General features: G+C 45.6%; 1 protein-coding gene across 1 annotated transcript; it reads left to right on the top strand.

Moving 5' to 3' along the window:
• Positions 1 to 1,881: 1,881 nt before the first annotated feature.
• Positions 1,882 to 33,411, top strand: LOC138666495 (oocyte zinc finger protein XlCOF22-like). Its single transcript, XM_069754712.1, has 6 exons — positions 1,882 to 1,959; positions 2,089 to 2,268; positions 2,612 to 2,735; positions 2,815 to 2,912; positions 3,107 to 3,197; positions 32,197 to 33,411. Exons 1-6 carry the CDS (start codon positions 1,882 to 1,884, stop codon positions 33,402 to 33,404), a joined length of 1,779 nt encoding a protein of 592 aa, XP_069610813.1. The 3' UTR covers positions 33,405 to 33,411.
• Positions 33,412 to 52,341: the final 18,930 nt, after the last annotated feature.

Here is a 52,341-nt window from a genome sequence, read left to right as displayed (position 1 = left end):
CTGCCTGCCCTGTGGTCTGGTGCTCTGGACTGTGGATGCTGAAGTCTTCAGTAAAGGTAAAGAGACTGCAACCTTGTGTCCTCGTTCTCTGCGCCACTCACCATTCACCATCTACACACTGGGAAGCCCTGGGGATATACTTCACCTGTGGGAAGGTATACCATCTAGCTGCCATAACATCACCCCAGCGGACCCCTTAAAGCAGCGTCGGTCACCCTAACCGAATACCACAGGTGGCGTCACGAACATAAACTATCCTTTTTAAAGACCTTCCCCTTTTACACGGACATTTCAGAGCCACGGACCGGGTCAGCCACCGTGACATCCCCCTGTGAAAACCGGACCTGGTACCGAGTACCCCCTTGCCCTTACGGGGCGCTCCAATTGCTAATGCTGATTCCAGTGTCGGTAAATGAGAGGAGAATTAGCGTTCTGGAAGATGAGTCTGAGAAACGTATTCAGCTGCCGACTCCGGGGAAGAAACTGCTTGCTGTCTGTGGCCTAAAACATAGGTTTTACTAGTGGATGTAAAGAAGAAAACTTTATACTGTAAAACGGGTCCCCAACTCCAGTCCTCAAGGCCCACCAATAGGTCATGTTTTCAGGATTTCCTTTGCATTGCACAAGTGATGCAATTATTACCTGGGCAAGACTAAGGAAATCCTGAAAACATGACATGTTGGTGGGTCTTGGGGACTGGAGTTGGGGACCCCTGCTGTAAAATAGTAAAAATATGACTGCTGTTTGGGTCCTAACCAGTATCTGTATTTCTTGCTCAGTCCCAACGATCTTGTGATTCTTACAGCCAAACACTTGCTGAAGCAATGAGTAACATAGCTAGTAAATGGGAGCATAGAGGAGATGTCTTAGTCAGCAATTCAACTTATGTTCGAGTCCATACAAGACTAGAGAATACAACATCTACACGTTCTATCTCCTGATTTGTTTCCCCTTAGGCTATGTTCACACCTTGCGTCGGGTCCCTGCGGGTTCTCCCGCAGCGGATTTGATAAATCTGCAGGGCAAAACAACTGCGGTTCTCCCTGCAGATTTATCGCGGTTTGTTCCGCGTTTTCCGCTGCGGGTTTCCGCCTATACTATTGATGCTGCATATGCAGCAATATGCAGCATCAATAGTAATGTTAAAAATAATAAAAATTGGTTATACTCACCCTCTGATGTCTGGATCTCCTGGGCGCTGCACCCGGCGGTCCGGTTCCTAAGATGCTGTGGGAGAAGGACCCTTCGTGACGTCACGGTCATGTGACCGCGACGTCACCGCAGGTCCTGGTCGCACAGCAACTCTGACCGGACGGCCGCGTGCAGCGCCCAGGAGCTCCGGACATCAGAGGGTGAGTATAACCAGATTTTTTATTTTTTAACCCCAAATATGGTTCCCAGGGCCTGGAGGAGAGTCTCCTCTCCTCCACCCCGGGTACCACCCGCACATTATCCGCTTACTTCCCGCAACGTGGGCACAGCCCCATGCGGGAAGTAAGCGGTTCAATGTATTCCTATGGGTGCAGAATCGCAGCGATTCTGCACAAAGAAGTGACATGCTGCGGGTTGTAAACCGCTGCGTTCCCGCGCGGTTTTTCCCGCAGCATGTGCACAGCGGTTTGCGGTTTCCATAGGGTTTACATGTTACTGTAAACGCTATGGAAACTGCTGCGGACCCGCAGCATCAAAATCGCGGCGGTTCCGCGGTAAAAACCGCTAAGTGTGAATATAGCCTTATTGTCTCCAGCAATTGTATTATTACACAGAATTTTCTATGATGTTACATGGGCTCATCTTCTTCCTATTCAGATCCCTACAATATCAGATCCTCTCAGTGTAGATCTTCTGTATAAGAGAATTTTCCTGATTTACCCATCAAAGATGGATATGGACAGAGGCAAGATGGTGGAGAGGATATTACACCTCACCCTAGAGATCCTCTTCCGGCTTACTGGAAAGGTGAGAGATCCTGATGACGTCACATTACATCATTCTTATCTATGGGAATAACATATGGACAGAACTGGAGAGGTGAGGACTCTGGAAATGTCTGTAGTGAGATTTATTAATGTGTCTCTCCATAACCAGGATTACACAGTAGTGAAGAAGACCTCTAGTGAGCGCTGTCAGAACCCTGTGTCTGAGGGATGGGGAAGATCCTTGAGCTCAATCACGGGGCCTCAACCTCACCCCCTGATGAATGAGGACATCAATGACCAGAAGATCCTAGAACTCACCTACAAGATGATTGAGCTACTGACTGGAGAGGTGAGAATGCTGGGACATTATACAAAAATATTTAGAATTGAGAGTCCTCAGTGGTTGATACCTTTTAATGGCTAACTGAAAAGATGGTAACAAATTGCAAGCTTTCGAGACTACACAGGTCTCTTCAGACCAGATGAAGAGACCTGTGTAGTCTCGAAAGCTTGCAGTTTGTTACCATCTTTTCAGTTAGCCATTAAAAGGTATCAACCACTGAGGACTCTCAATTCTAAATATTTTTCTATCTACTGGCTAACACGGTCCCAAGATATATTTCTTTCCTGGGAAATTATACAGTAACACTATGAAGGGATCGGGGGGATGACGGTATCATTGTATGTTTCAGGTTCCTTTAAGATGTCAGGATGTCGCCATTTATTTCTCCATGGAGGAGTGGGAGTATTTAGAAGGACACAAAGAACTGTACCAGGATGTCATAATGGAGGTTTTCCAGCCCCTCACATCACCAGGTAATAGACAGGACTAAACATACGGCCTATAATTATGTGTGTAAAGAATGAATTCAATCCCAATATGTGTTTCTTCCAGATCTATCCAGTAAGAGGACCACACCAGAGAGATGTCCCCATCCTCTTCTTCCACAGGACTGTAAACCAGAAGATCCCAATGTTCCTCAGGATCATCAGGTAGATGGAGAGAAGGTGTCATGAGCTCTCCCCTATGTGTAGATGGCTGTGAAGGTCTTTGCTCAGTCTTGTTTTATCCACCAGTATTATATGTATTATACTTGTGTTATGAGATCGGTGGAGATGGCAGGATTAGAGCTGATCATAGATGTGACTTCTCCATCTGTCTGTGACTTTTACAATATTTGTTTCAGGGTGAAGATGTGACCCATATTAATACTACAGAGACATATGTGAGGGGGGATGAGCGGGGTAAAGAGGAGATTCTTACATATGACTACCCAGGTGAGTAGTAACCACTAAATGCAGAGAAGTCACAGATTCTTCTCAGTCACCGGCTGTGGCTGCTTTATCGGTGGTGTAGTCCGGCCGTATCACAATCGTGTGATTACCATTTTGCCTCTAGACCACAACATTCTCCTCCACCCAAAACTGTTCAAATGACTTTGGACATTAAAAGCTCTTTTCTGTAGAACGTATAGCCTGGAGAATCCACCTACCCCCTGAAATTAGGGGACGCTGACGGTAACCTGCCCAGATCTGTAAACTACAAAGGTAAATAACATCATATGTAAAATGTGCTGACAAGTTAGAAAATCACTTGAAGAAAACTATTATGATGGGCCTGTAAGAGAAAGGGGGGGGGGGGGGGGGTTAATGATGCTGTTGCCTTCCTAGATCTCTGCTATCCTATTGGATGACTCTACCTTCTTTCCCTTCTGTGCTGCTGAATGTGGTCATATGGTCCATACAAGACCAGGTCCTGTCTTTCTGGCAAAACTTTGCTTTTATGATCGACCACATTAGGCTATGTGCACACGATGTGTTTTCGCAGAATTTTTATACGCGCGTAAATGGTCCAAAAACCCAATGGCATACTTATGCAAGGTAATGCAATGACAATCCTGAAGTGTTGTGCACATGATCACTAAATATCCGTCCGTATTTGCAGCATTATATTTTCTGCAGCATGTCAATTCTTTTTGTGTTTCTGCAGTGTTTTTGACTCATTGACTTCAATTTAGTCAGTCAAATCTGCAGCAAAAATGCACGTGTAAAAAGGTTTATGAATTTGCTGCAGATTTGCTGCCAAAAACGCTGCAAATTGTCAAATGGAAATAATGTCAGGAGGAGGAACAGTGTGTGTGGGCGGAGAATGTGTGTGTGGGTGGAGAATGTGTTTCTATGTCTGTCTGTGTCTGTCTGCGGGTGTCTGCATCTGTCTGCGTCTGTTTGCGGGTGTCTGCCCATGCGACGTACAGCCCATAGTGATTGTACTTAGGCGTCGTCTGATGGGACTACTACTCCCATCCGGCTAAGTCTGCTGTCACATATAACAGAAAGAGCATGAGCCGATGATGGGAGAATAGTCTCATCATCCGGTACCTGTGTTCCATTGTAAAAAAAAAAAAAAAAAAAAACATTTACATAGTTACATACCGTACATATGCACATACAAAATACATACTCACCGAACGCCTAATTCCCGATGCCCGCGTCACGGCACCACTGCGTGAGAACTTTCCCATGCAGCAGTAGTGCCTTAGGTGAGAGCGCCAGAGCTGATGAACTCTGGTGAACTCTCACGGCGATTACCTCCTGTCATTGTATCGCCGGCGGCCGGGTATAGCGGTCACATCTCCCGATGTGACTGTTCTAGAGGTGATATCGCCGTGGACACTCGGTATTTAAATGGACTACGGCGAAAAGGTGATTTATATGTTGGTTTATAATTTTTTTCTATATCATCCAAGTAGAAATCCAGTTTAAATAGGTCCGTTTTTTTTTTTATTATTTCATTGAAATTTTTATTGAAGGAAAAATTTTCCATTAGAAATCTTCACGCATTATAAAAAAAAGTCACAACCCCCATGTGTGAATAGTAGTATGAGCAGAAGCGTTTCAAACAATAGTTCTAAGTCCTGGATGACACCTGTTCATTACTGAACCTCGGGCTTGTTATTGCATATATAAAATGGCATAGAGTATGCTGACATCAGCAGCGTGGACTCCGGTGCTTGGCGGTGGAGAAGATGTCGGTGACCGCAGGTGCCCGAATACGTCCAGGGTCTGTGAAGGGGAGCGCGCTCCGGAAGTGAGCCCAGCGCCCACCGGAAGTAGAATGCCAGATGCGTGCAGGGTCTGAGGGTGTGCGCATGTGCCCCTAGGAAAGAGCAGGCTGTGTACAGTCAGGTGCACCGGAAAGCGGAAAGGTATCTAGCGCACACCTGGAGTAATAGGCCGGGTGCGCATGGGGTCTAATCAAGGGGTGGCACCCTTCCTGATTCAGTGATGCCTAGGATATTTACAGAGGCTGCAGCCACTGACACTTTTCCTATCGCCACGACAGCACCCCACGAGAGAGGGGATCCGCCCACCATCCGGACAGGAACCTACAGGTTAAAAAGAAGCAGTCCCCTTTGCTCTCCAGTTTGGGTTCCTGTCCGGACGGCGGGAGCCTGCAGGTCAACTCACCTGGTGTTAGGGACTGGCGGAACGCACCAAGAAGCAGATGTTATGGTATTAGGTGCGTTCGCAGTCCGAGGTCCACCGTGCAGGTAAAAGACCCTGCTGCTAGTAAGACGGACTATATGGCGGTACTAAGTATACACACATGGGTTAACTTCACCCTGCGTGAAGGAAGCGATCCTGTTGCGTCACAGGACCGCAGTACCGCACATAAAGCGTGAGCAAGAAGTCAGCGGACTCAACCCCTACACAGGATTGAAGTCCGATTAGACACTTGCTGGCACAACACCGCAACTGGGTGTGTCAGAGGAACATAAATAATAATATTAAGGCACAAGAGTGCGGGCGGTGCCGCACTGACGGACGCCACTAACCACCCAGGCTTGGGTCAGGAAAGTGCAGAGCAAGTGCACAGCGCCGTACTGGCGGACACAGCAACTGGTAGCTGTAACGTGTGTTTCGTGCTGTTGGATAAGTCGGTCGCTAGATAGCAAACATACACCTTCCGCGAACATACATTCAATAGGGAGGGTTATTTAAAGAGCGACTTTCACTCACAACACACACACATATTTACAAGACAATACTAGCGCATGGCCGTGCGGTCATGCGCAGTTTATATAGCTGCAGCACAGGAAACAGCTACAGAAGTTTTGCCCTTTCAGGACCTGCCAAAAGGACCAATGGGATGTGCTGCAGTACCTGAGCATGTGACCCTCGATCTCCAATGGGAGATCCTGCCCTGGGCATGCTCAGACAGAGAAAAGCAGGACTTAGATCCAGAAACGTCCACTCGCCGCTGCCCAGCACTGGCTTCAATGGCAGAAGCAGGAAAAGCAGCAGTAACTCTTCGCACAGAGTCAGACTGAGCGAGACGCTGGGATCGACGTCCCTGCTGAGCAGACTCCACTGCGGCTGGAGAAGAATGGGAGACCGCAGCGGAGACGGATCGAGATTCCCCCTGTGCAGCAGAGGAAACTCGACTCCTAACACCTGAGTTCACCAAGCCTCTGCGCGGTTCCGGAGAGAACGGCAGCGTCGGGGGTGTACTGCTTGCAGACCCCCACTCGTCTGACCGGAGTGAATGCGTTTCCAGGGGCCGGGGAATGCCGCCCTGGGTCGCAGACACGCGACGCTTCTGAGCAGATGTCGGCGCTTGTGTCCCGGAAGTAGTTATTCTACTTCCGGGGGAGGCCGGGAGGAGGAGAGCGGCAAATACAAAATGCAGAGCCGCGGAAGGTGAGTGTGCGTGGCAACATGTCCTCGATTGGGGATGCCGAGCACTTGCAGCTGACAGAGCAGCAAAGGAAAAGCAGCAGTTGGTCACGAAGCAGTGACATGGTACGCAGGCGGCAGGAGTCAGGTGGCACCTCACCTCCTCAGAGACCTGTACTCCTTCATCAGCAGTGGGTGAGTGTTTAATTCCAGCCCAGTAGTTGATTATGTTGTTTTGTGCTATGCTTTGTTATAGGGTTGAAAGGTTACAAAGTCAAAGCATAAACAGTGTGCTTTGTGCACGGAACCATTGCCAGACAGTTATATAAAGAAACTGTGTCAGGCTTGTATCTGCCGTACTCTGAAAGAAGAAGCCCCTCTCCGTACATCGAATTTGAGGGAGGTCATTAGAGAAGAAATAAATCAAAACGGCATAAAATAATCAGGATGGATGTGATGTCTGATTCAAGTCCTTCCCTACATGAAGGCGAATGTTCAGAGAGTTCCTCGCCATCCTCCTCCTGGAAAGAAAGAAGGCCTTGTTTTTCTATGGAAAATATGGAAACCCTAGTCAAAGCAGTTCGGGCAACTATGGGTGTCACAGAAAATAAGGAAGCAAGATCTACCCAGGACATTGTTTGCCGGACTGTGCCAAAGAAATCGTAAAACGTTCCCGGTGGTGGACACACAATCAAAGATATGGTCAGATGGGAGTGGGATAAGCAGGATAAAGGGTTCTTACCATCCACTGCAAAGAGAAGATACCCCTTTGATGATGACCTCTTATCTCAATGGATAAAGATTCCTATGGTAGATGCAACAGTGGCTTCCACCTCAAAATTAGCCTCGTTACCACTGGAAGATGTGGGTCTCCTTAAAGATCTGTCAGATAGAAAGGCGGACACGTTCCTGAAAAAAGTGTGGGAATCGTCTTCGGGAGCCTTCAAAACCGCGATCGCTGGTACCTGTACTGCAAGATCCGTTATGGTCTGGGTAACTCCGCTAGAGGAGCAACTTAAAGTGAAAGTTCCTAGAGAAAAGTTGTTGGATTCCTTGTCCCAGATCCGAGAGAGAGTAGCCTATTTGGCGGATGCTTCAATAGACTCTTTGAAATTAGCGGCAAGATCAGCTGGTCTTTCAAATGCGGCCCGGCGGGCACTTTGGCTTAAGACCTGGAAGGGAGATGCTCAGGCTAGAGCCAAGTTATGCACCATTCCATGTAGGGGTGTGTACCTATTTGGCCCGGTGCTGGATGATATCCTTGCAAAGGCAGAGGATGGGAAGAAGGGATTTCCTAAAGTGTTTAATCCCACTTTTAGGAACGCCTTCAGAAGATGCATGCCTTTCAGAAGATTTCAATCGGACCAGCAAGGATATAGTCGCGATTGGGAACCTTCGGAGCAAAACAAGAAAGATGGAAACCCCTCATCTTCTTCAAGACGCAGACGCAACTATAGATCGAGATCTACCAGTGGGGGGTAGATTGAAATTTTTTCTCAATAAATGGATTAAAATAACTTCTAGTAACTGGATATTGGGTGTAGTTGCGTCATGGTTGAGATTGGAATTTCTGAAGATTCCTCCGGATCATTTTGTATTAACTTCGCTTGATTCTCCAGCCGAACAACAGGCCCTAGAAGTAGACAGTTACTTATGAAGCGGGTTATTGAAGAGGTTCCAAAACACCAGGAGAGGACAGGATTTTATTCTTCGCTATTTTTGATTTCCAAACTCGATGGGTCCTTTAGGACTATCATAAATTTGCGTAAATTAAATAAATGTCTTCAATATCGCGCTTTTAAGGTGGAATCCATTAAATCAACAACTAAACTTTTGTTTCCCAGGTGCTACATGTCGGTACCAGATCTAAAAGATGCATACTACCATCTGCCAGTTTTCAAAGATCACCAACAGTTCCTCAGGATGGCAGTGCAGATAAACCATCAGGTTAGGCATTTTCAATTTCTGGCAATGCCCTTCGGCCTATCCATGGCACCTAGGATATTTACTAAAATTATTGCAGAAGTAATGGCCCATGTAAGGGAGAAGGATACCCTTGTGATACCCTATTTAGATGATTTTTTGATAATCGGAAATTCGATTTGCCAATGTAAGACCCGAGTAAACGCCATAATATCGTCCTTACAGGAGCTCGGTTGGATGATCAACATAGAAAAATCAAAAAAGAAGATCGTGCTCATAGCATGATAGAAGGTCAGAAACACCAATCACAACAGAGATATAAATAGATTAATTTTTATTATTTATTGCATGGTATCAATATATAAAAAAAAATAATAATAATTAGATATTAAAAACTAAATTTTATTGTATATACATGTATGTAATATTTAGTGCCCATACCTATTTGGCTACCATTATATGTGTTATATATATATTTATACCTGTAAGGACTGACTATATGGAAAAATAGCAATAAAAAACAAGGGGGGGTATATATAGCAAAATGTGCAAGAAAACTCTTGTGTATAATAATATATAGCAATGTGCTTATAAAAAGAGCGCCAACTAAAGTGCTATAGTGGAAAAAAGTGCTAATGCATTAAGTGCAAAAAAGCTTAATGTAAATAAAGTGCTACTAGTTTAGGCCAATATATACAGTCACTTACTTTGGTATATAAATTTCATTGTATACTACACCCCCTGACGAAGGAGCTAAGCGTCCGAAACGCGCGTCGGGGTGCATCATACCGCACTGGCTATCCACCTATTACCTTATATATACCAAAGTAAGTGACTGTGTATATTGGCCTAAACTAGTAGCACTTTATTTACATTAAGCTTTTTTGCACTTAATGCATTAGCACTTTTTTCCACTATAGCACTTTAGTTGGCGCTCTTTTTATAAGCACATTGCTATATATTATTATACACATAAGAGTTTTCTTGCACATTTTGCTATATATACCCCCCCCCCCCCTTGTTTTTTATTGCTATTTTTCCATATAGTCAGTCCTTACAGGTATAAATATATATATATATATAACACATATAAGGGTAGCCAAATAGGTATGGGCACTAAATATTACATACATGTATATACAATGAAATTTAGTTTTTAATATCTAATTATTATTTTTTATATATATATATATATATATATATATATATATATATATATATATATATATATATTGATACCATGCAATAAATAATAAAAATTAATCTATTTATATCTCTGTTGTGATTGGTGTTTCTGACCTTCTATCATGCTATGAGCACGATCTTCTTTTTAGTGTCTAGTAGTGTTATACTACGCCTTTGACACATTGGTGTGTTGGGGTATCTTGATTTTATATCATATGATTTTATTTTTTATATTTCTTAGATTTTATATATACAGGTCCTTCTCAAAAAATTAGCATATAGTGTTAAATTTCATTATTTACCATAATGTAATGATTACAATTAAACTTTCATATATTATAGATTCATTATCCACCAACTGAAATTTGTCACGTCTTTTATTGTTTTAATACTGATGATTTTGGCATACAACTCCTGATAACCCAAAAAACCTGTCTCAATAAATTAGCATATCAAGAAAAGGTTCTCTAAACGACCTATTACCCTAATCTTCTGAATCAACTAATTAACTCTAAACACATGCAAAAGATACCTGAGGCTTTTATAAACTCCCTGCCTGGTTCATTACTCAAAACCCCCATCATGGGTAAGACTAGCGACCTGACAGATGTCAAGAAGGCCATCATTGACACCCTCAAGCAAGAGGGTAAGACCCAGAAAGAAATTTCTCAACAAATAGGCTGTTCCCAGAGTGCTGTATCAAGGCACCTCAATGGTAAGTCTGTTGGAAGGAAACAATGTGGCAGAAAACGCTGTACAACGAGAAGAGGAGACCGGACCCTGAGGAAGATTGTGGAGAAGGACCGATTCCAGACCTTGGGGAACCTGAGGAAGCAGTGGACTGAGTCTGGTGTGGAAACATCCAGAGCCACCGTGCACAGGCGTGTGCAGGAAATGGGCTACAGGTGCCGAAATGGGCTACAGAGAAGCAGCACTGGACTGTTGCTAAGTGGTCCCAAGTACTTTTTTCTGATGAAAGCAAATTTTGCATGTCATTCGGAAATCAAGGTGCCAGAGTCTGGAGGAAGACTGGGGAGAAGGAAATGCCAAAATGCCTGAAGTCCAGTGTTAAGTACCCACAGTCAGTGATGGTGTGGGGTGCCATGTTAGCTGCTGGTGTTGGTCCACTGTGTTTCATCAAGGGCAGGGTCAATGCAGCTAGCTATCAGGAGATTTTGGAGCACTTCATGCTTCCATCGGCTGAAATGCTTTATGGAGATGAAGATTTCATTTTTCAGCACGACCTGGCACCTGCTCACAGTGCCAAAACCACTGGTAAATGGTTTACTGACCATGGTATTACTGTGCTCAATTGGCCTGCCAACTCTCCTGACCTGAACCCCATAGAGAATCTGTGGGATATTGTGAAGAGAAAGTTGAGAGACGCAAGACCCAACACTCTGGATGAGCTTAAGGCCGCTATTGAAGCATCCTGGGCCTCCATAACATCTCAGCAGTGTCACAGGCTGATTGCCTCCATGCCACGCCGCATTGAAGCAGTCATTTCTGCCAAAGGATTCCCGACCAAGTATTGAGTTCATAACTGAACATTATTATTTGATGGTTTTTTTGTTTGTTATTAAACACTTTTATTTGATTGGATGGGTGAAATATGCTAATTTAATTTTGAGACAGGTTTTTTGGGTTATCAGGAGTTGTATGCCAAAATCATCAGTATTAAAACAATAAAAGACCTGACAAATTTCAGTTGGTGGATAATGAATCTATAATATATGAAAGTTTAATTGTAATCATTACATTATGGTAAATAATGAAATTTAACACTATATGCAAATTTTTTGAGAAGGACCTGTATTATACCCTAATATAAACTAGTGTGTTTTAATTATAGAAAAATCAAGACTAGAACCTGCCAGGTGTCAGATTTTTCTAGGGATTCTTCTAAATTCAGAAGATCAATCATCTTTTCTACCAGAGGAAAATAAGCAGAAGATTATTTGCAAAGTTACGGCTGTAAGAAAGGATCCAAATTCAAAATTGAGAGACGCAATGTCCCTGCTAGGGTCACTGACATCGTGTATACCAGCCGTGAGATGGGCTCAAGCTCATACTCGTATGCTACAGTTCGAAATCCTCCAGGCAGAAAAAGAACTTCAGGGTTTTCTAAATGGCTATCACCAGCCACTCTTCACGATCTAAAATGGTGGCTCAGTCTGCTTCATTTGTCAAGAGGAGTTCAGTGGAGCATTACACCAGACAGGATAGTTACGACCAATGCCAGTCCATTTGGTTGGGGAGCCCACATGGGGGAGGTTCTGACCCAAGGGCGGTGGTCGGGTCTAGAGTCCCAAAGCTCGTCAAATTTAAAAGAACTCTCGGCAGTCAAACATGCTCTCCTTAACTTGCTACCATACCTGAAGAGTTCGCATGTACGGGTACAGACCGACAATATGACTGTAGTAGCCTACCTCAACCATCAGGGAGGGACAAGATCGCAATCTTTGATGTCCACAACAGCACAGATACTGTCCTTGGCCGAGAGTCACATTCGTTCCATATCGGCAATTCACATAAAAGGAGAGCTCAATATGGAGGCAGACTATCTCAGTCGCCATTCCCTTCGGCAGGGGGAATGGTCTTTAGACAAACAGATATTCAAACAGATAGTCAGGCTCTGGGTGTTACCAGTCATAGATCTGTTTGCTACGAAAGAAAACAGAAAGGTCAGGGAGTTTGCATCTCTCCAGATAATAGACCAACCGTGCATAGTAGATTCCCTTTGGGTCCGTTGGAACTTTCCACTAGCATATGTTTCCCCCAATGTGCTTGATTCCTCTAGTTCTCAGGAAGATCAGGGAAGAGAGAACAAGAGTAATTCTAATTGCCCCCTTCTGGCCCAGGAGGCCTTGGTTCTCTCTCCTAAGGGCAATGAAAGTGACCGATCCTTGGGTGTTGCCAGTGGTTCCGGAGCTCCTTTCTCCTGATCCATTTCATCATCCCAATTTGGAGACGCTTCATTTGACAGCGTGGAACTTGAGGGAGTGTCACGAGGCAGAAATAGGAAAACAGGAGATGAGGAATCTGGGCCCCTGAACTGCCCTTCAGGCTAGGGGAAGCCCTGTCTTTCCTTAACTTGGGGGTACCCTTGAAGGTAGGGAGGCCCAAGTCACCAACCTCTCCCTGTCTCCTGTTAAACCCTGAACTAAACCCCCAACCCCCACCCCAGGAGGTGAACAGTGTAAACAGCAACACAAAGCAAATAAACAATATGAGAGTGAGGGGAAAACGATACCAAAAGGTGAATGCACAAACTACAAAGTAACAAAACTCAGATCTTAGCTTGTGCACGCCGCTGCAGACTCCACAACAAAGATAGTACAGCAACTGAGCTCCAAACACCAGACTTGGCTGACACCAGGAGCTGCTACTGCGAGGTTGGTCTCCTGAAAGGAACTGTATAACCAACAGTCAACTGAAGCACCAGGTGACCTTATAAAGGATGGTGGGAGTGGTCACAAACATCAGCTGACCCAGCAGCAATGCAATAACACAAGCGGCCCCAGGGGGGGAAAACTGCATTAACCCCCAATGACCAGAAAAGGAAAAAAAGGTTTAAATCTGAGGGAAACCAGATCTGCCACAGATCCAAACATGGATCGTGACAGTACCCCCCTTTCAATGAGTGTCCTCTGGACACTCAACATCAGACCTCACCAGACCTACCTACGGTGAGGACGCCTCGATCCACCAAAGTTCACCTCGTCAGGCACCTGACTCTCAGGTTTATGGCAAACGCGACCTGATGAAAATGCCACCAACGAAGGCGCCACAAACCTCCAGAGGGCCGACCTGGGGAATGAGTTGTGTACATGCATAACTGGGGGTAACTCCAACTGAGAAGTCCCCGGGCTGAGAATGGCCGACACCCGATATGGCCCAATCACCCTGGAACTCCAGGTCCCAGTTGCACACTTCCACCTGATTTTTTTGGTGGACACCCATACGTACTCATTCACACACAGGTCCGGACCTGAACATTTATTTCCATGCAAACGTTTGCCACAGGACGGAGAATTCTTTGAGGAATTGACAACAGAGGCGTCACCCTGTGACACTACACTCACACCCCCACAGTGCTCCGAGGGAACCACCACCATCATCTGACCCTTCCTCCTAAGAGGTCTCTGACCCACCGGGTTAACCTGTAGTGAGGGTAAAGTCTTGCCCCTAGTCCCTGGCAGCACCTCTGCTGCCCCCACTGAAGGGGAAGGGGTAGGTTTTAGAAGAACGGCAGAGATCGTAGCTCCCGGGCAGCAGTCCTTACACGACTGACCCCAGCTGACTACTTCCCTGGACCGCCAGTCTATGACCGGGTTATGTCTTTTCAACCAAGGGAGTCCTAAAACCATGGGAGTTGGTATGCCCTCCAAGACTTGGCATGATAAATACTCTTCATGACAAGCCCCTATACGCAGATGTATATTGTCTACGACTTGTGTAATGCTCCCCTGGCTGAGCGGAGCAGAGTCAATGACCTGGACGCTTAAGGGTTTCGCTAGCATCCTACTCATCAGGCCATGGGTCTGGACAAAATGAGCATCCACCAAATTGACTCCTGCTCCACTGTCCACAAGCACCTTAATATTCTCAGTTACCCCACCAATAACCACCTCAGCAGGTAAGGTACACTGAGACGAAAAAATGTAGGAAATATACACACCCTGGTCGCCTTCCTCCACACGATCAGGAGGACGCGGCTCTTTAGATGGTGCAGGTACTTTGGCACGCGCTGGGCAGACATTGATAAAATGACCGGTCTGCCCACAGTAGAAACATGCCCTCACTCCACGGCGAACCACAGGCAACCCAGTTTGAGAACTAACTCCTCCCACCAGCATGGGTTCGTCCGCCTGCTCAGGTGTGTCCTCCCTAGCAAGGACTATAGGGGGAACATTTGGTGTATGCCTCTCCCTCAAGCGTCTATCCACTCGGATGGCAAGGGACATGGCTGTCTCTAACGACCTGGGGGCTGCGTACTGCACCAGAGTATCTTGCAACCTAGGGGACAGACCCTGCACAAAATGGCTCCTAAGGGCAGGGTCATTCCACTGTGCGTCTGTGGCCCACCTCCTGAACTCTGAACAGTACTCCTCAGCCGGCCGACCCCCCTGCTTGATCTTACGGAGTTGGGATTCCGCCAGGGAGATGCCATCTGGATCACCATACACCATAGCCGTAAAAAACTCGTCCACCGACCGTAGGGATGGTGAACCGGTCGGCAGGGAGAAGGCCCAAGATTGGGGATCACCCTTAAGAAGGGAAACGATGATACTCACCCGTTGTTCCTCACTCCCTGATGAACAAGGGCGGAGCATGAAGTACAACTTGCAGGCCTCCTTATAAACCAAAAATGTATCTCCTTCCAGAGAACCTGTCTTGGAGAGATATATTGGGTTCTGGTTGAGCTTGTACCTGAGCCGAGTCCCAAAATCCCAACAATTGCTGCAGCTGCTGCACCACCTCACCACGCAGCACCTTACACTCCTCGGTGAAAGTCTGTAGCAATTGGGCAAAGGCCTGCATTTGGGCCATGGCTCACCAGAAAAAAAGGAACGGTTGGTTATAATGTCACGAGGCAGAAATAGGAAAACAGGAGATGAGGAATCTGGGCCCCTGAACTGCCCCTCAGGCTAGGGGAAGCCCTGTCTTTCCTTAACTTGGGGGTACCCTTGAAGGTAGGGAGGCCCAAGTCACCGACCTGTCCCTGTCTCCTGTTAAACCCTGAACTAAACCCCCAACCCCCACCCCAGGAGGTGAACAGTGTAAACATCCAATTCTGGCCATTCTGGAATTCCTTCAGAAGGGCTGGGAATTGGGTTTGGCAGTTAGCACGCTGAGAGTCCACGTTTCAGCCTTAGGGGCCTTATATAACAGTGATGTAGCAGGGAATAGATGGGTTGCTTGGTTTATCAAAGCATGTCAGCGTAGTAACCCGGTCCATATTGCAAGATTGCCCCCTTGGGATCTAAATTTAGTGCTCGAGGCGTTAACTGAACCTCCTTTCGAACCATTGGATTCTATTCCAATTAAAATTTTGACCTTAAAGACAGCTCTACTTTTAGCATTAACATCTGCTAGGAGGGTTAGTGATATCCAAGCGTTATCAGTTGATCCTCCCTATCTAATAATTCTCCAGGATAAAATTGTCTTATAACCAGATCCTACATACCTGCCAAAAGTAGCATCTAGGTTTCATAAAAGCCAGGAGATATACCTACCATCCTTTTATGAAAATCGAGCTTCGGAACAGGAGAAAAAATATCATACTCTAGATGTTGAAAGAGCAGTATTAGAGTATTTAAGTAGGACACAAAGCTGGAGACAGAGTAGGGCTTTGTTTGTGTCTTTCCAGGATCGAAGGAAAGGTTTGAATGTCACGAAGAGTTCTATCGCTAGATGGATTAGGGATGCGATATGTCTTGCTTATTCCGCCAAAGGGGAGACACCGCCAGAGGGCATCAAAGCGCAGTCCACTCGGGCTATGGCATCATCCTGGCTGGAGAAGGCAGATGTCCCCATTGATATATGTAAGGCGACAACTTGGTCATCACCTTTCACCTTTTATAAGCACTATCACCATGATCTATCTGCTAATTCCAGCTTACACTTTGGCCGTTCAGTACTTAGTGCTGTGATCCCTCCCAGTTAAATAGTCTTTGAAAGTCTCTCGTGAGGTGCTGTCGTGGCGATAGGAAAACCTTTTTTTACTTACCGGTAATAGGATTTTACAGAGTCCACGACAGCATCCGTACATTCCCCCCCTGTATATAATTACTTATTCTAGCACTCTGTGGAAGGTGTGCCTTTAGAGATCACTCTATAGAGGTGATAGTACTTAGTATTGTTTAAGATATTATTATCATGTACTGATTCATTGTCGGTATCCCCTGATACTCTGGAACACAAACTGGAGGGTGAGGGGGACCGCCCCTTTTTAACCTGTAGGTTCCTGTGCGGATGGTGGGCGGATCCCCTCTCTCATGGGGTGCTGTCGTGGACTCTGTAAAATCCTATTACCAGTAAGTAAAAACCGTTTTTTCACCAGAACACCTGCATGTGCAGCAGGATCAGGAGCCAGAAATGCAGTGGTTGCCTTCGCAGGAGAAAAAGCAACCACGCCGTAGCAGCAGTGGGTACCACTTGGGCAGTGCACGGGCAGATCTCTGTGGCTCTAAGGAGGGGTCCATAGTCTCTGGAGGAGACATTGCGGCTCAACCTCCGGATCCGGTACCTGTTTTGAGCCGTCCGAGTGGTGAGTGATCTCCGAGAAAGTACAGTACACTGTCTGTTTTTCTTACTTTCTCTCATATCTCCTACCCTCTCCATTTTTTCATGTGTTGGTGGGGGTGGAGTATAAGGGGTCCCTAGGAAGAGTAAGGCCAAACCGAAGAACATGGAGTGTCCCCTATGTAGACAGCATCTAGCGGCTTCTTGGGAGAAAAAGCTATGACAGGATTGTATTGACAATACCACTGCAGAATAAACTCCCACATTTTCTGCAAATTTAAGGTCTCTAATACAATCGGAAGTCTGCACGTCCGTTAGTGCATTGCAGATCCCAACGGAGTCTGACAGTAAGGGGAGAGACAGATCCAGCCCCTCTTTGACATCACACGAGGACCTGACATGTTCAGAGCCAGAGGTCTATGATCAATCACAGTACTCTGACAGAAGTTCAGAGGAGGATGGTAGTTTCCCAGTGGAGGCTATGGACAAAACTAATAAAGGCTGTCTAATCCATTATGGGATTAGTGGAGGAGAAGGCTAAAAGATCAGCCCAGGATCTCATGTTTGGCGGCTTGCAGAGGAAAAAGCGTAGAGCCTTCCCTATTAATGAGCAGTTACATTCATTAAAAAAGAATGGGAGAAGCCAGACAAAAAGATGCAAACGCTTAGTTCTTTAAAGAGGAAATATCCATTTGATAAGGATGCGTCTTATTCCTGGAATAAGGCACCGAGACTGGATGGAGCAATCTCGAAGGTCTCAAGAAGGTCTTCTCTCCCGTTCAAGGACTTGGGATTCCTGATGGAACCATTGGATACAAAGATGGACAGCTTCCTGTCCTCAGTCCTCAGAGGGGGCATTAAGGCTGGCTATTGCAGCCACTTGTGTAGCTAGATCTTTAAAGGTTTGGCTGGACAATCTAGAAGATCAGCTAGAACAGCAAGTCACAAGAGAAGCTACCTTAGAGGCAGTTCCTACCGTTAAAGCAGTAGTAGTGTTTTTATCGGACGCCTTAACAGATTCGGCAAGATTGGCGACCAAGTCAGCGGCTCTTACCAATACGGGGCATCGCGCAGTGTGACTTAAATGCTGGCCGGGAGATATACAAGCAAAAGTTAAACTCTGCTCCCTGCCTTGTGAAGGAAAATTCTTATTTGGACCAGCACTAGATGAAGTGCTGGAGAAGCAGGAGATAAGAAGAAAGATTTTCCGAATCAGCCATTTCCATCCTTTCGGCGCTCCTTGCAGAGGGGTCACAGATCCAGGGGGCAGACTTGTAAGCAGTCCAGGGGAGGAAAAGGTTATGATTTTGTCAGACCATCTAGAGACACCAAGAAGCCCGCCCAATTACTTCTTCTCCCGGATAGGATGGAGGCTCTCACTTCCTCCTGGCCTGGGAGGGAATTTCATCCAGTACTTGGCTTGGGCAAATTGTGAGGTCAGGCCTAAAATCAAAATTCCACAGTTTCCCGCCTCATAGATACATACAGACACCGGTACAGCCTTCTCAAGAGAAACAGCGGGGCCTGGAAGAAGAAGTAATATCACTATTAGACAAACACATACTGGAGGAGGTTTCTGAGGAGGAAAGAAAAAAGGGGATTTTATTCCCCCTTATTTCTGATTTAAAAAAAAAAAACAGATGGCTCTTGGAGAACCATTATAAGTCTGAAAGGTCTGAACAGCTATCTAATAGTTCCTTCATTCAAAATGGAAACCGTAAGATTGGCGGTGAAACTCCTCTTCCCACAGTGTTACATGGCGGTCCTCATCCTCAAAAACTCATACTACCACGTCCCTATCTGCGAATGGGATCGCAGGTTCCTCATGGTATCGGTGCAAATAAGATCGAAGATAAGCCATTTCCAGTACTGAGCTCTACCCAGGGGCGTAACAACTGCGGTCGCAGGGGTCGCGACTGCGACGGGGCCCGCAGTGTTTTCAGGGCCCGCCCAGTCCAGCAAACAAGTAGCAGGGGAAACAAAGGAGACAAGTCAGGCACGCATCCTGCTGGCCACGCCCACAGCTTCCCCAGACTTTCAGCAGTGTGTGGCGAGTGGGCGTGTCCGTGAAGGACATGTGACTTAGCAGAAGGGCTGGGCGTGTCACTGACTGAAGCTTGAGAGATGGAAGGCAGCAGCTGGTGAGTGAAGTGCAGTCGCGGCTGTAAAGTGCTGATGTGCTGCTTACACCTGACACACACACACACACACACACACCTACCTACCTGTTCTGTGCGCACAGGACCTGTGATGAGGTCACAGGAGAGGAGGAGTCAGGGGTCACATGATCAGTGGCCTCAGTGTATGCACTATGCAAGACTCTGCTGTGCTTGATTGTCATGGTGCTGAATGAGGGGATGTTTATGTAACAGAGCCGTGTGTGTACAAGGTGTACAGAGCGGAGCCATGTATGTGTGTAGTGGAGCAATGTGTACGAGGTGTACGGAGCGGAGTCAGGTGTGTACGAGGTCTACAAAGCTGAGCCGAGGGTGAAAGAGGTGAGCGGATTCGTGTATGTATGGAGTGGTGCTGCGTGTTTAAGAGGTGTATGGAGCGGAACCGCGTGTGTACGGCGTGGACGGAGCGGAGAAGCGTGTGTATGGAGTGTACGAAGCGAAGCTGTGTGTGTGAGGTGTACGGAGCGGAGCCGCATGTGTACAAGGTGTAAGGCGCAGAGCCGCCGCGTGTGTGCAAGGTGTAAGGAGCAGAGCCGCCGCGTGTGTGCAAGGTGTAAGGAGCAGAGCCGCCGCCGCGTGTGTACAAGGTGTAAGGAGCAGAGCCGCCGCGTGTGTACAAGGTGTAGGGAGCAGAGCCGCCGCGTGTGTACAAGGTGTAGGGAGCAGAGCCGCCGCGTGTGTACAAGGTGTAGGGAGCAGAGCCGCCGCGTGTGTACAGGCTGTACACGGCTGTGGGCAGAGCCCAGCATGTGCACTGTGGGGGAGTATTGCGTGTACTCGCCAGCATCAGAATGTGCAGTGCGCATGCTCCGGAGCCAACCAGTACACCCAATACACCCCCACACTGCACAGGTCTGGAAATGACGCACTGCAGCGTCATACCAGGAAGATACAGCACACAGATTTCAAACGCCGGGAGTGCGCTTGGAATTAGAGCGAGGGAGGACATATTACTACTAGCTATTGAACCCGTTCTACGCCCGGGTGGCGAGCATTTATATTGGTATATGGTCTCCATCCTGGTATGTGCTGCTCCATCCTGCGCCCCCATCCTGTCATGTGCTGCTCCCATCCTGCGCCCCCGTTCTGTCATGTGCTGCTCCCATCCTGCGCCCCCGTTCTGTCATGTGCTGCTCCCATCCTGCGCCTCCATTCTGTCATTTGCTGCTCCCATCCTGTCATTTGCTGCTCCCATCCTGCGCCCGTTCTGTCATTTGCTGCTCCCATCCTGCGTCCCCGTTCTGTCATTTGCTGCTGCCATCCTGCGCCCGTTCTGTCATGTGCTGCTGCCATCCTGCGCCCGTTCTGTCATGTGCTGCTGCCATCCTGCGCCCGTTCTGTCATGTGCTGCTGCCATCCTGCGCCCGTTCTGTCATGTGCTGCTGCCATCCTGCGCCCGTTCTGTCATGTGCTGCTGCCATCCTGCGCCCGTTCTGTCATGTGCTGCGGCCATCCTGCGCCCGTTCTGTCTTGTGCTGCGGCCATCCTGCGCCCATTCTGTCATGTTCTGTGGCCATCCTGCGCCCGTTCTGTCATGTGCTGCGGCCATCCTGCGGCCGTTCTGTCATGTGCTGCGGCCATCCTGAGCCCGTTCTGTCATGTGCTGCGGCCATCCTGCGCCCGTTCTGTCATGTGCTGCTGCCATCCTGCGCCCGTTCTGTCATGTGCTGCGGCCATCCTGCGCCCATTCTGTCATGTGCTGCGGCCATCCTGCGCCCGTTCTGTCATGTGCTGCGGCCATCCTGCGCCCGTTCTGTCATGTGGTGCGGCCGTCCTGCGGCCGTTCTGTCATGTGCTGCGGCCATCCTGAGCCCGTTCTGTCATGTGCTGCTGCCATCCTGCGCCCGTTCTGTCATGTGCTGCTGCCATCCTGCGCCCGTTCTGTCATGTGCTGCGGCCATCCTGCGCCCGTTCTGTCATGTGCTGCGGCCATCCTGCGCCCGTTCTGTCATGTGCTGCTGCCATCCTGCGCCCGTTCTGTCATGTGCTGCTCCCATCCTGCGCCACCATTGTATTATATGCCCCCCGCTCCAGTGTGTATGCCCCCGAATGCTGCTGCCATATAAAAAAAAAAAAAAATACCATACTCACCTATCGTCCGGCTCCACTGCAGGTATGTCTTCAAGAAAATGGCGCCAAAAAGCGGGGACTGCGCAGGCGCCGATTCCGGCAGCAGGAATCAGTGCCTGCGCAGTCCGCGCTTTCCGGCGCCATTTTCTTGAAGACACACCTGCAGTGGAGCCGGAGTGTGTCTTCAAGAAAATGGCGCCGGAAAGCGCGGACTGCGCAGGCGCCGATTCCGGCAGCAGGAATCGGCGCCTGCGCAGTCCGCGCCCTCCGGAGCCGGGAGCAGAGGAACCGGGAGACGGAGCCGCAAGCAGCGCTGGAACCGGGAAAGGTGAGTATACTTACCCTCCCTCCTGGCGGTCCCTGACTCTCCGGTGGAGATCGCGGTATGCGTTCAGTGCTTACGCATACCGCGATCTCCCGGGAGCGTCGCTCTGTGAGGCCCAGACTGCGCCGGCGCTTGCGCTTGCGCAGTCTATAGAGGCTTCGGACAGAGTGACGCTCCCAGCGTTATATTATAGATAGGGACATGTTAGTTATAAAATCATTTTTCTCAGGCAGTACAGGGCAGTATTAGGTCAGACTATACAACATTGCAACACAACTATAGTGTGCGAAATGAATAGGGAAAATGTGAATTTTGGTTGGAAATATTTTGGCGCGGGGGGGCCCATTTGAAAGTTCGCATCGGGGCCCCTCACTTTGTAGTTACGCCACTGGCTCTACCCTTTGGGTTAGCAATAGCCCCTTGGGTATTCACCAAATTGATTTCAGAGGTCACTGCCGACTTTCGAGAAAAGGACATTTTAATAATACCGCATCTGGACAATTTTTTGATTGTGGGGAAAAGCTTTCTTCACTGTCACAAACATGTCAGGACGGTCATGGAGACCTTACAAACTCTGGGGTGGTAGATAAATCTACAAAAGTCCAGATTGGAACCAGCGACAGTGCAGATTTTCCTGGGGCTAGTAATAGACTCCGTGGCACAAGAGTGCCGACTTCCAGAGGAAAAAGAGGAAAGAATCAAGCAGTTAGTCTTGTCATCAATAAGAAAGCCAGAGATGACCCTCTTTAAAGCAGTGTCACTGTTAGGGTCTCTAACTGCATATATACCAGCGGTGAAGTGGGCTCAGTTCCACACAAGGGAACTGCAGTCGTGTGTACTACGGAACAAGCTAATCCTGCAGAGTCATTTAGAAGGGAAGCTTACCGTCCCAGACACAGTAGTCCGATCACTCAGTTGGTGGTTACAGATTGAATCAGCCCCAAGAGGGGTACCCTGGGTATGCAGGGCATCCAGAATAGTAACAACGGACCCCAGTTCCTGGGGTTGGGGAGCCCACCTATACACCCTGTGGCTCCAGAATGCCTGGACCCAAAAGGAAAAGGGCCTATCATCAAATGAATGGGAGCTTCTGACTATTGAAAGGGCACTGAACGGGCTGCTATCACATCTACAAAAGCAGCAGGTAAGAATCCTGTCGGACAATCAAGCAACATTAACATACATAAATCACCAAGGAGGCACTTGTTCTTGTCTGGCAGAGCATCATTTCCTCTCATTATTGGCCCTGCATATCCGAGGAGTGGACAACCTGAAGGTGGACTTCCTAAGTCGCAATCCGTTAAGACAAGGAGAATGGTCCCTGAAGAGATCAGCTTTCAATCAGATTGTGGACATGTGGGGTTGGCCCACGATAGATCTTTTTGCTTCAAGAAGCAACAGGAGAGTCCAGAGGTTCTGTTCCTTAAGTCCAGCAGACCATCCGTTTACAGTAGTTGCCTTCAGCATAGAGTGGACACCAGGACTCCTATATGTCTTCTCTTCAATATGCCTGATACCTGCGGTCTTGAGAAAAAACAGAGAAGACAGAGCCAGAGTAATTCAAATAGCCCCATTTTAGCCAAAGAGGCCATGGTTTTACTGGCTGTGGACAATGTCCGTGACGAATCCGTGGGTCCTTCCAGAGGACCAGGATCTTCTAACACTTCATCCTCAAATGTCCGTGCTGCATTTAACAGCCTGGAATTATAAAGGTCGCTTCTAGAGGGGTAAGGCTTCTCGACAGGGTTAGTCTCTACACTGCATACTAGCAGAAAGCCAATAACCACTAGAATTTATGGGAGAATCTGTAATAAATTCTTATCCTTCTCTGGCCCAGTACAGGAGGGGGAGGTCCCGATAGTGGCCATACTAGAATTTCTGCAGAAGGGGATAGAGCTGGGATTGGCAGTTAGTACGCTCAAGGTGCAGGTTTCAGCTTTGGCTGCCTTTATACAATTGTGACCAGGCGAATGATAGATGGGTGGCCAGGTTCATCAGGGCCTGTAATAGAACAAACTCGGTCCCATCTCCTACTCCTCCTCCTTGGGATCTAAATTTAGTGTTGTCAGCCTTAGTGGAGAGTCCCTTTGAGCCATTAGACACGGCTTCAGAAAGTAGTTTAGTTAAAAACAATCTTATTAGTGGCACTCACTTGACTTGCAGGCGTTATCGGCAGATCCTCCCTACACTCAAGTCATGGACGATAGAATAGTGTTAAGGTTAGACCCAGCTTACCTCCCCAAAGTAGTGTCAAGGTTCCATAAGGCTCAGGAAATAGTCCTAACCCAGGCAACCAGAAGGAAGAGAGGCTTCATTGCTTGGATGTTAGGAGGTGTCTCCTATGTTATTTAGAGGTAATGGAGCCATGCAGGAAGAAGAGGGCCCTGTTAGTCTCTTTTCAGGGGTCGAGGAAGGGCCTTAGGGTGTCTAGGCAAACTATAGCTAGATGGGTGAGAGAAGCCATTAAGTTAGCTTATGTTAGTGCAGGCAGGGCTATTCCTGAAAGTCTGAAGGCCCATTCCATCAGAGCCATGGCGATGTCCTGGGCGGAGAGAGCAGATTCTTCCATCGACTAAATTTGTAAGGCAGCCACTTGGTCCTCTTCTACTTTCTTCAGGCACTATAGGTTGGATCTGTCCGCTTCCTCTGACCTCATATTCGGGAGTAGGGTGCTGAAGGCTGTGATCCCTCCCTAGAAAATACTACAAGTCTCAGTAATTCTCTCGTGGTGCCATCATGGGTAACTGATGAACACGGGTATTACTTACCTGGTAATGTGTTTTTTCCTAACCCATGACGGCACCCTTATATTCCCTCCCTATTGATTGATCACGTCTTTTGTTCAGTGCATTATCATGATTAAGCAGTCCCTTAGGTGTTGGTAGATAGAAACTTAAGGTATAAATGGATGTATTTCAGTGTGCACTAATCCGTGGAATTCTTCTTAGCATCAGTTGTTCTACAGAGCATGAGAGAGGAGACGCTCTTTTTATCTTGAAGGTTTTCTGTCCTTGAAGCGCATTTTTTTCAGCTGTGTTTTTTCTGCCAAAAGATGCAGAAATCTTGCAGAAATGTAAGCAAGCAAATACGCAACGTCAGCACATAGTCTAAATGTGCAGTTAGGTCAGGTGTGAATTTCTATACAGTAACAACAGTTTCTCCTTGCCCGGCCTCTCCATTTTTTTTTTTTTTTAAACCAAACTAACTTCAAACAGGATTACGATAAACTACATAAAAATCATTACAACTGTGCCAGGATATATCTCTAAGCTGTGCTTGGCTGATGGCTGTAATATACATTTATTCAAGCCTGCAGGAGATGTGTTGGCATGGCTCAAGCCCTGGTTTCATTAATTCACTCCACGTCATAAATTCCATTATGTTTTCATTCCTAAGGAATTTAGATTATTGCACAATCTCTCCTGAAATGGGGAGCCCTAATAATTTATCTACTCTTATCTTTGACTGTCTAATATCTCTTCATGAAAAACACACAGAATACGATAGTTTAGATTGCCAAGAACCACCAAGCCCCATACTGTAATTACTCCAGAGAGGTTTCTCCACTAGTTGACGACTGTTGAGTTTGATCATTTCAGTAGATGTGTTATTTTCTATAGTCTCTACTCTGATTTAACCACTTACCGCAGCCAGTTTTGTGTTCCTAATCAGGACCCATTATTCAAATCTGATGTGTGTCACTTATATTTTGTGAAGAACTCAATTTTTTGTTCTTTCACAAATGGTAATACCAAACAGATCGATCTCTCTCAAATTATTTTACAACTTCTCTTGAATCCGACAATACCCCATATACAGGTGTGCACTACTGTCTGGGCACATTTCAGGGTTAAGAGGTGAAGGAGCGCCATTTAGCTATTTGAATCCAGATCTTACTGTAATAGTTTGCAGACACAATACATTGGGAGCAGTGTTTGTGACCACCTGGCAGCTCAATGGCCACCACGAACAGGCTTGGCGCTATCTACTCTATTTTCCTGAGCCGAGGGATTGTCTTGCTCATCACCCATTAAGGCTAAGTTCACATTAGCATTTGAGTCTGCAGCGTGGCACTGCAGACTTCTTTGCTTAAGCGCCGCCTACTTCCGCATGCATCCTGCATGCCTATCTGTAACGGGGTCTACCAAGCTGGGGTACCTCTTTCAGTACCACCCCGTGTTTCAGGAGGTCCACTCTGCTTTTGCTGGATTCTGAATGAAGGACGCTGGCAGGAATTTCTTGATTACATGAGAGCATATAAAAGCTGACTGCTTCTGCACGTATTTCCAGTCTAAGAACAACCTTTATTTACAGCACACAGAATATATAACACAGATACACAGGGCAGGCCAATAGGAACACAGCAGGCCAGACCTACATTACAATAGCCGCAGGGGGCCGGAGCCTGCCAATATTTACTGTGGGAATTACAAAGGTGGGGGGAGAATATCTTGTCCAGGGGCGCAGCCTGTGGACTGATGCATTTCACATGGAAACTATTATACATACATATACTGCATATCATTCTTGGTGCTGGGGGGTTCTGTAACACAGCTCCCCTTTTCTGTGACGCGATCGGCATACACAGTCTGATCCTTAACGGATCGGTTTGGGGATGACCGAAGTTTATGGGGTTGGTACGAGTTCCGTTTGTCGACTTAGTCCATCGGCGTTACTGTTTTGTTTGCCGGGTCGGTAGTGGATGGTGAAGTCCAGAGGTTGAAGGGCTAAACTCCACCGTTTTGTCTCCGGAGACCCGATTAAGCCAGACAAGGGGATTATGGTCCGTTAGGAGGGAAAACTGTCGTCCATACAAATATGGTTGTAACTTTTTGAGTGCCCATACTATTGCCAGGCACTCCTTCTCGACGGCCGCATAGCTCACTTCACTGGGCAGTAGTTTCCGACTCAGGTAAGCTACCGGGTGTTCTTGGCCGTCCGGACCGACTTGGCTTAGTACTGCCCCAATCCAAACATAGAAGCGTCTGTGTGGACAAGGAAACGTTTAGTTGGATCGGGTGCGGCCAATACAGGGGTATTGGTGAGGGCGTCCTTTAGCTGGCAGAAGGCTTCCTCACACTCTGGGGTCCAGGTTACCTGGCGGGGTTGGTTCTTACGGGTCAGATCAGTGAGGGGCTTGGCTACGCTGCTGTAATTGGGAACGAATTTCCTGTAATACCCCGCTGTCCCTAGAAATGCCATGACCTGGGTTTTAGTGCGTGGGGTGGGCCATTTGGCTATGGCCTCAATCTTGGCTGGTTCTGGTCTCTGTTTCCCACTTCCCACCCAATCCCCTAAATACTGAACCTCTGCTTTGCCCACGTGACACTTGTTTGGGTTCAGGGTGATTCCGGCCTTGTGGATCCTGTCTAATACTGTCTCTAGGTGATTTAGATGCTCTTCCCATGTCACGCTGTAGATGGCGATGTCATCCAGGTAGGCACACGCATAGTCCTGGAGACCATCCAGAAGCCGGTCAGCCAGCCTCTGGAAGGTCGCCGGGGCAGTCTTCATCCCGAATGGCATAACTCGAAACTGGAATAAGCCAAACTGGGTGACAAATGCCGACTTGGGAATAGCATCAGAACTAAGGGGAATCTGCCAGTAGCCTTTGCATAGATCGATGGTGGTCAAATACTTTGCCCCTGCCAGCCGGTCTAACAAGTCATCCACACGCGGCATGGGATACGCATCCGTCACGGTTTTCTCATTGAGCTTACGATAGTCTACACAAAACCGTGTATTCCCATCCTTCTTGGGCACTAACACTACGGGGGATGCCCAGGGACTATCTGACTCTTCAATGACCCCTAAACACAACATCTCTTGTATCTCTTGTCGCATCCCTTCTCGTACAGACTCAGGGACGCGGAAGGGGGGTTGTCGCAGGGGGGTCTGATCCTGGGTCTCAACCTTGTGTTGTGCCAGGTGAGTGTACCCGAGTTTCCCCGAAAACATCCTCTGTCGCTGCCTCAACAACTCCTCCGCCTGCTGTCTCTCCGGGGGACCTAAGTCTTCACCCCAGTGTACCTGGTCCCATGTTTTAGACTGAGTCCTCTCCCCTAAGACATCAGGCAAGGGAAGTCCGGCTAAATCCTCTGCTTCAGGTGTAGAGATGGCCACTACCTCTTCAGGGCGCTCCCGATAGGGCTTCAGCATATTCACGTGGAACATGTGGATAACCTTGGGGTCGTCACAATCGGCGACATTATAGGTGGTGTCGGCTATTTTTCCCACTACCTGGTAGGGCCCCTGCCATGCAGCTTGGAACTTGTTCTGCCTAGTGGGCTCTAACACCAGGACCTTCTGCCCTATTTCCAAGGTGCGCTCTCTGGCCCTCCGATCGTACCATACGCGCATGCGCCGCTGGGCCACCTGCATATTCCCACGTACAGCCTGGGTCAGCTCCTGTAGGTGGTCCCGGAATTCCAGCACATAGGGTACAATAGGTACCCCTTCTATGGTGCCCTCCCATTCCCAGTGTTCTAGCACTAAGTCTAGGGGTCCCCTTACCCGTCTCCCGTATACCAGTTCGAATGGGGAGAAACCCGTGGATTCTTGGGGCACCTCTCAATAGGCAAACAGGAGGTGAGGCAAGAATTTCTCCCAGTCCCTGTAGGTCCTGGTAAAAGTCCCAATGAGTTGTTTTAACGTCCCGTTAAAGCGTTCACACAACCCATTGGTTTACAGGTGGTACGGGGCGCTTCTAATGGACTTTACGCCGCACAGCTTCCACAGTTGGTTGGTCACCTCTGCTGTAAACTGGGTACCCTGGTCTGAGATAATCTCCCGGGGAAATCCAACCCGTGAGAAAACCTGGAGCAGGGCAGCCACCACCGTCTCTGCCAGTATGTTAGGTAACGCAACCGCCTCTGGATACCGTGTGGCATAATCTACCACTGTCAATATATACCTTTTCCCTGATGGACTGGGTTTGGCTAACGGCCCTATCATATCGACCGCTACTCGGCTAAATGGTTCCTCCACAATGGGGAGGGGGTGTAATTTGGCCTTGCATCGATCTCCCCTCTTGCCAATGCGCTTGCAACGGTCACAGGTCTGGCAGTATTGACGAACATCATAGGTTACCCCCGGCCAAAAGAAGTTTTGTGTCAGACGATGCCTGGTGCGACTGACGCCGAAGTGCCCGGCCAAGGGTATGTCATGAGAGATTCGCAGTAACTCCTGCCTATACTTCTTGGGAACTACCAGCTGTCGTTTTATAGTGGGGCTCGTCCCTGTGTGGAGCTGCTCTGTGATCCGGTAGAGGAGTCCCTGCTTCCATATAAACTGTTCCCCTTCCAGTACCCCTCTCCCCTCCTGTGCCTTCCCACGATATCCCTCTAATGAAGGATCCTCAAGTAACTCCCTCTTAAATTCATCTGGGGTGGCCCAAAAAATGTCTGGCTATGGGAATACGTGTAGGGCTGGGATGTCTTAACTGGGCCTCCTCTAAGTGTGATTCCGCCTCCGCGGCTCGAGCTTGTCTCCGGGTGGTCACAGCATATGTCTCAGCCAGAGGGGCAACCGAGAAGGCAGACAACATGGGCCCCAAGTCATTTCCCAGCAAAACGTCTGCAGGCAAATCCTCCATCAAGCCGACCTCAACAAGGCCATCCCCAACTCCCCAGTTCAGGTGAATCTTGGCAGTGGGCAGTCGATGTATGGCTCCCCCTGCTACACGGACTGCCACTGTCCAGTCCGTCTTCTTTTGGTCCCGAACGAGATGAGTCTTCACAAGGGTCAAAGTTGCTCCGGAATCTCTTAGTCCCTGCATGCGTTTCCCATTAACCCACACGACCTGTCGATGCTGTTGTCGATTATCTGCCCGGGCTGCCTGCACGGGGTCTACTTCATGCAGCACTTCCTCCATGTCTTCCACTCCTTGGTTAGTTGTAGCCCCCAATGCCGGGTCAGCTTCGCCTTGGTAGCAGTGTACAGCGGCCTGGCGGAAGGTACCTGTTCCCGCCTTTGGCCAAAGGGTATGCTGAATCCGGTTGGGACATTGTCTTTGCAGGTGGCCCAGCTGACGGCAGGTGTGGCATCGCGCCCCAGGGGTACTGTGGTAGGCCGGGTTTCTAGCTGGTCCCCCTACAATCTTCGGTGGTTTGGGGCCCTCCAGGTCCATGGGCGGACCCCTAGTGACCATCTTTGATCTGGACAACTGAGGCCTCCTGGCGTCATGATGTTCATTGGCCAGACGAGCGGCTTCCTCAAGAGTCCTTGGCTGCCTGTCCCGAAGCCATTCCTGTGTCTCGGGGTTTAGTCCATTAAAGAATCGTTCTAACAAGAAGAGCTGGAGGACGTCCTCCTTAGTGGTTGCTTGGCTCCCTTGTACCCACTGTAGCAGTGACCGCCGTAATTTACAGGCCCATTCAGTGTGGGTATCGGTTACTCATTTTATAAGTCCGCTGAACTTTTGGCGGTATGCCTCTGGTGTCAGCGCATACCGGGCCAAGATCACTTCTTTGATCTGCTCATAGTCCATACAGTCCTCATCGGGTACCGTGCGATAGGCGTCCGCTGCCCGACCTGTCAGCTTGCTGGCCAGAATCTGAACCCGTTCCTCCGGCTTCACTTGATGAAGGGCACACTGCCGCTCAAAGTCCTGCAGAAAGCCATCAATGTCTTCCTCTGCCTCCCCCAACTGTCGGAAGGCATTATACGGGATCTTTTTGTGGCTTACTGTTGAAGGTACCTGGGCGGAGGCCAGAGCTCCCCTTGCTCACTGACTCTCCTCTCTCCGCTCTGCCATCTCCATCTTGACTAGCTTTATCCTAGTCCGCCCGGCCATCTTTTCCTTCAGATCAGTACGCACATCAGCCATCACCTCTCGTATGATCTCTACTGCAGAGTTTGGGCCATAGAACGCCAGTCTGTTCTTTACCTCCCTCTGGAATTCAGTCTCCTCCACGTTCACATTGGGGGGTGCTCCACTGTCGTGTTCCATGATGGCTGCTATCAAATCCGCTTTTGTTTTGTTGCTGGCGATTAACCCTCGGGCTTCCACCAGATCCTTTAATGTAGTCCTCTTTAACTTCTGGTAGTTGTCTTCCATTCATTCCTTTCCTCCTGTAGAAGGGGTATCCCGCTGTCTGCCACCAGTGTAACGGGGTCTACCAAGCTGGGGTACCTCTTTCAGTACCACCATGTGTTTCAGGAGGTCCACTCTGCTTTTGCTGGATTCTGAATGAAGGACGCTGGCAGGAATTTCTTGATTACATGAGGGCATATAAAAGCTGACTGCTTCTGCACGTATTTCCAGTCTAAGAACGTTTATTTACAGCACACAGAATATGTAACACAGATACACAGGGCAGGCCAATAGGAACACAGCAGGCCAGACCTACATTACAATAGCCGCAGGGGGCTGGAGCCTGCCAATATTTACTGTGGGAATTACAAAGGTGGGGGGAGAATATCTTGTCCAGGGGCGCAGCCTGTGGACTGATGCATTTCACATGGAAACTATTATACATACATATACTGCATAACATTCTTGGTGCTGGGGGGTTCTGTAACACTATCTTTAACATTGTGTACGCAGGGACATGCGTTGTATGTGGATGCGTCAGCATGTGTTGTTTTGACGTGCCCACCGAACGCAAGAAAATGCAACATGTTGCGTTCAGTGGGCACGTCAAAACGACGCTTGTGGCCGCATCTGCAAGTCCCTGTATGCAGGGACATACAGGAGCTTAAGGAAAAGTCCACAGCACCATTCTGCCGACTCAAATGCTAATGTTATCCCAGCCTAACACCTCTACATGGATCTGGACTTACATAGCGACGCCTCAGGCTTGGGCCATAGTGTTGCCTGCTGTTCGGTGGTGTGAAATAGGAAGAACAATAGTTTACCCGTCTACTCCATTACCAGCGCCGCCTATCATATGAATAAGGTCACGCCTGGTGATGTCTTAGGAGCAGATCCCAGAAGAGATGTCTCACACCATCTGCAGAAGCCCTAATATGACATTTCAGAAAACCAGAGCAGTAGAAATCCCCAAAAAGTGACTCCATTATAGAAATTATAACCCACAGAGAATTAATCTATTGGAGTAGTGACTAGTTGTGATTCCTTATGCACTTTCCGGAAATTGGCACGCAGTGAATGTGGGAGGAAATAAATTGCAAGTATGCCATTTTATTACCCAATACATAGTACCCAGATTGTGCTCCAGGAAATGCACACATTAATTTAAGTGGGTTCTTCTATATGTGGTTTGGGCTCACTGAAAGGCTCAGAAACAAGGGGGAATTTTCACTTTGGGAGAGTGGTTATTGGTGGATTGATTTATGGTAGCCAGGTTGCTTTTCAAGAGCCTTTGAGCCGCTAATAATGTGGAAGCCTCTGCCAGATGATGGACCTGAGTGGGGACTTGTTTTTTGTGATATGAATAGACGTTTTTATTGGTATTATGTTCATCAACATAACGCTTATTTGTAGCTTTTTTTTCCAAATTTGGGAGGCAGAATGAACAAACATTTGAACACCACGCTCCACGGATTCATCCAATGAGATTTTCTATTAGAATGTGAACTGTCATCGTCTTGGTAAAAAATTCAATATTTTTACATAACTTGCCATTTTTATTAACAGGTTAAGTAGAAAATTGAACTGACATTCAAATATATTTTATTCTAAAATAGTAATTGGTTTATATCTTGGCAGATTACTGTACCAGGAGATCAAAGGAACAGCTGACATTTTCAATTTTTAAATCAGATGATCTTGAGATTCCACAGGATACAATTGAAGCGAATGTCATTACTATAGATATACCATCATCCATTCACAGCAAAGATCTCTCATCTGATCCTTTGAAACAGGTCCTGTCTTCTGATTCATTAGCGACAACTAAGGAAAATTGGAGTCCCAAAATAAGCATTAAAAACAGAAATACTCCTAAGTCAAAGAAGCCATTTTCATGTTCAGAATATGAAAACAGTTTTCCCATTGAAGATTCCTTTCTTAAACATCCAAAAATTCTCACAGCGGAGCAAAGATTTTCTTGTTCTCGGTGTGTCAAATGTTTTAAGTACAAATCACAACTTGTTAGACACCAAAGAAGTCACACAGGGGAGAAGCCATATTCATGTTCAGAATGTGAAAAATGTTTTATCCAGAAATGGAATCTTGTTATACACCAAAGAACCCACACAGGGGAGAAGCCTTTTTCATGTTCAGAATGTGGGAAATATTTTCACCATAAATCACATTTGGTTAAGCACCAGAGAACCCACACAGGGGAGAAGCCATATTCATGTTTAGAATGTGGAAAAGGTTTTACACAGAAATCAGATTTAAATAAGCACCATAAAATTCACACAGGGGAGAAGCCTTTTTCATGTTCAGAATGTGAGAAATGCTTTATCGAGAAATATGCTTTAGTTAAGCACCAGAGAACTCACACAGGGGTAAAGCCGTTTTCATGTTCAGAATGTGGGAAATGTTTTAACAAGAAATCGAATCTTGTTATACATGAAAGAAACCACACAGGAGAGGGGATGTTTTCATGTTCAGAATGTGGGAAATGTTTTAATGCGAAATCCGGTTTGGTTAGGCACCAGAGAACTCATACAGGGGAAAAGCCTTTTTCATGTTCAGAATGTGAGAAATGTTTTAATGAGAAATCAGATTTGGTTAAGCACCAGAGAACTCATACAGGGGAGAAGCCTTTTTCATGTTCAGAATGTGAGAAATGTTTTAATGGGAAATCAAGTTTGGTTAAGCACCAGAGAACTCACACAGTAGATAAGCCTTATACTTGTTCAGAATGTGAGAAATGTTTTAATGAGAAATCAGATAGAAGAAGTAAACACGGCACTCAAGGCTCCATGGAGGTGGACAAGTCAGGTTTCCAACCCATCAGACAATAGCAATAAATCACTTGGCACTCAGAAGTTCTTATGCAAGATGACAATGAACATTTTGTTTATTTTGTGCATCCAGTTCAAAGGTTTAAACGTTTTCGGTCTAATCACAAGACCTTCATCAGAAACAACTTTGATGTACTGAAATACATATACAAAAATAACATGAAGATTTTTTTAGAAAAAGAGTAACATGATGCACATTAAATATATACAAAATCGTGATACATTCTGCTCATGATAAAATACATCACATGTTATGTGAAAAACGACGGCTGTGGCAGTCTGAACGGATCAGGACTAGTGCTCCATGAGTCGTGAACCTCGAAAAAGGACACTATAACCTGTGAACGTGTATTAGGAAACTATTAGGTATGACGCATGGTATAGATATCAAGTCGTATAGAAGGACTGGCAGTTGAGAATGCAGCCTAACTGCCCCAAAGGATACTGAGTACAGGGTGATTTTCCAGGACGTGGGATCATAGTGCTAGAAGCGAAAGTGCAGGGTGAATACCTAAAATAGAAATGTGACAACATGAATAAAGCATCGCTGCTGTTGATCCCATATATTGATGGCACAAAAGACGCATAGGCCTAAAGCCCTATATATTATTATCGAAACGTCCACCATATGCGTAAATACCTGGCTACAGAATATTATATAACAATGCTGCTCCCATAACTAAAATTATGTGCCAATTGCGGCACTATAGACGGTACCTGGAAGCCAAACAACAACAAGATAGGGCTTTAGGCCTATACGTCTTTTGTGCTATCATTATATGGGATCAACAGCAGCGATGCTTTTTTCATGTTGTCACATTTCTATTTTAGGTATTCACCCTGCACTTTCGCTTCTAGCACTATGATCCCACGTCCTGGAAAATCACCCTGTACTCAGTATCCTTCGGGGCAGTTTGGCTGCATTCTCAACTGCCAGTCCTTCTATAGGACTTGATATCTATACCATGCGTCATACCTAATAGTTTCCTTATACACGTTCACAGCTTATAGTGTCCTTTTTCGAGGTTCACGACTCACGGAGCACCAGTCCGGATCCGTTCAGACCGCCACAGCCGTCATTTTTCACATAGCATGTGATGTATTTTATCTTGAGCAGAATGTATCACGATTTTGTATATATTTAATGTGCATCATGTTACTCTTTTTCTAAAAAAAATCTTCGTTATTTTTGTATATGTATTTCAGTACATCAAAGTTGTTTCTGATGAAGGTCTTGTGATTAGACCGAAAACGTTTAAACCTTTGAACTGTATGCACAAAATAAACGAAATGTTCATTGTCATCTTGCATAAGAACTTCTGAGTGCCAAGTGATTTATTGCTATTAATGAGAAATCAGGTTTGGTTAAGCACCAGAGAACTCACACAGGGGACAAGCCTTTTTCATGTTCAGAATGTGAGAAATGTTTTAATGAGAAATCAGGTTTGGTTAAGCACCAGAGAACTCACACAGGGGAGAAGCTTTTTTCATGTTCATAATGTATGAAATGTTTTAATCAGAAATCAGATTTAAAAAGGCACCAGAGAACCCACTCGGGGAAGAAGCCTTATTCATGTTCGGAGTGCGGGAAATGTTTTGTAGTCACAAAGGGGTGAAGCCTTTTTCATCTTCTGAATGTTGGAAATGTTTTAACCAAAATTTGTATTTCTTAAAGAGGTTGTCCATTACTGGGAAAACCCCTTGTCATTTCTCGTGTTTGGCCTATTTCAAACAAAAATACTCATACACACTTTCCATGCAAGGGCCGTTACCGTGGTCTTGGCACTCATGTTCCTGGGTATGATGTGAGGGTGTTACATAACATGAGCTCTGCGACCAATGAGCACTTGCTTCACTGTTCCTGCCTTCGGATGTATTGAACATCAACAGGAAGCTAGGGCTGCGGCTGCTCTCTGACTTACTCTTATTGTTTGTATAAATTAAGTTTATTATTGAATAGAACATGCAAAAATACAATCATTTGTAATAAACGAGAACATAAAATTGTTACTTGATCGCCATCTTGCAATTATTGGTATCACATGTTCATTAAATTTGTATGTAATAACAAAAGTCATCACTACTTCCACTTGTTACGTTGACTTCTAATGGCAATAAAATTAATGAAGAGGTGTATACAAAGATAATAACAGCTATACTGTTTTCATTATGCAAAAAAAGGATAGAAAGTAGAGTCCAGATAGGAAAAAGAATCCCACCGTGCTGCCACCAATTTGTCACGTACCCGCTCTCAGCACGTGACTTGGGGGTTGCGCCTGCAAGGGTTAATCTATCTCCCCTGTCTCAGTCCAGCATTCAACCTCTGTCCTATGCTGTAATGGGAGCATAAATCCCACACCTACCCAGGCCACACACCTGCTCATTCACGCTGCCACCAGTCACCGAACACACGGGCGATGAGTCCCGGAAACATTACAACTACTGTCTGCCAATCATAGGGATCAAACAGTTTAAGGCTATGGATTCTTTAGAACATACAAGGTTCAACTTGTTAAAGTTTTATGCTTTAATCCAAAAGGTACAGTGCTTACAATAAAGAAAAAAGGTATAAAAATATTGTTAGAAAAAGACATACAAATATGCAAAACAGTTATAAAAATAAACTGGATAAAACTTACAATAATAGCTAACTTTGTAGTCTGCTTTCTGCTCCCTGAGGGGGGAATGGATGGACTGGATCACATCAGCTTGGCTGCCCTCAATCTGTGAACAACTTTGTACGCGTACAAGCCTAATTTATAGAGTTACTCTGGAGGTCAAATTTCTAGACCAGCCTCTCAGGTTAATATTATAATTGCTTGTTTTTTATTGGACCACGGCTGCTCCCCCAATGAATATATTATTTTCCTCTGAACACTCTTTGCCTAAAGGTTCTCACAGATAGATAGCATCAGGCTGAAATTGACATCTCTCTTCAAAAGAGCTAGAAGGTGTGAAATGTTTCCCCTTCTTCCTGGTTCCCACATGACCCCCTGTTGAGATTGGAGACAGTAGACTGCCTTCTCAAGATACATATGTTGTTACCTTTGTGAGACCTGCAGTTTCAGGGCAGATGTTAAACTACTGCTGGTTACACATATAAACCTATACATATTCACTACACACATATATACCTATACATATTTCACTACACTCTCCATCGAGCAGGCTCGTACCTCCCAACCAGATGGAGGAAGAGGGGGCGAAGATCTAATTTGATGATTCTGAGTTCTAGAAAGAAAGGACAGGCTGTAAGTATATTGTCCACAGCATAAGCACTGTTAATACAATCGTGAGTGTGAGTTAAGATCCCGACAACCAGAGGTCTAATTCTGGAGAGTCCCTAAGTACGATCCAGGGAGCCCAAGTATTGTATGTTTTATCTCCCGTTACTTGGCCTATCATTTGTTCCATTCTGAAAATGTCATTAAGTTCTACAATAACAACAAAGGAGATTTATCTAGTTTCCAAAATCTGGGAATCAAAGTCCTGGTGGCAGTGAGGAAGTGTCCAGGGCAGTCACTAGGAATTTCGGGGCCCCATATTGGCAACATTTTTGGGGCCCTCTTGTGACTCGGCCCAGGCTCTACTCCAGCCCCACCTCCACCCCTCGAATTGTCCACAGTCAAAAGATTTTTTATGCCCCCACCACAACAAGGGAGACTTTTGGCCAGGCCCTACTCTACTCTATCCTATTAATCGATTGTTAAAATATCCAATATAATTTATGCATATTTGTATTTTTCAATTTTTAAAATGACCAATAATATCACATACAGGGGACAAATACCACCACACCATGACCAGGCACCATATTACCACCACATAGTGACCTATAATACCACATACAAGGAACAAATACCGCCACACCATGACCAGACCACATATTACCACCACAGTGACCGAATAATATCACATACAAGGGACAAATACCACCGCACCATGTCCACACCACATATTACCACAACATAGTGACCAAATAATAGCACATATAGAATAAATATCAATTGCACACTCCTTTTCAATGCAAACAAGATTTATTTTATTAATGTTCAAGGCATAAGAGCAATCTTTTGAGTGTCAACGCGTTTCGACCAAACAGGCCTTTTTCACGACAGTTGCTAAAAAATTAAATACAAATAAGACATAACATAAGTATATACAATGGTGTTGCATGTATTTGTGGTACATCTGCATGTGCTTGGTTTATAGACATATATACAATACAACAAGATAATACCGCAGCAAGTGTCTAAATGTTACTTTGTGTTTACTTACCTGATGCCGATGAGGAGATGTCTTGGCGGTTGTTGCTTTGTGGTCTTTGGTTGGGCTGGTGTCTATCCGAAGAATCCTATCTGAATCTATAAAGATAAAGACCGATAACATTATGGAAGATTTAAATAAAATAAAAAGATTACCCTAATAATATGGATGGAAGATCTATGGATCATGGAGAAATTATTGTGAAGCTTATACACTCTATGTCTATATTAATTATGCACGTTTGTTCAATGTGTCAACTAACGGAAGTGTATGTGTGTATGTATTTGTGTGTATATATATATATATATATATATATATATATATATATATATATATATATATTTTGTGTGTGTGTGTATGTATAGTAATTTTTTTTTCAGGCCTTTGCCTGTATATTAGAAATGGATAATAATGAAGTTATTTTCCAGTTTTTTTCCAATATATATTTATTATTTTAATTAAAATGCGCAAGCTATCTAGAGTCACCTTTTGACACGTACATTTATTATGTATATTATATATTGGTAATAATGACTCACTGGCACAAGTTTTTTCACATATATTTTCATCAAAATGCACCAGTTATTCTATAGTCACTTTTGATACCATATTTATAATGCTTATAATTTATCTTTGGTAATATCGGTTTCTAGAAGGTTCTGTATATTATTGCCTTTTGAGAAGTGCATACATGAGCCTTATTGGTTAGAGGATCATAAAGTGGTCACCATCATCTCCTGCCCCAATAGGGGGTACGGAGTTATCCGCGGGATCACTACCATGAGACTTGGTTATTAAAATGTAAGGCACTTCTTATTTTTGCGCCAAAAAATCCTGGTATGATCTGTAGCATTTGTACTTGTGCATTGAGAATTTGATAGCATGGTGGTATTGAGTTTATATTTCTTTTTAATGTGATACATTTTCCACTTTTGCATTCGCAAAGTCTTTTTTACAACTGGTCACCCTCTCTTGTTTGTATTTAGGCAATGAGACCTGGTAACAGCGGCGCGACTAAGTTCACTCCTTCTTTAATATCTTAGTAAAGGGTGACGTGTTTTTTGCATCTGCGCAATTATACCTGATAAGAGCAGCGCCACTGAATTTACATTTTCTCTTTGATTAGTGATTCCTTATTCTTTAGGCAACCGATGACTCTTTTTTTCCGCCCGATGCACTTGTGCAATGAGAGCGGGTAATAGGAATATGATTAAATATGCATTCTGTTTCAATCGAGTGATTTCCTCCATTTACAGCTATAAAATATCTTCCAGCAACTGGTGATGTCAGTGTATAGGGATTTTCCTATTGGCTGGTCATTTGTAAAATAGTCCCCAGCAACTGGTGATGTCACTGTATAGGGATTTTCCTACTGGCTAGGCATCTGTATTTAAATATGAATACCAAGAAAACTGGCGCACAGCTATAAACATCATGTATAAATGGGGGGTGCAAGCAGCAGCAAAGTAACATGAACAAGAAAAGAAAAAAGGCACTGCTACAAAATGCACACCACCCAATATATAAACATACAAAATGGAACACTTTATTGGCATAAACAATAAAAACAATTAAAATCACTATGCCACTGCGGGTCACCTGAATACATCACATACATACACACACATATATATATATATATATATATATTATATATATATATACACACAAGCAATTTCTGCAGCCTGTCAATGTGTCAATCAGATATACAAGGACGTATATAATAATACCATCCTACCTAGTGGCTCATGGGGGATCTAAGGGTAAACATATAAACAATAACCCACAGAATCCAAAGGAGGAAATAGGCCAAATAGCCGCAAAAACCTACCCATGTATAATAGGACGTGTGTCTAAATCATAAGGGCATAATACCCATGGTAAAGCACAAACCAACCTATAGACTGACAAGCTGAAGTATCCAGGGGGCCGGGTGGACCATAGCCCCACGCGTATCGCCTCCCGAATGAGGCTTCGTCAGGCATCTGTATTTAAACACGCACCTTTTCCTACTTAGGACACGCCCCCGAAGAAGCAGGGCGGCGAAACATGCGCGTCGGGGCGGGAGGTTGAGGTCTTTACAGCGGTTGAGCTAGCGAACATTGTGACATCCAGGTAATAATGAACTGCAGTGTTCTTATTTTTATGTGATGTTTCCCTAAATTGTTTCATTTGTACCTGCCATTTTTTTTTTGGGGGGGGGCTATTGAATACTGGGATCTGTATACCTTCAGGTGATAGATCTTCTTTAAGTATAGCTGGCTAGATTATTTGGCACATGAATAAAGATAGGGATTTACACGAATTTAACTGGCTCTAATGGCAGAGAATAAAATATTAATGATATATAAATATAGCGATGCTTGACTCCTAGTGAGCAATACTACCCTCTAGTGGCAATCTAATTGGTTAATTAGTGAAAGCACTTTATTATATGTATAACAATGATTTTTTTGCACAATGCACTTTATCATATATAAATATTGTTCAAGTTTTTTTAATAATAATAATAATAATAATAATAATCTTAATTTATATAGCGCCAACATATTCCGCAGCGCTTTACAGTTAAACAGTTTCAAACACAACAGTCATAAGTAACAACATTAACAATACAATAATTAAAGAGAAATAAGACGACCCTGCTCGTGAGAGCTTACAATCTACAATGAGGTGGGGGAGATACAAAGTACAGGTGTGTATTTACAATGATGTATTTACAATGATGGTCCAGCCATCTTCAGGGAGTGGGGGATAGATGGAGATAGTGAATGGGCTACACACTTTATATGCCCTGTTGAGGGCAGAGCAAAGTACTGCAGTGCGCAGGCGCCGGGAAAGGTCAGAGAGGCCCAGCGCCTGCGCACTGCAGTACTTTGCAGTACTTTACCTCAACAGGGCAGACAAAGTATGCCTGCGCTGGAGCCGCAGCGTGAAGACCAGAAGAGGATGTCATCTGATGAAGATGGGAGGCACCGGACCTGGACCAACAGCGGGAACGCCCCTTGGTGAGTATAATCTAACATCTTTTTCTCATCTTTTAGGATACATCGGGGGTTTATCTACAGCATTCCAGAATGCTGTAGATAAGCCCTTGATGCTGGTGGGCTTACCTCACCCGTGATTTTGGGGGTGACAGGTTCCTTTTAATTACATACATATCTCAGAGCATCGACCAAAATGTACTGTCAAAAGCTTGAGAGCAGAGTATCTGAGACATTGTAAAAGAAGAATAGAAGAAACACAGAATCATATAAGAAACATAGGATACACTTAGATCCATATAAGAAGCACAGAGTCATAGAAATAGGTATGCCAAACCATTCAGTAGATATTCTCTTCTAGACAGGGATTTTCTTTTCCCTGGCAGTGCAATTTGTTAAGTCTGAGGAAATAAATGCATCATATGTGAATGATATTTTTCAGTTACCCATTATGGCACCACGAGAGAGGGATCTGCCCTTCAAGGAGAGGAAATCTTCAAGATAAAAAGGGCGGCTCCTCTCTCCGCATCAGTTCGTTTCCTGTTCTTGTTGGGGAATCCTCAAGATACTGTCTTCTTAAGATTCAAGAGGATGCCTGGGTCGTAAGGTGTTTTGGCAGCCTGGCTGCTGCATCCATCACCAAATGCCGGCAGCACCTCGGAAGCCATTTCTCGCCGTGCCCTCCCTGAGCAAAGCGTGGGTAGACATTATGTTAGGCCACGCAGCCCATGAGTCACATTGGTGCCTGGGGCGGATGGTGTTTTGGCAGCCTGGCTGCTGCTTCCGTCACCAGGTGCTGGTAGTGCCACGGAGGCCACGTCTTGCCATGCCCTCCCTGAGCGAAGCATGGGTAGACATTATGTCAGGCCGCGTGGCCCGTAAGACGCATCGGTGTCCAGGCAAATCTGAGGAGTACGTGCTACAGTGGTGATCCAGTGGGGCTTCCGAGACCAGGGATTTCCTGCCTTCCCTGGGCAGGTTGAGACAAGCATTGGCTCCTTACGTTCGATTATTGGGTCCATATGGTGAGGGCGCTGCAGGGTGTCATGGCGGTCAGCGTGGTCAGAGGAAGAGCGCGCACTGGAACTGTCCCCAGCGCACACCGGAAAGAGAAAGCCGGGTGCACGCGGGGTCTGAAGGAGCCAGACAATGTGCACCGGAAGGAGAATGTCAGGTGCATGTGGGGTCTGAAGCTGCTGGGAGAGCGTACCGGAAGTAACCTGCGGCACACCGGGAAGGGGACTAGGTGCGCACGGAGGAAAGCGTGTGCGTGTCCTAAAATAAGGCAGCACAGGGAATGATGAGCCAGCTGTGCGCGAGATGGAGCCAAAGGTATTTAAAGGGGCAGCAGGCAGTGGCAACCATGGAAGCCTTTTTGCCTGAGCACATGCAGCCTCATCAGCAGCAGGAGCCAGACGGTCACCGGTCGTGCTCACAGGAGAAAAATCTCAGATGATCTCCATGGCTCTAGGAAGGAGGGGTCCATAGTCACTGGAGGAGACATTGAGAACACCATTCAACCTCTGGATCTGGTACCCATTTGAAGCATCCGAGTGGTGAGTGATCTCCCAGAAAGTACAGTACACTTATGTCTGTTTTCTTTCTCTCTTTCCTACCCTTTCCCTGTTTTCTATACATTGGTGGGGTGGAGTGTAGGGCATCCCTAGAAAAAGCAAGGCCAAGCTTAAGAATAAGGACTGTTCCCTATGCAGACGCCAATTAGGGGCTTCCTGGAATAAAAAGTTATGTCAGGACTGTATTAATAAAACTATTGTGGAAGAAACTCCCACATTTTCAGCAAATTTAAGAACCCTGATACAGTTGGAGGTCTGTAGGTCAGTTAGTGTGTTACAAGCCCCAACAGACACTGCAGTAAGTGGAGGGTAGATTCGGCACCTCTTTTGTATCAAATGAGGACTCCTCGTGTTCAGAGCCAGAGGACTCAGATCAATCACTGTACTCTGGGAGTAGTTCAGAGGAAGATGTTAGTTTCCCGGTAGAAGACAAGGACAATCTAATAAAAGCGGTCCGATCAACTATGGGTTTGCTAGATGAGAAAGCCAAAAGATCTGCGCAGGAACTCATGTTCGGGGGTTTGCAGAGAAAAAAGCAAAGAGCCTTCCCCATTAATGAGCAGTTACAAAGTTTCATTAAATGGGAATGGGAGAAACCGGAAAGGAAAATGCAAACAATTGGTTCATTAAAGAAGAAGTATCCATTTGATGAAGAAGCTTCTTCATCCTGGGATAAGGCACCGAGGCTGGATGTGGCTATCTCAAAAATCTCTAGGAAGTATTCCCTCCTGTTTGAAGACTTGGGGTCCCTGAAGGAGCCATTGGATAGGAAAACGGACAGTTATCTTAAGACAGCTTAATGTCAAGAGACCTGCTGCAGTCTTACAGCAGGAGTCAGTGCACGTGTTACAGAAGGACAGAGAAAGAGTAAGGAGTTCTGCGGTGAGCTTACCTGAAACACGTAACCTCCGGGGAAGTGGACGGAGGCGGGGCCAGACACTGAGTATTCGCGGTGACCAGCGAAGCCGGAGAATAGTCTGAACGTGACGATGTCAAGCCGGGAGGTAGATGAAGTGCCAGAAGGGTGAGATGTAAGCGTGGTCAAGACGTAGCAAAAAGGTCGGGGAGCCGAAGATAGTGGTGCAGTACAAATGGGGCAGACAGGAGGAAAGTTAGAAAATCAAGCCGAAGGTCAGAGCCAGAAACAGACAATAAGCACTGAGTCACAAGGCAAAGCACTGAATGAGAAAACAGGCTGAGTCATACACAAGAATGGACGAAACAGTATGCAAGTACACCAGGGGGTCAGACACACAGCCAAGACAGAAGTATCACTGATAAGGATCCCCAGATGAAGGCGGGTAAATATAGCCCTCCCCAAATCAAAAGGAGGCTATACAAATTAACCCCGAAAGGACAGGGAAGGAACCCTGTCCACAACCATGACACTTGGGAGTCCTCGGCTGGGGCTTTAGGCCAGCAATTGCGGCCACTTGTGTGGTTAGATCTTTGAAGGTTTGGATAGACAACCTAGAAGATCAGCTGGAACAGCGAGTCTCCAGAGAAACCATCTTTTTTTTTTTATCAGATAGATTTTTATTATCCGCAAAGAATAGACAATCAGAATAATTCTCATGGCAATGTTTCATTAAACATTTACAGATAACTTTTTCCCCCCGACCCAGAGCCCCCCCACCCTGCCCAACCCCAGAGACCTCAGCCAGAGCCACCCCACTTCCCATCATCATACAAACATTTGAATAAACATCCGTTATATTTCCATTGAATACTAGGTTCCCTATATTCTCATTTATCATCCTAATTCAAGTCCATCCACGGTTGCCACAGCTTGTGGAAGATGTCCAGCTTATTCCTTTTGGTGTAGATACTTTTCTCCAAAGTAAGTATATGCTCCGCTTGCTTAAGAAAGTCTCTTCTTGTTGGAGGTTCCTCTCTAATCCAAAATTTGGCGATCAATTTCCTAGCAATGAATAACAATCGTGCAATAGCTATTTTAAACATGTTGTCCGTAACAATTTCCTCCACATATCCCAATATGCAAGTCAGTGGAACCCTAGGGACAGAACATCCATACACCAGTTCAATACGATTTAAAACAACTATCCAGAAGGAGGACAGTCTAGGGCACTGCCACATCATATGCAATATCCCCGCCTGGGATTGTGAGCACCGAGGGCATTCCGAGTTCTGCCTAAGCCCAGCCTTGAACAACCTGTCAGGGGTTCTATAGGCCCTATGGATTACGAATAACTGTGATAGCCTGCCTGGTTCACTCATTGATATCTTGGGCACATATTCTAGGACCGACTCCCATCTAACATTGTCAATTATTCCCAATTCAGCTTCCCATTTCCCTTTGGCTCGGATGGGATATTTTTCCAGGAAAGAAAAAAGTAGAAACCCATATATTTCTGAAATCGCCCCCTTCGTGCAGCTATTCTTAAGGATATAGTCGAGCATGAGATCAATCTGTACCACTATGGCTCCCCTTTTATTCTGTGCCTGATAAGCATGAGAGATACGATTATACTGGAACAATTCAGACCGTGGCAACTGAAATTCTTCCTGCAACTCCTCAAATGTTTTAAGTCTGCCCTGACTTATCAGCTGCCCCAGCCGTTTAATACCTGCTGCAGACCAAAAGTGAAAACCCTCCCTCTGCCTAAATTCCGGTAGATAAATGTTGTCACAAATAGGCGAGAATCTGGTGAACCCACTCACTTCCCTAATGAGGTTCACCCTACCAACCACCGATAAATGTAATTTGTTCCATGCCGCAATCTTGGTACGAATTTTCTGTATTAATGGACTTAAATTCAGTTCCTCAAAGGTAGTTAGAGGAAGAGCAATCTGAATACCCAAATATTTGAATTTTTGAACAATCTTTAATTTTGTGGTTATCGCTCTCTCTCCACTGCCAGTACTGTCCCCCTCAATCAACAACATACAAATTACTGATAGGGGTTTGTTACAAATCTCCAAAAATAATGGAAGCAATGGAGAATATCCTCGTAAAGCAAATAGATGAAGCTGCGACTCAAGGAGAAGTCATTATTATGGGGGACTTCAACTACCCTGAAATAGATTGGGGAACAGAAACCTGCAGTTCCAGCAAAGGTAATCGGTTTTTGACAATTATGAGAGACAATTACCTTTCACAACTGGTTCAGGACCCAACAAGAAGGGGGGCACTGCTAGACCTAATATTAACCAACAGGCCAGACCGCATATCAAATATAAGGGTTGGGGGTCACTTGGGAAATAGCGATCACAAAATAATAAGTTTTCATGTATCCTTTAAAAAGATGTGTAGTAGAGGGGTTACAAGGACACTAAACTTCAGGAGGGCAAATTTCCAACGGATGAGAGAAGATCTTGGTGCAATTAACTGGGACGATATCCTGAGACACAAAAATACACAAAGAAAATGGGAGACGTTTATTAGCATCCTGGATAGGACCTGTGCACAGTATATACCGTATGGGAATAAACATACTAGAAATAGGAGGAAACCAATATGGCTAAATAGAGCTGTAAGGGGTGTAATAAGTGACAAAAAGAAAGCATTTAGAGAATTAAAGAAAGTAGGTAGTGAGGAGGCATTAAATAAATACAGAAAATTAAATAAATTCTGTAAAAAGCAAATCAAGGCAGCAAAGATTGAGACAGAGAGACTCATTGCCAGAGAGAGTAAAAATAATCCTAAAATATTCTTTAACTACATAAATAGTAAGAAACTAAAAAATGATAGTGTTGGCCCCCTTAAAAATAGTCTGGGTGAGATGGTGGATGAGGATATGCTAAATGACTTTTTTTCATCAGTATTTACACAAGAAAATCCCATGGCAGACAAAATGTCTAGTGATAAAAATTCCCAATTAAATGTCACCTGCTTAACCCAGCAGGAAGTGCAGCTGCGTCTAAAAATCACTAAAATTGACAAATCTCCGGGCCCGGATGGGATACACCCTCGAGTACTGCAGGAATTAAGTACAGTCATTGATAGGCGTATAGCAAATGTGGTGCCAATATTCAAAAAGGGAACAAAAACTGAACTCGGAAATTATAGGCCAGTAAGCTTAACCTCTACTGTGGGTAAAATCCTGGAGGGCATTCTAAGGGACGCTATACTGGAGTATCTGAAGAGGAATAACCTCATGACCCAGTATCAGCACGGGTTTACTAGGGACCGTTCATGTCAGACTAATTTGATCAGTTTCTATGAAGAGGTAAGTTCCGGATTGGACCAAGGGAACCCAGTGGATGTAGTGTATATGGACTTTTCAAAAGCTTTTGATACGGTGCCACACAAAAGGTTGATACATAAAATGAGAATAATGGGGATAGGGGAAAATATGTGCAAGTGGGTTGAGAGCTGGCTCAGGGATAGGAAACAAAGGGTGGTTATTAACCCTTTCATGACCGGGGGATTTTTCGTTTTTCCGTGTTCATTTTTCGCTCCCCTCCTTCCCAGAGCCATAACTTTTTTATTTTTCTGTCAATTTGGCCATGTGAGGGCTTATTTTTTGCGGGACGAGTTGTACTTTTGAACGACATCATTGGTTTTAGCATGTCGTGTACTAGAAAACGGGAAAAAAATTCCAAGTGCGGTGAAATTGCAAAAAAAGTGCAATCACACACTTTTTTTTGTTTGGCTTTTTTGCTAGGTTCACTAAATGCTAAAAATGACCTGCCATTATGATTCTCCAGGTCAGTACGAGTTCATAGACACCAAACATGACTAGGTTATTTTTTATCTAAGTGGTGAAAAAAAATTCCAAACTTTGCTAAAAAAAAAAAAAAAAATTGCGCCATTTTCCGATACTCGTAGCGTCTCCATTTTTCATGATCTGGGGTCGGTTGAGGGCTTATTTTTTGCGTGCCGAGATGACGTTTTTAATGATAGCATTTCGGTGCAGATACGTTCTTTTGATCGCCCGTTATTGCATTTTAATGCAATGTCGCGGCGACCAAAAAAACGTAATTCTGGCGTTTCGAATTTTTTTCCCGCTACGCTGTTTAGCGATCAGGTTAATACTTTTTTTTAATTGATAGATCGGGCGATTCTGAGCGCGGCGATACCAAATATGCGTAGATTTGATATTTTTTTTATTGATTTATTTTGATTGGGGCGAAAGGGGGGTGATTTAAACTTTTACGTTTTTTTTATTTTTTTCACATTTTTTTAAACTTTTTTTTTTTTTTACTTTTGCCATGCTTCAATAGCCTCCATGGGAGGCTAGAAGCAGGCATAGCACGATCGCCTCTGCTACATAGCAGCGATCTGCTGATCGCTGCTATGTAGCAGAATTGCACGTGTGCTGTGAGCGCCGACCACAGGGTGGCGCTCACAGCGACGGGCGATCAGTAACCATAGAGGTCTCTAGGACCTCTATGGTTACCATCCAGACGCATCGCCGACCCCCGATCATGTGACGGGGGTCGGCGATGACGTCATTTCCGGCCGCCCGGCCGGAAGCGGTAGTTAAATGCCGCTGTCTGCGTTTGACAGCGGCATTTAACTAGTTAATAGGTGCGGGCAGATCGCGATTCTGCCCGCACCTATTACGGGCACATGTCAGCTGTTCAAAACAGCTGACATGTCCCGGCTTTGGTGCGGGCTCACCGCGGAGCCCTGCATCAAAGCAGGGGAGCCGGCATCGGACGGTATAGTACGTCCGATGCCGGTAAGGGGTTAATGGAGCACACTCGGACTGGGTAGCGGTTAGCAGTGGGGTACCACAGGGGTCAGTATTGGGCCCTCTTCTTTTTAACATATTTATTAATGACCTTGTAGGGGGCATTCAGAGTAGAATTTCAATATTTGCAGATGACACTAAACTCTGCAGGGTAATCAATACAGAGGAGGACAATTTTATATTACAGGATGATTTATGTAAACTAGAAGCTTGGGCTGATAAATGGCAAATGAGCTTTAATGGGGATAAATGTAAGGTCATGCACTTGGGTAGAAGTAATAAGATGTATAATTATGTGCTTAATTCTAAAACTCTGGGCATAACCGTCAATGGAAAAGACCTGGGTGTATGGGTGGATGACAAACTTAAATTCAGTGGCCAGTGTCAGGCAGCGGCTACAAAGGCAAATAAAATAATGGGATGCATTAAAAGAGGCATAGATGCTCATGAGGAGAATATAATTTTACCTCTATACAAGTCACTAGTTCGACCACACTTAGAATACTGTGCACAGTTCTGGTCTCCGGTGTTTAAGAAAGACATAGCTGAACTGGAGCGGGTGCAGAGAAGAGCGACCAAGGTTATTAGAGGACTGGGGGGTCTGCAATACCAAGATAGGTTATTACACTTGGGGCTATTTAGTTTGGAAAAACGAAGACTAAGGGGTGATCTTATTTTAATGTATAAATATATGAGGGGACAGTACAAAGACCTTTCTGATGATCTTTTTAATCATAGACCTGAAACAGGGACAAGGGGGCATCCTCTGCGGTTGGAGGAAAAAAGGTTTAAGCATAATAACAGACGCGGATTCTTTACTGTAAGAGCAGTGAGACTATGGAACTCTCTGCCGTATGATGTTGTAATGAGTGATTCATTACTTAAATTTAAGAGGGGACTGGATACCTTTCAGGAAAAGTATAATGTTACAGGGTATATACACTAGATTCCTTGATAGGGCGTTGATTCAGGGAACTAGTCTGATTGCCGTATGTGGAGTCGGGAAGGAATTTTTTTCCCCAATGTGGAGCTTACTCTTTGCCACATGGGTTTTTTTTGCCTTCCTCTGGATCAACATGTTAGGGCATGTTAGGTTAGGCTATGGGTTGAACTAGATGGACATATAGTCTTCCTTCAACCTTAATAACTATGTAACTATGTAACTATGTAACTTATCCCAGTTTATTGTGAGACCCGAAAACCGACCAAACTCCTCAATCAAAGCAACCGCATTGCACAGGGACCTTTCAGAATCCTCCAGGAACAACAAAATATCGTCAGCATATAATGCAATTTTGTCTTCCCTCCTACCATAGATGAAACCTCTAACCTCCTGAGCACCTCTTATTTTAGCCGCTAACGGCTCCACGGCCAGAGCGAAGAGCAACGGGGACAGCGGACACCCCTGTCTGGTACCCCTAAACAGCGGGAAACTCTCTGACAAATTATTATTAACTCTAATTTTTGCCGTTGGGAACGAGTACAGCAACTTAACCCAGGAGATGAATTTTGGACCAAACCCCAGGCGATCCAGTACCGACCACAAGTAACTCCACTCCACACAATCAAAGGCCTTGTGGGCATCTAAAGACACCACAACTCTTTTTCCGGCATTGTCTGCAGGAATTTGCATATTTAAAAATAGCCTTCTCAAGTTAATTGCTGTGGATTAATTGGGCATAAAGCCAGACTGGTCTGGGTGAATCAATTTATCGATCACTTGGGACAGCCTGTTCGCCAGGGCCTTTGCCAAAATCTTTATGTCAGCCGTTAGAAGTGAAATTGGTCTATACGACTCCGGCTGTTGAGGATCTTTATCAGCTTTAGGAATAACCACCACAATGGCCTCTCTCATTGATGGAGGCAGCACTCCCCTCTCCAACGACTCAGAGAACACTCGCTCCAATTTGGACATTAACTCTGCATTAAGAATTTTATAAACCTCTACTGGGATACCGTCCGTCCCCGGAGCCTTGCCCCCCGCCATATCCGCCAAAGCCGCCTTCAATTCTTCCTCCCCAAGCGGTCTATCCATCCACTCCCTTTCCTCTCTACCTAGTCTGGGTAAGTCAACCTCTTTCAGATATCTATTCTTTTCCTCAGGACTTTTATCCACCCTAGAGGAATATAATTTACTATAAAATCTCCGAAAAACATCTAAAATTTCCTCCCCTTGAGTAACAGTTTTACCTTCCTCTGTTCTTATGGAGTATACATGTGAAGAATCCCGCTGCGCAGAATCCACCACCGAGAGCAAATGTCCCACCTTCTCTCCCTCAGAATAAAATGTTTCCTTTTGAAAGGCTCTCAACCTATCTGCCCTACGCATATGGAGTTCATCGACCGCTACCTGAGCCGCCCTCATACGAAGTTGCGCTTCTCTTGAATTCTGAGAGGCCAGTGTCTCTTCCGCCACCCTCAGTTCCTCCATCACTGCATTGTCTTGAATTTTAGACTTAGTTTTATGTCTCGAGATGTCCCGGAATAAAATTCCTCTCAGGTATGCCTTCATGGTGTCCCACACTACAAGATTCCCCGCACTCCCTTCATTAATCCTGAAAAACTCCCCGAGTTCAGTTCCCACCTGTTCCATATCCAAATACTGTAGCCAGGAGGGGTGAAATTTCCATCCCAACCCCGTCAGACCACTCTTCCCAGTCATTTGTACCGAGACCAGTACTGGGCTATGGTCCGATATTACTCTAGGCCTATATTCCACCTCATGTATTAGATTATTCACCCCCCCCCCCCCCCATTTCCCAAAGCCACATCAATGCGAGATAAAGATCCGTATGTTGCTGAATAACATGAGTAGGCATATGTCCTAGGATTACGCACCCGCCATCCTATTTCTCTTAGATAATTTCCAAAAGGAGTAGAGTTCCCTTCACTTCTCAACTCCGCATGTCTACCCTTGTCCCAGTGATCATTAGATATATTGTTCACATCCCCCACTATAAGGAGGGGCACCCCATCCCACCTACCCGTAATTTCCAGAATCTCCTGTATCTTTTTCTTGGAATATGGTGGTGGAATATAAATTGACACAATACAAATTAACCTGTTAAATATCTTGCATACTAAAAACACAAATTGGCCGTCTTTATCGGTGGTTACCTCAATCTCTTCAAACGGAACACTAACGTGTATCAAAATTGACACACCTCTGGCATAATTTGAGAACGTTGAGTGATACGCCTTTCTCACCCATCTCTTCTGTAGAATAGCAACCTTTTCCTTCACTAGGTGAGTTTCCTGCAGACATATCACTGAAGGCCTCTGTTTCAGTACATATTGGAAAATAGCTGTTCTTTTAGTAGCATTTGCAAGGCTCCTAACATTCCAACTTAGGATTTTAACCTCCCCACCCATTGTAGCTTATAGAAACAATGAATGAGTTCAAGCTCCCTAAGGTCTCAACCCCAACTCCCACCCCCTCCCTCCTCCCCCCCCCCATCCCCAATTCCCAACTGAAATAACTCTCCATCTCTCCCCTCTCTTAAGCCCACCCAACTCCTCTCTACTCTTAGAATATCAAAATAAACTCTCCCTCTCAATTTGAGATCTGGGAACGCTGTTTCACAGCCTAACGATAAAAACTCTGCGTTCCTTCAGCTCCCCCGCCCACCATAGCCAAAATGCAAATTCCATTGCGCCGCCGAACACAACCTGATGATATCAATATACCATAAAGTCACAGTATAAGTACCAGTTAACTATCAAACCAAACATAACAGTGAAGGGTTAACAATTGCCTCAGTAGCACTTAAATCAGTTTCAGCGGGTTTGCCCCGCTCTGACATGCTTAGTATTGAGATCCAGCCATTGTGACGCCTCCTCTGGATTTTGGAAAAAATGCACCCGATCCAGAGCCACCACCCTTAATTTTGCTGGGTAAATCATTGAATAACGGACATCTAAGTCTCGCAACCTCCTCTTGACCTCTCCAAACGTCATCCGAAGCTTTTGGACCGCCGCAGAGTAATCCGGATAAAGGGAGACCCGATTACCATCAATGGTCAGCTCATCACAATTCCTGGCTTTCCTCAACAAAATGTCTCAGTCCCGATAGTTCAGAATTTTAGCCAAGATAACTCTTGGGGCCGAGCCGGGGGGGAGGGGTCTGGTGGGCACACGGTGCGCTTTTTCAACGGCAAACATCTTAGTAAGGCCATCTCCACCCACAGCGTTTTTTAGCCATGCCTCAATATAAGCGTGGGGTTGCTCCCTTCTGCCTTTTCTGGGACCCCCACAATCCTTAGGTTGTTCCTGCGGGATCGGTTTTCAAGGTCATCAGTCTTAAACTCCAGATCAGCAATACGTTGAATATACTTTTTTTCCCTGTTTAACAATTCACCAATCCGATCTTCTGCACTCCCAACCCTTTCTTCCACCTCTTCCACTCTCTTTTCAACTTTACGCATAGCAGAGTTTAAAGCGACCATCTCTGCCT

This window comes from Ranitomeya imitator, chromosome 2 (genome assembly GCF_032444005.1).
Source record: "Ranitomeya imitator isolate aRanImi1 chromosome 2, aRanImi1.pri, whole genome shotgun sequence".
NCBI classification, from domain to species: domain Eukaryota; kingdom Metazoa; phylum Chordata; class Amphibia; order Anura; family Dendrobatidae; genus Ranitomeya; species Ranitomeya imitator.
This window is presented reverse-complemented; position numbering and strand designations above follow the sequence as displayed.

Coding starts and splice junctions, on each gene's coding strand:
- LOC138666495 (XM_069754712.1), top strand. CDS start 1,882: ATGGATATGGACAGAGGCAAGATGGTGGAGAGGATATTACACCTCACC. Junction 2,269..2,611: donor TTGAGCTACTGACTGGAGAG/GTGAGAATGCTG, acceptor TGTATGTTTCAG/GTTCCTTTAAGATGTCAGGA. Junction 2,736..2,814: donor CCAGCCCCTCACATCACCAG/GTAATAGACAGG, acceptor TGTTTCTTCCAG/ATCTATCCAGTAAGAGGACC.